The sequence below is a fragment of the Coffea eugenioides genome, chromosome 4 (genome assembly GCF_003713205.1).
Source record: "Coffea eugenioides isolate CCC68of chromosome 4, Ceug_1.0, whole genome shotgun sequence".
Lineage (NCBI taxonomy): Eukaryota > Viridiplantae > Streptophyta > Magnoliopsida > Gentianales > Rubiaceae > Coffea > Coffea eugenioides.
The window spans coordinates 43,689,736-43,753,032 of record NC_040038.1 but is presented as its reverse complement, the minus strand read 5'-3'; the positions used below and the strand labels follow the sequence as shown (position 1 = coordinate 43,753,032).

The following is a 63,297-nucleotide window of genomic DNA, read 5'->3' as shown; positions in this document are numbered from 1 at the left end:
ACGGTTACTAAAGACAAGCAATCAGACACAAACTTGGGAAGTGCTAAACTTTTCTAACAAAACTATCAACAACTCTGGCTTCTAGAAAACTTTTTTGCACAACTCAAGCAGTGAAATAACAAAATAGATACACTTGTGCATATAAATTTTGGAAAAAAAAAAAAAAAAGCCTGAATTTCACTCAGGCATGTCATCAAACAGTTGATAGTCATTTGTGTACTTAACCAACTCAGGCTTGATAATGATTTTGGCAATAGCTTTGTTAGCAGTTTTCATTTGGGAGAAAACAATTCTAAATTGATTAAATATGTTTGGTTATGATAGGTCGTTCCAAAACACTATTGTCATAGGTCGTTCATAGCCCTCTATTTGGATTAATTATTTTTTAGGATTAAATATGTTTGGTTATGATAGGTCGTTCCAAAACACTATTGTCATAGGTTGTTCATGGCCCTCCATTTGGATTAACTATTTTTGAGGTGTTTTTAAAATATTTTACAATAACGCTGTATATAAAAAACTTTTATTATAAATATTTTTTTGAAATATTTGATAATTTCACATACCTTTCCTAAGGCTTTTAACAATTGCAAGAAGCTCTCCCCAAGTTCTAAAAATTATATATACCTCCCTTATTTTCATTGTTTAAGTAACATTTTAGACCCAAAAGGCAAGACTTTTTCTGAAAAATCATATAATGCCGTTGGGTTATAACTCACAACAAAAATAAAAAGGAAAAAAATGGTTTGCTGCCTCTATTTCATTCATCCTTACTTGCTATTACTGTCGCCTACCTATCAACTTCCAAATCACCACTAAGTAAACACTTACTATTGTTCTAATGCCCTCTTTTACCTAAAAATTTTCAGTGTTAACCATTATATCAATTAGAACGTCACATCAGATACCCAAAAATTTACTTACAATCTCATAACAATATCAGATTTTGTTCAATACACAATAATATTCATCAATATCCCAAAATTTATTCCATGACTGCCATCTACTAACATCAACATCTAATATACTCCATCCGCACAGAGTTCAAAATCAATGAAATTCTCTCTATTGGAATAACATCACTAACAATTGCAAATAAAAAATAGAAACACAATGCAGTTAGAAATATATTAGGAACATTTTTTTTTCATAACAACCATAACAGTATAATCTTTATTTAGTCACTATTCTACTTCCGATGCTTAATTTTTTATTTTTTATCAATGCCACTATCTTCATCTTCATCTAGTTTGATAACGAAATCATCACTCAACTTGTTGACAATTTCAATTTGCTAATGCCTATCGAAAAATCAAAAACAAAAAATGGGAGTTAAGAAACTATTTAATAATAATAAAAAAAGAGAGAATTCAGAATAAATACCAAGATAGGAAGAAAAGAATAAAGAATTAATGAGAAAAACTAAGTTTGAGTTTTTTGTTGACAATATATAAGAAAATTTTAATTTTTGATAGAGTTTTTTAATGAGCTAACAATTAATAAAGTGTATTATTGTCTTTTTATCATATCAAAGGAGATTTTCATAATTATGTAAATCTCAGAGAAATCGAGCAAAATTATCAAAAATCTCGGGGGAGATTTTTGAAATTATCCCATAATGCAAATAATGCATGTTTTATTATTCATTCAAAAGTTAACGCAATGTTTTATTAGTTTTTCATTTTACTATTTGAAAAAGTGACTTTTCTCACCTTCCAATACATTCATCATACTTTTAAATTTTGAATTTGAGGATAACATTGTAAAATTTTCCAAATTCAACTCATCCAAACATAATGATCACAAGTTCTTGAAAAGTTTGTTTCTCTTAAAACAACTCAAATTATGGGAAAGAAGAAATATTTTTTTTTAATTCTTTTGAGGAAGATTTCAACTCTTACAAAAAGAAATGGAAAAAATAGGAGGACTTGACAATTGAGATAGGTATAACAATAGAGGCAAGTCCCCACGAAGGTTTGATAGGATAGGGAAAATAAGGAGTGGGGGAGTTTTCCCCCGCTTATAAATGGATCCCCTATCCTGCTTATAATTTTAATAGTATGTAATACAAAATATAATATAATTATAGACATGTGATATGAATTTGATAATATGATAATTTTTTATGGTAAAATAATATAATCCTCCTTGTTAATTTTTTGTGGTTAAATGATAATCTCGTTATGTTAGCTTAATTTTTTTATTATTGCACTTAATTTATATTTAAAAAGTTATGATAATTGATTTATATTTTACGTAATATCAAATATAGAGAAACGAATTCACAAAATCAAAATGACTTATAAAGTTTATCTCACATTAAATTCTTTGCTAAAAATTCAAAAAAAAAAGATTGATAAACTCATTATTGACGTTATATATATATAAAGTCAAATATAAAAATAAAAATAGTTATGGGTGGGGTAGGGCGATGGTAAGAGTAGTGAGAAATGGGACAGAAGATGGGAGGAGCTTTTGAGTAACAAGCGGAAAAGTGTTCCCTTGCCCCCACCTCTACCCTATTGCCATCCTTAAGTCCAACTAGAGATCTTACACTTACTATCTAATATCCCTGGTAACTAAGTTAGGTCTTGGAGATAAGATCATATTGATTGAAGGAAAGTAGATTTACCTTGCCTTTAAGTTTTAATTTATTGCTTATGTGCACAAAAAGAGTATATTATATTTTCAAGATACTATAGTGCTGTTTTCTAGGCTACTAATAAAATTAACAAGAGAAATCATATTCCTTTCAACCAATTAAGGGTCCATTTTACAAAATTAAACTTTGAAATCTGATTTCTAAAACCTTAAACTTAGGTGTGAAAGTATTAAGTTACTAAATTAATTAAGTTGTATCTTTTTCATAACTAATTAAATTATAAACATGGAAGTTGCATGAGGTGTGTTTAATCATTGATCAACACTTGTTTTGATAATGCTTTGATGTAATTCTTGATAACTCATTAATACATTTTTTTAAATAGGAGAAAGTTTAGTAAAAAAATTATCTTCATGCTTACTTAATATATTTTGAAAATATACTTTATGCTTACTTGATAAGAAAATTATTTTTGAAGAAAAGTAATTCTTTAAATGTGATTCATTCCTTTGTACTTACTTGATTATGTAGTTATTTTAAGTGAAAGATATTAGATGAGAATGATGATGAAAATTGACGTGACTTTAGTTTTAGTTTTTCTGCGGCTCATTTAGCAAGAAATAATGAATGCACATTTTTCGAGGCAAATTCGATTCGAGAGTACATTAATCTTAGAGAATTAAGGATGATTAATAGTAGACTAAGAAAAGTTAATTGAGAGATTGGATGTGAGTGAGTTAAGTTAAGCTCAATTACGAGCACTAATTGCTCACTAATCGGTTGTTGACTTTTAGGGCCAAGAACACCTTTATGTCATTCATCTTGTCACACCATCACTTCACCAACTACCAACACAAATTCCTTCCTCTTCCTTTTCCCCTTGGCCGAACCTCCCTTCCCCATTTCCCATAAAAAATTTCAACTCCTTGTCTTCCATTCTTGCTCCACAAAGACACTCCAAATTTGCTTCTTGTTTTGGTTCTTCATACAAGCTTGGAAAGTGACTTGAACAAGGAAGAAACTTTGGTGATTTAAGAACTCAAACCCTAGTGTTTAGTCTTCATCTTGGCAGCAAGGTAATCATCCAAAAACCCTCAACTTTTCCTTTCAAATCTTTGTAGTAAGTTAGTCCAGTTAGTTTAGTTGTTGGGTTGGGTTTAAGGTTGTTAATGGGTTCACAAGAACCTTGACATTAGGTAATGGACTTGAGGTGGCTTTGTAGGTAGAGGTTTTGAAGATTGTGTATGTTTAATTGCTTGTTTGATGCTTATTCTGAGAAGATATGGCTTAGTTTTAGTTGGAAAATTGGAAAAGAAAGTTAGAAGATGAGAGTTATATGCTCATCGAAATTTGCTATCTTGTTTCCTTGCTTTGATTTCGAATTTTGTTGCTCAAATGGTTGCTAAAATGTTTGTTATATGTTGTATGGTGTGTGTAGAGATTGTCTTTCAAAAATCATTTCAATTGATTGGATAAAACTTGAGTTTTGAAGAAAGAAAGAAAACTGGAAAAGTTACCCAGGTCAGCCGACCAGGGGTTCTTTGTCTATGTATAAATCTTTGTACAAAGGTCAAAATCAAGTGCTGTTTACGAAATTTGAAACTAGACACCAAGAGCATTCCAACGTATAAAATTTTCCTGCTATTTCGTTTTGAATGAGCCGTAGCGAACCGGAAAAGTGAACTGATATACTTCACCTGTTTACCGGAGAAAATTATACATCTGCATCTTGTAGCTCAATTTCATCCCTTTTGTGAAAAGAGTTTGAACATGATTTCTTCTAATAATTTATAGAATTTTGAATCTAGTTTTCAACGCCATAAACTATTCCCAATTTGGACTTGTATAGAGTTAGTTATAGCTGGATTTCGAAACTGTGTCGAAACTATATGACTGGAAATCCGCGGAACAGGTTGCAAAAACCAGTTTTCTTAAAATTGTTATATCTTGGTGTTGGAAAATCCAAATTGTGTTTCACTTGTTGCGTTTGAAACTTGACTTGAATTTATTTCTATCTTATAAATTTCAGAGGCTAATTCAATTCCTGTGAATTTTGCCACATTTTCAAACTCGACTTAAAATCAAGACTGTTTCTGCCCTGTTTTAATAAAGCAGTGAGTTTGAGCCGAGATTTGAATGATTTTTTATTAGAATCTAGGAAAAGTGTTTTCTGGAAAATTTTATTACTTTGAATTTAGTTTCAATGGTATAAAGTTTTCAATTTTTGGACTTACCGAACTCAAGATATGAATTTTCAAGTGTTGTCGCGTAAAACTAAAAATTTCTGATTTCCAACAAAATGAACATTTATGAACTTCCAACTTCCTTTTGAAATTGATAGTTCATTTCAAACTTGATTTCATGGATGATACAAGTTCTTTTGTAACTTTAAACCTTCATTTGTGAATCTCGATTTTCAATGGAATAAACCTCTTTTGATGTGTTGTCCTAGTTCTAAGCAAACGGACTTTCTTCTTTGTATGCTCAATGACCTAGGGTATCTGTGAGTGATAGTTGGTTAATATTTCTCCAGGTTCTCAAGAGGGTTTCGAAAGGAATTCCGACGTGAAACTTTAAAGGAATTTCTTGCTCACTTGCTTTTGAAATTGGTGAGTGTCAAGTGCCTGACTTGTTGCATAATACTTGAACTACTTCTTGTTGAATATATGAATTGGACTTGTCGAGACGAGTGTGTACTTTATCGCACTCGTTCTCTCTTGCTTGATTTAATAATTGACTTGCTCATACTCGATAATCATATTCGTGCTTGTGTGTGACTTGATATTGATTTGAGAGAAATCTCATCGCCTTATACTTGTACTTGTGAGGACGTCCAAATTTCATTGGCTAACCTTGTAACTGGAGCCGGCATAGGCTTGACCGAGAAACTTAGTGAACCATGAAAAATTATAAAGCTTGATTTTTTGAGGTCTTGCTTGGCATACTCGAATAGTATTGCCCTTTCATACGTGTTTGATTCTGGATCCGAGAGGGGTGAAATGGTGGATGGAGGAAGTAAGTGGTGTTCTACAAACTTGGATATTTACTCAATTGATGAATGTCACCACTTGGAAGTGTTGGATCAAACCGTGGCAAAGCAATGAGAATTTAGCTCCTGAGGGCTCCTGTATCCTTATTGATTGTATTTTATTTTTCTTTGTGAGTTATATAAATATTATGGTTGCCCTTCTTGTATAAGTTTTAATGCTAATTGTACTTATTTGTTTGCCTGCTTTTCTTGGTCTCACTGAGCGTTAACTCACCCCCTTAAGTTTGTTTTCCTTAACAGAAACTTGAAGTGAAAAAATTTTTGGAGAAGCTGGCTTGATTGTCTTTTGGTCCAATTATGAATGTAAATGATTTAGTCAACTTTTGGTGGTTGTATTTTTTTTTTTTTGAAAAACTTGATGTACCTTTTGGAACCATTGTGATGTAAAAATTGAATGATTATGGAATGAAACGACTTTTCTTTATATTTGTTTTCTTATTGATTGTTTAGTTCTAAGTTATAATTTTGATTTGTATCGAGTCCTGGCGAGAGTTAGGCAGGCGGTCCGCCTAAATCCTAGGGTTCGCCCTGAGGAGAAGTGGAGTCGTCACACCTTCCCTCTATCAATAAGCCATCTATCCCTCCAAATATCTATGGTACGTCCATCTCCAACTCTTTTTCTTGTCCCTCTTTCCAGCAATCACTTGCTTTTGTTTTCATTTTCCATATTGATTCCCCTTTAGAGTATTTTCCTCTCAATATTCTACTAACCATCAAATTTGGCCTAGTTAATATCCTCCACAGCTGTTTAGCTAACAGTTGTGGAGGATAAAATAGCCATTTTTTTAACTTGGGCTCTCCAACAATTTGAAAGTCATTAGATGGGGCAAAATAGCCATACTACCATCTTTACACCTTCGGATAATTACCGCAGCTCAAACTCTTTGATGAAAGACTGCAAAATCACCATGGTTTTAACGATTTGCAAATGATTATCCACTGCAGCTCCCAAATACCCCCCAGAGGGCCCTCCTTCAAAGCAAGTTCTATTTCTGCAACCCATATTGGAATCATCCACTTGGATGTATCCTAAAATGTTTCCCAGAACAACCAGATCAGTGCGGGATATAGTGTATTTCATCAATGTTCATGTAGTGATAGCTATTTTTGCACTTAAAGACTTTTACTTCCAATCCACAAACCAAACAACATAAGCAACTAAACGCAGCAAATTGTCATCAAGCTAGCATTTTGAACACAAACTCTGAATTTGATCAACCTAATAAGCAGCTAAATGCTACAAAATGTCAACTATCACATCTTTTACTGATCACGAGATTCAGAATTTTAAGTAGCATGACCCATGTGCTCGTTAAGCAACATCAGATCATATGAGATCCGCATCATGACCCCAACATTGCCAAATCCACAAACAATAGTACCAAATATGATGCTTCTTCAGAAATGAGTGTTTTCTGGAAATTCACCCCTCTTCTAACCACTAAACAAGGGTCCGCTGACAAAGTGATTGTTGATCAAGTTGAAAAAAGCTACTTTATAACTCCAGAGAATATATGATTATTTGAGACTAAGAAGAATAATTGTAAAGACAACATAAGATGCTATAAATCAAACCTTAAAAGCAGATGCAAACAAACCTAAATAACATGTCTAAAACCTAAGAAATATCACAGAGCCAAACCTAGTGGTGTTTCACAAGACTTAGAAATGCATAAATTACCAAACGGAGTAAGATCAATGCATATATCACTTATTCAATCAAAGATTAGTTGTTTTCACTGCAGCTCTGGATTTTTTGGGAACTTCCATCAAGACTTTCACATAACTCATTGGCATTCAAATACTTTCCATATTCATCTACACAAGGTTTTCATATTATTTTTCTGGAAAAACAGTCTCTCATGGAAAAGCGATCCAACAATGTCTGAACCTTCATTTACATTCCCAGCACCTGACTACAAGATCAAAAAGCTCAAAAATACAGTCAGCTAGAGAACTTGTTTAACTGTCAACGTCATCAAACACTAACATAGTTAAGCAAACAGTTTTAAACACTTCTCCCATCACACTCAAAAGTTACAACATAATTGTACCATAAATATTACATAAAAAGGAAATACACACGGGATTTGTATTGTTAAGTTATAAGTAGAAATAGCAGGTCCACCTTCCATGACTGATCCAGGCCAAGTTCAACTAAGTTTTAACCACTTTGGGACGGCAGAATTTAACCCGCACATCCACAATTCTAGCATAAATGTGAGCTTGAAAAATTTTGCCCTCGAGAGCATCAGCACCACGAGCACGAAAGTTATATTATATACCCAACCAGTACAAGGATGTCTAGTTACCCACTCAATTGCCACAAATTCATAGCATGGTAGCTTCTACAAGAGTAAATTTTGAACTTTAGAAACTCATCAGTAATCACTGTATAACAGAGAGAGAGAGTCACAAAAACTGCAAGAAAATTTACCTCCGCCAGGGCCTGTTTAGCCAACCTAATGAGTTAGATGTTGAAGATGATCATCTTAAAGGAATGAATTAGATGTTGAAGATGATCATTACTCATCACAAACATTGCTTGGAATGGAATAGGAACTATGAATAAAACTCAAGACTGCCTTTAATTAGTCGATCTCGATAGAGATTCTGACCAACTATAAAGGCTCCATCGGCATCTTCTGTTGTAAGTTTATTCAATTTTATTTACCAAACTGAAGAGATTTTTTAAGCTACCGGACCTACATTACTAATTTACTTAACATGAGATATCGAAACCCTGGCCACGATACGACATATTAGTATTTAATAGCTCCAGTAAACTATCAGTGACCAAACAATCAATGCAATGAGATTTTTTGCTGGAATGATAAAGATCAACTAACTGTAACCCTTTGCTAAATAATGTAACTATCAACCTTAATGTTCTCATTCTTATTGAATAATTATGATTACTATTATTTTCCAATTCAATAGATTTATGAGCGAGTTCAAAGTAAGAACAGACGCAATAACGAACTATTAGATTTATAGATGTGATGCCAATGGCTAGCCAAGCAACTAGAAAAATTAGCTTTCAGCTCCTAGGATCCAGATTGTTTTGGAATTAAAGGAAAAGAAGGAAAAAAGAGGAAAAATATATGAATGCTGTATTGCTTCTATCACATAATATTGAAACAAAACCTACTACACACAAAAAAAGAAAAGAAAAAAAAGGATTAATATAAAACCTAAACTAAAGAGCTTCGAGATTTAGACAAGATAGGGTAAGCAAGAGATTTAAATATTTATGGTATATTTCTTCGTATGACTTAATTAATTCTCAAAAGAAAAACACACAAAAAAATTCTTTTGAAAGACGTCTAATTGGCGTCTACTTCAAAAGTTGACACATCCACACTCTAAGAATTTTGTGAATGATCCTAAGTCATAGTGTCACGGACTACTTGTTTTCCTACAAGCCAACACCCCGTGCGGCACTAGCATACGTTCAAGACTTATGCTATGAATGCTTGGCTAGTTCAGCCTTAACACACAGTGCGCCGTTATAATACAAAAGTGCCAAAGTAGTAGACAAAGATATGGATGGCAAGAAAAAGCTTATATTACACAAAGCCTCATTTACAAGGTTGCCAAAGGTTCTTACAAATGGAAAGGATTTGGCCTATTTATAGACAAGTTAAGAAGCTTACGCACAACTCTAGAGAATTCTACAACTTGGACACCTAAGTATTCTCTAACCTTAACTTGGACACAAGTGGTATGTACACTTGGACCCTAGAACTTTTTATACAAGTCCCTACTTATCTACAAAGTTCTAAACTTATCTACAAGATTCTTGAAAACCCTAAAAGGTTCCACAAGCTTCTAGCATGTGCTCCACAATTCTAGTAACTTGTGGCACAACCTCCATACTTTAGCCAAGCCACCAAGGTTTGGGACTTAGTTGGGGGATTAAGGTGTGGGTCTACTAACGATCCCAACTTAGGTGCCAGGACTACTATGTATGGCGCTACAGAACTTGACCGGCTGGATTCTACTTTTACGCTATGAATGATAGAAAGCCCAACTAGACTTGTATGGTAGTGGGAGGGTGAACTATGAAATCAAACAAGTACACTTCCCTAGATTTTTTGAACAAAAGAAATACAATGCTTTCTTGTAATGCACTAGGCGAAATTTGAAACTCCAATTCAGTGCTCGAGAGAGCCTCTTTCCATACTCTAAGATGTTCTTCCTGACCATTGGACTAAAGTTCAAAGAGTCAACGGAACCTTTTTTTACTGAACATGGCCTAATTAAATTGGTACTCCCTCCCTGTCACCTAATATACAATGGCAAAGCATTTACATTTGATGTCACTTTTCGATACTACGGATACAATAAATGCGTCATTTATTAATCAACCTCATATGTGCAAATTACCAATTAGAAAGAATTTTCATGCAAAGCTTTATTCCCGCACCTCAACATTTTAGATATTTGTATTATTTAAGGGACCACAGTTAAGGTTAAACTCTAACCAGAAAGTTCCCTTGAAAAGATTGGTCGGTTGTTCATCTATAAACCTTCTCAAATTGGGTAGCATAGAAGTGAAATGAGATTGACATTTTAATTGAAGTAAGAAAGAAAATAAGAAATAAAAGAAAACAGAGGGACACACATAAAAGAAACTTTAATTTTTTTAGGAGAAATGACATTAATCATGCTTCACATTTATCGTTCTTAGAATTTAATAGTTCACATATACATGAAGCATTTTGATTACTCATATATTCAAAAAAAATGCTCCTTTCTAAGTCCCGAAACAAACTTGCAGCCATATATTGGTTAGAAAAGAAATCATGTGTTAGGAATTTTGAGGGGCAAAATTTATAGCTTTGCACAATTTTTACCCGTACTAATCCAAAAATTAAAATATAAGTATTGAAATTTAAAAACAATGTCTTCACTCTCCATCCTCTCGGACCATTATAGCAGGATCAAGTAAGGGTGTACCAAGTCGAAAAATTTCGATTTACCGACCGATTTCGAATTGAATTAGGAATTTCGAATTCGATAATTCAGTAAATTGGAATGGAATTCAGTAATTCCAATTTCGAATTGATCAAAATCAGGTCGAATTCAAAAATATAATTTTTGAAATCGAAATTACCGATTTCGAATTGGAATTCGAAATAGGAAATCGAAATCGGAAATATAATTTCGATTTCGTTTTATAATATTTATATTATATATGTAATATATAATTTATATTATATAACATAATAAATTAATAACAATAATACTGATACATCTAACAATTAACAAAAATTACAAAACAACCTCCAAAAAGACAAAAAAACAAAAGTTCAAATTGCAAAACCTAATCTGTTAAGCTCTCCCACCTCTTCCTCAATTCGTCTCTCAACTCTCACCTTCCTTCCTCCGCTGCTCCGCCTCCACCGCCAGTCTGCCAGTCTTGAGTCTTCAGTCGAGAGTCGAGACTCAGGAAGGAGCTCAACTATTCTGCCTTCAGCTTTCCTACTTCCTCAGCTTTCATCTTCAGTCTCTCTCACTCTCGGTTTCACCTTCATCTTCAAGCCATCTTCAAGCCCGACAGTCTTCATCTTCAAGCCATCATCAGCTAGCCATCAAGATCCTTCATCCTTCTGAGTAGGAGAGTTGGGGGAGTTTGCTCATATAGGGCCCTCTTTTGCTGCCCTAAATAACATGCACTTTACTGTTTATACTATGTCTGGTCTGGGGTCTGCTGCTGCTGCATTGCTTTATTGGCCATGGCTACAACTGTTGTTGCTTCCTTTTGTTCTTCTTTGGAAGTAGTAGAAAATGAAAGCCCCAATAAAGTTCAAAAGGGTGTTGACTGTTGATAAGAATCATAAGATCACTCCAATTAATGGAATTCACGATGTGACGGCTTTGCTTTGCCCAAAGCAGATTTTAATAGTAAGAAAGAGATTTTGCAATACTGCATATGGTAAAACGGAGAGAGACGACGTGACTATTGCTTGTGAAAGGAGAATAATGGTTGGTCGGTTTGTGGAGGGACCTATCGTGCAAGTTCATTCACTTCACCAAAATAGATGATAGATGATACTCCCTCCGTCCCACTTTGATAGTCCTGTTTCTTTTTTCACACAGTTTAAGAAAAAGTAGTTAACTTTGTTGGAAAAGTAAATTTAGATTGTTATTTTCCTAAAATACTCTCACATTAAATATGGTACAACTTTATAGGAACTTGAATTGATAGTAAAAAAAAAATCAACTCTCATTAAATGGGGTAGGTTTATAGTAATAACTACTTACATTGAATAAGGGTATTTTAGGAAAATTAAAATACAACTACATTCTTCAATTGGAAAGTGGACTACAATTTGGGACAGATGAAAAAGGAATACAGGACTATCAAAGTGGGACGGAGGGAGTAGATGATAGATCTACTACTCCCCCAGCAAGCAGCCTAGACTGATAAAATTGCCCACTTTGTTGTTTTATATTATTTACTGGAATTGTTTTGTATTTGAAATTTGGACTAGAATAGTTGTATAAGTATTGTGATGTTTTGTATTCTCGTATGAAGTGTTCCATGGCAGACTTGTGAGAAGTCATTAAATTCGAACAGGTTTTTGAACAAGAAAAAAAAAAGGAACAGGTTTTTGAATTCCGGAATCGAATTCGAAATCGAAATTGGCCATTTCGAATTCGAAATCAGTCGGGAAAATCCATGTCAAAATTTCAAAAAAATTCAATTTCAAACTTTCAATTTACCGATTTCAAATTCATTACACACCCCTAGGATCAAGTTACAGGACTTTCCAGCCCCTTCTTCTATCTTGAGATTATGTCGCTATAGAAAATTTTCACAGAAAAGGAAGTATGTCTCTAATACTATATTATGTAATAAATCTATTATTAAGGAAATAAGATAAAAAGAAAATGGGTTTACAGGGTTGATGAAGTGAAAAAGACAAATAAAATAGCAAGATTTTGCAACCCAGCTTCTTCATTGAACTAAAAAATTTATTGGGTCAACAATTATTGGTTCAACTGTTGGGTTAACCACAATTGACTCACCATCAACCCGTAACATTATAAATACATAATAAAAAATAGATATTTGTTATGTTATCATATAGTCCAATAAAATATCTTCTACATATACATATGTTGGAAAGAACTGTTCTTTTCTTCTGTGCTGTATAACTTATCTTGCTGTAGATAAGCTCTGGATTGGACTTGAAAATTTTTGTTTTCGACTGGCTATTCCATGCAGACAGGTAAAGCTACTTAAGTTGAATTTTGTAAATAGTTGTACGCCAGAGTCAAATTCTTATTCTAGGTAGAGTAAATTTTTAGTTTTATTTGTTAATTAGTTTCTTAAGTTTCTAGTGTCTTAGCAGGTCTACTTGTATGAGTTTAGATTGGGTGAAAGGTTCTTTGTTTATTGGGTATATTTTTACTGAAGAGTGTCGGGAAAGAAGAGAGAGGGAGGAAGGGAGGACTTTATAAATTTTTGCCAGAAACTTGAATTATGCCATCAAATTTGATGTTACTAAAGTATTTTAGTGATGAGACAAACTAAAGTATTATCAAATTAGATGTTACTAAAGTATTTTGGAGTTTGAGGTTGGAGATAAGGTATTTCTTAAGATTACACCTTTGAAAGCAAGCCTAATGGCGGGAAAAGAAAAGAAGTTGCAACCGAGATTTGTAGGACCTTATAAGGTTATCCAACGCGTAGGGAACGTGGCTTACAAATTGGAATTACCTTTGAACTTATCCTGAATTCATGATGAAGGCCTGCTGGAAATTTAGTAAAGTATTCAAGGCCTAATTTATTGGATAACCTATCACATTGTCATTTGAATTATGCATTCATTAGGCTTGCTTTCAAAGGTGTAATCAGGCATAAGATGTTGACTAAGCTGATTTCTTTGGCTTTAAGTTCTTTTCAATGCATCTCTTATGGTTTATGTTGTTGTAGATGGACAATTTTTCTTCTTTAATGCTTTCTCTCTCTGGTACAGGAGTTTCTCCATGAAAACCTGCTGGTGTATATGCTTGTCAAGAAAAAGATAATAGACAGGGAATTTAGTTTGTCCATTGTGTCCAATAAGACAACCATCCCATTCTTTTTGCAAATTTCCAACAGGCCTTGATCTGAAAAGCCTTATCATGGTTGCACTCTATGGAAAATTGCTCATGTGTTACGTTAGACCTTCATTGCCTACATTCAAGCTTGTTAGACATGCAACCTATCACATTGTCATTTGTATTTCATGGATCAGGCTCTGGACAAAAAAGAACTGAATATCAACAATTGACAGGCCATTTCTGCTGCCTTTCCATTTGTAGCTTTTAATCCTTGGAGGATCATTGTACTTCCTCCGTCCCATTTTGATAATCCTATTTTCTTTTTTCGTCTGTCCCAAATTGTAATCCACTTTCCAATTGAAAAATGTAGTTGTATTTTAATTTTTCTAAAATACCCTCATTCAATATAAGTTGTTGTTACTATAAACCTACCCATTTAATGAGAGTTGATTCTTTTTTTACTATCAATTCAAGTTCCCATAAAGTTGTACTCTAATTAATGTGAGGGTATTTTAGGAAAATAGCTACCTAAATTGATTGTTCCAACAAAGTTAACTATTTTTTCTTAAACTGTGTGAAAAAAAAAAATCAAGACTATCAAAGTGGAACAGAAGGAGTAATATTTTACCCCATTATCTAAAGCATATGTACTGCTATATTTTCCTCTTTATCATTTTTACTTTCATTACATGATTCAAGACTATTTAACATTCATAAGCAATTTTTGAACAGATTATTTCGAATTTAACTTCATCTATCGTTATAATTCAAGACATAATTCACTGAATCCCTTGCTTGCTAATTATGTGCTTCTTCTTACTCTTAACATCAAACTAATTCTCAATAACCAATACAAATTTGGGCATAATTACACGCGATGATCTCCTCCTAGTTTTGAATAAAAAGGCAAATCCAAACAGTGGTCACGTCGTTACAAAATACTCCACCATACACAAAGCAGCATGCTATTAATACACTCTCAAACAGATTGCTTTCCACAGCTGTTTCAAGTCTCATGTCGGAGGCAATAACAACACGTTAGATGAAAATAAATGTTACATCCCATAACTGTTTTTAAGTTTCATACTAGAGGCAACTAGTTCTTTTCAGGTTCGGTGAAAAAGCTGTTGATGGCTGGCATGATTTCTGGTTTCCTATTGCGGACGTATTTTCTCAGAGCGTGCTCGGCATATTTTTCTCCCTCGGCGAAGTTCTCCAGCACTCCAGCTGCCCTATCTTGCTTGGCTACCCTGAACAAGAATATTTTTCTTTACCGATGTCATATTCATATACAAGTACGATGTAGTCTCTTTTTTTTTTTTTTTTTTGGGTCTTCACGCTCGTAGTCTAGACTCCAGACGAGACATATTTTACTATCACATGCAAACGCCCATCAGGTAAGCGCTCACATGGGCGTAAAACTGCAAACTTTTCCTCCTTTTTAAGGTTGTAGTGCACGCTAGTTTCTTTTCAATTAAGAGCATGAACCGTGTTGCCCAAAATATAATTCAGTTCCACTTCCACCATTATTATTATTAAAAAGCTTTAGAAGTAAACTTCACTTAACAATAAAATACTAAGAGAACTCCAAATTTAGACTCTAACAATACCCGTCCAATCACGTTACTTTTACATTATCTATCCTTAAATCAAACTTAGTAGTAATTAATTTCTCTAATTTCCAACAAAAATATATCCTCGTTATCAAATTTTGAACTAAAAGCGTACAAATGTAATTTCTTGATAACAACTTCAATATTTTCTAATTTTTGAATTAAAAAAAACTCAAAAACTATAAAAGCTATTCATATAAGGAAAATTTTCTCCACGTTCTACAAAGCACGGTTCGCCGCAATTACTCAAGCCATAATACCAATGGCTCCGTTTCAAATTGACCTATTTTTCAAATACAATGTTACAATAACACACAAACAAAAACAGTTCAAAAAACATCTCATCTATACAATATATCAAAAACAACTCGCAAATATATACAACAGAATTTTAAAAAATTAAATTTTATAATATTTTCCACCTATCACCATCACCCCCTCACTTCCTCCTTCCCTTCCCCCTGTCTCCTCCCTTCCTCTTCCTTCCCACCTCCCAACCCTCCCTTCCCTTTCCTCCCGCAATCTGATCGTGGCTAGATCGAGAGAGGGAGGGGAGAGTCGGGGGATGGGGGGGGGGGATGGGGGGGGGATGGGGAGGGGAGGAGGAAAAGGGATGGGGACGCGGGAGGAGAAGGTGGAGGAAGAGTGAGGGAAAGGAGAAAAGAGGAGAGAGAGGGTGGAAGCGGCGGTCCGTGGGGGTGGTGGCAGTGACGATTGTGGGTGGTAGTATTAATTTATAAAAAGTAGTCTAAAAATATTTTAATCTTCAAAGGTATCCCAAAATATATTTCAAAAATTCCTCCAAAAACATCACAAAAAACATCTACAGTAAAAGATTTTCATATTTCATATATACCGATACAGTAAAATATTTCAAAAACACCCCCCAAAAACAGTTATTCCGAACGGAGCCGAAATCCTAGCAGGCTAAATTTGTACGCTTAATTTTAATGTACAAATTAGATATTGGAATCTAATGTGTTGGGTTGACATACCTTGCGATCATTCATTCGACGAAGAAAAGTCTCTTCCTATAGTGCAGTGGTGATTTCGTGATATCAAGGGAGCTCGAGAGATGATAAATAGGTAAAGAGTAACAACATTAGATTCCAATATCTTCCCCCTCTTTTTTTGACACACAAACGAGAGTGGTACTCCAGAATGAGTTTCAGGCACTCCATCATTCCTTTTTGCTAAATTGACACAAAAAACCTATAAGATATTTTAATAGACAAAATTACCCGTCTATGCATTCACTTGAAACTTTCTCTACTTGCTCTCTTTTTTTTTTGCGGTACATTGGAGGGCCAAAGCCCCGTTACATAAATCAAGACTAATCTGGTTACTGAGTGAGACTCCTTGTACATCTTGGCCTAAAAGGTTCCAAAGAGTATTTGGAGGTCCCTAAACGTGTATCAGCTTGTTTTCCCAGTCCTTGTCTAGCATAACCCGTATCTCCCTGAAAAATTTCTCTACTTTGTTTATTCAATTCGCTACGTTCTTCCACTCTTATATCATATAGTCTAAAATTTCTGTACCACTAATGATAAGGTAAATTCATAATAACTATCGATGATTTTATGAATGTTGTTAACTATGAATTGTCTAGTAGACTTGAGTAGAGAACTAACCTGCTTTGTGGTTTGGAGTTGTCTATCACTATTGACCTCGTTCATCATAGTTTTAAGTTTATTTAGGCCATTTAAGTAAAGTAACTTAAAATGTAACAAAGTACAGAGATACTCTGAACCAAAGAGAAACAGAATGGATTTAGCTCTAAATAGTGTCAAAAAAAATGGTAAGCAAGACACCACTTTACGTTTTGTTCATCAGAAGCTAAGTCATGAACCTGCTTTAGACATCAACACAGTCTGTATTCTCTGCAAGGAGAGCATTTACCCTTTGTTGAAATGAAAATTTCTAATTTACACCTCAATTTTACAAAACATATCTCTCTCTCTGTGTCTGTGTGTGTGTGTGAGCTCAGTCATGCACCTGCTTTAGACATCAACACTACTGTTATGCTTAGACAAACGAAAAAATTAAAGATAAATTTTTTTTTTTTTTTTTTTAAAAAGGACAGTAGAACTATATGTACAGTACCTCACTTCAGGGTTGATGCAAATATTCCGGACCAACTGAAACCCGCAGATCCCTATGGCAACTCCAACTGCCGCAAATAATGGATATACCTATGTTATGCACACCAAAAGCAAACTACAGTCCATAAATAGGAGAATAATCAAGATATTAACATAATAATAGACATTTATTACTCTGCTACTTTGGAAACATAGTGGAGCTGAGGAACAAAAAATAAATAAAAATTAAGTTCGAGAGACCTCAGGCCTTAGCCAGCGATTCACGGAGGAAGAAGCCATTATTGAGCTGAAGACCACGATAAAGATTTCAACCAATCTGAGAACAAGAGGAGAGAGATGAAGCTGAGGTTTGACCTGCCTTTTCCCCAAGTGCTCTGCTTTTATCCCAGGATAATTTCATAAACCTCCCCTAAGATATCTAACAATTTCACTGAGCTCTTTGAGGTTTCAAAAAATTATATTTACCTCCCCTAATTTGAGATTTTTGATTACCAAACCTTAGACTAGGTCAAAAATTTAATCGAATATCCCGAAATTAGCCTCACCTTATAAAGTTCATTTACTTTCTATAGCAATAATAACATACTTAGCACAAATATAAGAAAATATTGTCGAAGTTTCAATATCAAATTTATTGTTTGATAAGCAATTGTCTAATGGTGCTTTATCAGGGATACATTTCTTTTCTAAATTAGAGAAGAAGCTTTGTGGATTTTTGGATTAATGAAATTATCATAGTTTGATAGTAGTTTTAGGCTTTTTTTTTTTTTGAGTTAGTGTTTCTTTTGAAACAAAAAAAAAGGATTGACAAATAAAAATTGAATTACATTAAAAGTTCTAAAAAAAAGCCATTAGTTTAACATTTAGGGTCAGTGTTTATAGTTCCATAATTTTACTAACAAAAAATATCAAAAAAGGAATAAAAAGAAAAAGAAAAATTATAAATTTCATATATGCATATTCAACAACAGAGTTTTATTAAAATGCTAAGACTAATATTGTCATTTAAAATGAACAAAAGAAGTAAGTGTAATTTTTAAAATCTCAAGAGAGCTTAGTAAAATTATCAAAACCTCAAAGAAGCTTTTCGAAATTATCCCTTTATCCTATCTTCTTGAAATTGATTCGTTTAGTGTTATTTATGTATAGATAATAGGGATGTCAACGGGTCAAATTTGAATCCGAATCGGGCCCAAATCCGTTAATTTTTTCCAGGTATGGATTGAGAAATAATTATGGTATCCAAATTTGGATCCATACCCATCTACTCTAATAAAAAAGCAGGTCGGATACAGAATATAGGATTCCGACTCGGACCCGAATAATACATTAATAATTATAAAATATAAATATTTCTAAATATATTCTTTTACTATATTAACAAAAGTATTCTTTTACCAATTTAACCAAATTATTCGTATTTCAGATAAAGCATCTAAGAAATTAGGATTTGGAAGAGGCAAACTTGTTTGACCAAAAATGTATTCATTACAAGTTGCATATAAGTACTTTTTGTTAAATATCCTAGGATCATGTTGGACCTTTTTTTGTTAACATGGATAAAAGAAAATGAATGATATATGTTGGGTCTTTTCTTTTCAAATAGACCCAAACTCGACCCAGGACCTGTCGGACTTGGTTCCAGAATCTTAAACACAAGATCCGTCAGGTATATGGGTCGGGACCGGGTCTAGTACATTAAAACGGGTTCAAGTTCGAAATTTTCAATTCCGACTCGAATCCAACTCGTTGATAGCCCTAATAGATTATCCTTAGGTTGGGGAAGATGAAAAGTTGATTGGATATTAAGGTTTTAAAACCTAGATAAAATCAAAATAGTTACTGAGTCATGGGTCACTAATTCAATCATTGAACTACCGTTATCAACACATGATGCTATCAATAAATAAATAAGTAAATTATATATTATGATCATACTTATAGTCATTTTGCTAATAAGGTCATAATACAGCAAACTAAAATAAAAGCAAAATAAAATAAAAGCAAAGAAAAAAAAGCCATAATTATATCAATATGACAAGATTAACACTAAGAAAACAAGAATCTTACTTTAGAAAATTAATAAATTGCAAAGTAAATAAAAAATCATAGATAAAGAAGTCAAACTTGTGCATAGTTTAAGCACAAAATTGAATTTTGTTAGAGGGATTTGAGAGATTAATTGTGTGATGATAAGCACAAAAGCCTATTTCTTGCCACTAGACCAATTTCTAACTTAAAGACTTATGAAATATTATCCATGATGAGCTATTTTTTCCTTTTCCTTTTTTAACTTATTTTATTTTCTTCTTCTTCCTTATATTTTCTCTCTCTCTCTCTCTCTCTCTTTATATTTTATTCTTCCTTTAAATTACTTTCTTTTTATTTTTCTTTCTCCTTTTCGTTGACCTCACCTTTCTTTTGTATTTTCTTCTCCAGATTTGAACAATCCAACAACATGTAATCACAAATCTGGGAAAAAAAATTAAAGGAACAAATATGCCACTTGTGAAACTTTTGAAAGTAATCTTTTTTCTCAGTCTTTCAAACTACAAATAAATCCCTTTTAGGCTTAATTTACACTCCGACCAATTTCGGAAATATAATCCCTGCAATTCAGCTGAGACAACAAGGGATCCTTGGCTTTGGCAAACGTGGTTGGAAACAAGCATTTCTCCTCCTCAAGATACACGACACCATCCAGAGAACAAATTACTACAGAATGAGCAAATTACACCCAGACATGGTCAATAAACTATCTGAGGGCAACCAATTTACTTCTCTTTGCCGGATGGAGATGTCATCATCTTCTTATCCAGATTATTTTTTACGTACACAATGACGCCAAGAACCTTGCTGCATTGCAAGTACCTAAGAAAACATATTTTGCACAAACATATGAAAGTCATACGTGCAATGCAATAAGATTTACATTTAAATGTCTCTCACCTGGTCACTTAAGAGGTTAGTAATTTGGGTACTTTCATGTGTCTCTTTCTTGACAATCCCAGCTTCTTCTTGTTCAGCTGTTTCAGGATCAGCTGGACGTGAAGAAACTCCAAATATGGCCTCATCATGAGCAGCTCTTGTTTCTTTGTCCCTCCTTGCCTTCAAGATATTCACCATCAGTAATACTTCCAATTTTAAATAAAAGGGCTGAATTTTCATTAATACAATAAACCCTATTGACCTAACAGAACCATTTTATGGGCACAAAACATGCAAATAAAGCAAGGTGAACATACCTCTACTGTTGCAAACCGAAAGCTTTGACCAATGTGCTTCACTAGGGCTGCATCATCCTCCACAGCTGCATGGAGAAAACTTTGAGTAAAATATGTACATAAAACCGATCTGTGTATGATTCACATACATAGAGATAAACCACCTCACTGCATAGATCAAATACAAGCTAGAACTAATTAGATGAGCAGAATGTAGATCATGTACCACAGTTGGAATAACACACAAACTATTGTACAGCTATAAGCCAAAATACATATTGTACAGATGAGCATCATTCAGGTATACTGTACAGCTATAAGCCAAAAATTAACGCAGAGTGAGCTTCCAGGTGCAAAATATAATAATTAAGGTTCTTTAACATATCGTTGATCTATCTAAAAGAAAAACTATACGAATGCCATGAAAATTTTCACGTGTCCATAATCTTAACTTTAGGAACTAAAGAAAACCAGCAATCCTCATTCCCATTGCCACACAAAAGAAAACTAAATTAACTAGGTAGGAAAGATCAAGAGGATCGCATCATATACTCTAAATTGTTGTTCGAGTCACTAAACAAGTTGTAGCAAAATCTGATTTGACCTTTCACTCATTTAAGATTTGGCCTTTTCTATAACCATCAACTTTTCAAGGTTTTGCAACTCTGCTTTTGCTGTGCCATTGCAGTCCTCTATTCCAGCCACTAGGCTACACTACTTGGGGATTATAGCTAGGACAAGCAAAGCAAAGGGTGACCACTATAGAATGAATGATGGTTGAAAATATGATTATAAGGCAGTCAAAAATGAGAGGAAAATAAAAGACAGGGAACCAAATGCAATCTCACAAGGGCCACTCTCAAGTCAACAATGTTTTAGAAGAGGCCTCCATATAGATGCTGTTTCCCTTCACAAAATAGAACATAAAAAGAAACAATGCACAACTTAAAATCTCAAAATTCATCAATTTTCATATCGTAGTAAGTTTGACAAAGCACAATCACTATAAAACAATGCTGCAAGAAGTTTAACCTTCAATCTCCTCATCATCCAAAGGAGCATCTCTGTCAAAGTCAAACCGCTCCCATCCTGAGCCAGTACCCTTTACTTCATCCTTTTCAGCTGCAAGAAGAATACCACATTAACATCTTGATTGGAAGAGACATAAGTGCAGGAATGTTCATAAAAACTAGCTTTCCAGTTCATAAATATATAACTTTGAATAGTATGCACTATCAAGATGAAATGTCAATCAATAACCAAACAATTTTTACTCTAACAGCCAGGTCTATGCCACCTGCAATCCACCATTATCACTTGGTGAAGAACAGTCAATGCCAAGAACTTAACATCATCTCATATGCCATCGGCCTCATATAGTAATTGTACACATGAACGCACCTCAAGATGGGCATCTCAATTTCTGGTCTCCCTTTTAGAGGCTTTGACACCAAGCTTATGCAAAGTGGAAGGTTCACTGTCATCAATTGGCGTCCTCCTTAACTATGAAACATGATTTGCTTTATACAAGACTCTTTACTACATTATCCATGGGAAGAAAGAAATTTGAGAGAAATAGTGAGAAAACATCTCCAAAGAGAGAGAAACAAGCCACTTCTGGCCATAGCGTCAGTCAATGTTCCAGCAGCCGCCAATCCACTTAAAATCGTGGTACCGACTGGGCAACGGACTCATGCATAGTCTCACCAAAGAACTGAAGGAAAAGCTTGAGCAAAAACAAAGGAAAGAGGTGGGAAATTATTAATTCAAAAATCCTATAAAGTAGTGGTGTCAATCACAACCCAATTATATTGACTCGCCCAAACCTGCCCGCCAATAACCCACCCAAACCTGTCCATTAATTTTTGATGGGTCTAAATGGGTGCCCAATTATACCCATTTAATTGGTGGGTAGTAAGTTGATTCAACTCACCCATTTAAAAATAATTATACATTTAAACTCAACTTGTAGCGAGTGTTAAGCAAACAAATTTGAATTTCTTACCAATTTAATAACAATAAAATATCGTTATTTCTTGTCCAATAACATGCAAAAAAATTAGAAAAAAAAAACCAGAATTTAAGTGACTTATAAATGGGTAATTGGGTATACCCATACCCATTTATTAAATAGGAATAAAGGGGTTGACCCAATTATACCCATTACCCAACTATGATCTGGCAAAAATCTTCTTTCAAACGCAGGAAGAAATTTGTTTACCTCTGCACCTGGACAATCATAAGATCGCCAAGAACAAAGAAGCCATAAAATAGCATTCGCAATCCAAATAACTCATTAATTGACTTTTTATGCCCAAAACATACAGTCTATTTTCTACCGTTCAAATATCCTGCGACACAATTTTATATGTCCATTACCTTCATTATTTTTGCAGTGCAAGAAGTTTCAACGTTTCCTCTCACTTAATCAAAGTATCTCTGGCAATTGTAACATCACAAGCCTTAATGCACGTGACTTTGTCAAAAAAATAAATCATGTCAGACTATTTTTCAACAACCATCTACATGAAAAACATATATTACGCATCAGAGGTATAAGGAAAACTTGCCCAAGCCAGAACAAAAGCCTCTTTTGGCAGAAACATACAACATATATACCATAATTTTGTAAAAAGTAAAGTCACATCATTTTACAGCGTGTGCTGCCTTTACCTGCTTCAGAAAGTTGAAATTTCATCCTGGCTTTGATTTTTTCTGCTGGCGTCTGTTAAAGGAAATAAAAAAACTCTCATCAAACTAGGGTAACATTAATCAGATTAACATGAAAAGGCAACATCACAATGGCCAATACAACAAAGTTAAGGAAGTGCTTATTTAGTGCTTATGGCTGGTAATTATCAAAGAATGGATCAAACTATCATTTATTACAACAAAGACTCTTTTGAAGCAAAGCTATCGTTTATTACAACAAAAAAAACAAAATATAGACACTAAAATACTGTGTAAAATATATTCTTATGGGATAGATAGTATCTTCACTTTAGACAGCATCTACTTTTCTCCAGCAGCAACTGAAAAGATGGCTCTTTTTAGTTGATTTTCAGGGAGAAGATTTAAGCTCTTCGATGTTTAAAGTTGAATAATCGACCGTAGCTACAACCCCAGGAATCAACTGAAAGACATGTAGATATCCAAAACAAGTTCCTGGTGAATTGCAGATGCACTATACCATGTACATTGGCAAAGCCCCAAATTCAATGGGCAAATCACATACACATGCCATCTAAATGGTTACTTCAACCTCTATCAGGGACCATTAAAACAAGTCATTTTATATTCACTGGGAATTCCTCAAGCAATAGGCACCAAAACGATCTTCCTTCCCCCACCCCATCTCCCAAGGAGAAAAACAGAATGGCATATCTTGAGGTAAAACAGCAAAATTTCAGCCCAAAGAACAAGAAAATCACGAAACAGATTAACAAACCAAGCTTTAGGACATGCTTAGTTTTTGCATTCTATAACACTGATGAATTGTCAACGAAATTAAAACAGGTACGAAGAGTAGACACTTGCAGACAAGTTTGGGAAAGTAATCTTTCGAAATCCTAACAAATACATACCATTTTGTCATAACCTTCAATGGTTTCCGCATACTCAACCCTGCCATCATTGTTTCTCTCTTTCTCCACCTTTCTAGCAGTACTATTCTGCGAAGATTTTCTCTGCGTCGGCGACTCACTCCTTGAACTCCTCCTACGCCCCCTCTCCCTCTCCCTCTCCCTACTTCTACTTCTATACCCACGCCTTCGCATTCGATAATCATCTCGGCTGCCACTCCTGCTCCGGCGCTTCGAATGCCTTTCGCGATTTCTACTCGGGCTTCGGCTCCGGCGCCTTGAGTGCCTTTCCCTTTCCCCGCTCCGGCTGCGATCACTTGAGTGGCTACTGTCTCTATCTCTGTCTCTTGAAACCTCCCTGGTCGAAGCTGTTAGGTTTTGGGGTTGGTGGGGCGTTTTTTTGAGCTTGTTCTGGATGGATTCAAGTTGAGCCTGCTTGTCGAGCTCACCGGTTTTCGAAGGGCTCGAGGCTTTAACGAATGTGCTAAGAAAAGATGATGATGATGAAAAGGAGGGAAGACCTGAGCCTCGGGGAGGAACGGCCTCCCTGTGTGATGTGGAAGAGAAACCAAGGCCTTGTTTGAACCTAGCGGCTCCTTCTCCCTTGCGGGTTAACTCATCATATAAAGCTGCAGCTTTTTCTTCCTCCATTTTCCGGCGATGCTCCGCGGCGGTGTTGTGTCCCTCGGTGGACGGATTCAAATCGCTTAGTACTCGTGCGGACTTACAGAGTGCTCAAAGCTGATTCAGGGAAGATTGGGCTGACATCTTGAATTTGGAGTTCAAGGGGAGCTTTGGGCTCCAACTGAAGGGATCATTGGCCTGTAAAGTTATTTTTTAAAAAAATAAAACAGAAACCAATATTATTAATAAACTAGATGGCAATCGTCCATTTTTACCTTCCCAATAAAATTGAGCCACCAATATAATCATTTTCCTTCTAACCTAGCAAATATTTTTCGGTACATCTTTTAGCATTTGTAATTGCACGAAATAACTAATTGTGCACAGGATAATGTTAAATTATTTTCATTCTTCAACAATTTGTTAATACATTTAATTTAAATATATTAATACTTCACTCCTAAAACTATTGCGTTTCCTCTATAGCAATGTACAAAATTGCCGTTATACAACTAATTTAATTGGATCACTGTCACCAAATCACAATTTATAAATAATCATACTACAGGATGTTATTACTCTTACAATAACATAATCATGGTTATTCACAAAACAGAAATTATTTATTAATTTATCCACAAAACTAAAAGTTTAATTAAGTAACATAATCATTTATCCACAAAACTTATGCAATAATCATGTTTAAAATTTATTTGTCCACAAAGCTAACATAATAATCATATTTAAAAATTCAAGTAAGTAACATAATTTTGATTATCCACAAAACTAAAAATTATCTATTACTTTAATATGCAACGATATTTATTCGTGTAAGTGAGTTAATTACTTGCCTCTAAAGATGTAAAGATGCTACCACTAAGCCAGCAAAATCCTTTGAAATCTACTCAGCAGACTTTGGTGCCGACACTGGCTGCAAAATACATAATAATATTATTATTATAATTAATTTTATTAGATAATGAAAGTAATGATATTTTAATAATTCAATTATCTCATCGGAAACAACGGAAAGTGAGAGAGAATTGAGGTTATTTTTTAAAAAATGACCAATTCAAACGAAGTCCAATGTGATACAACAAAAGGCTTTACGGACCACAAAAAAAACTTCGAGGACCTCAAAGTCAAAATTAAAAAGTTTAGGGACAAAAAAATAACCAAAAGCAGGCCCATGAATAGAAGACAAAGATGATGTTTTCAGCAAAATTGATCAGTGTTCGTGAATAGATAGATTATACCGAGCAAGATAGCAGTTCTCTTCTCTTGAGTGCGACCAAATTGAAGATGTCATCCTACCAAAAAATATATATAGAGAAAAAGGAAAGTGAATAAAGATTGTCATGCATGGTTCAATACTCCCTCAAGATAAGCTAACTTGACAAAGCCAGATTACAAACTCACACCAACCGTCTGACACTTTCCCGGCACAAGAAGTTATTAGTATTTTGTTAATTCACTGGACAAAGACATTGAAGACCTTAAACTAGCCAATTTAAAAAAATCAACTACCCTCTTTGAAACTGTCAACACGAAATAGGTATGCACTTGAGGATAAACATTCATCAGCAGGAAAGACACAAGTTTTTGTTACGATCCCTTTCCAATTCTCAAGATGATGTGCGTCTTCCCATGTCCTCCTCCTTGGCTAGAGTGACTTTTTTTTTTAACTTGATCAGCCATGTCACAAAATCGAGTAGTTGCTACTGCTGTTGCAGCCACGGCTGCGAGCACCTTACTCGTTGCAGGAATTTTATTCTACTTCGTCTACAGATTCACCGTGGCTCGGCAGCGTGAGAGGGACAAGCAGCACAATTCGAGTTTCCACAGAGAGATGACGCCGTCGGTGGCGGTGACACGTGAAGAGTTTATGCAAAATGGTGGAATTCTTAGAGGACTAATAGTTGATGAGAATGGAAGGGATGTTCTTTATTTGAGAAAAGCTCAAGGTGGAAGGTTTACAAGTTGTTTTTCCAAGGTTTGGTTCAATCCCATAAATGAAGAAGAGGAAAAGGAAATGGATGGCAGGGAACTCAAGCCCAGCAGCAATAGTACTGGTAGTCCTGTCCCGGAAATTCCCTTGCTCCCACGGGCATCATCACATCATCACAATTATCATCATGATGCATTTGACATCCCCGGTGATCATCAGGCAGTTACGCTGATGGATCATCCACCAAAGCAAACTTCAGGCCTGTTACATTTTACACCACCACCTCCACCACTAGTCATTCCCCCGAAGCAAAGCCCTCCACCACCACCACCACCACCTCCGCTCGTCAGAAAGACCGCATCCTTGACCCTGTCCACGCCTCAACCTCCCCCTCCTCCGCCACTTCCAGCAAAAGGAGTTCCAAAACCACCAAACAGATTTTCGAAACCACCAGCAGTTCCATCCAAAATGAAACCAGCTGGATCACTGCCTCTTCCACCCAAGCACGGTAAAGGTGATGCTTCTTATCATCAGACCAAACTGAAGCCACTGTACTGGGATAAACTGCCGACAAATACTGATCACTCCATGGTTTGGCATGAGATCACCGATGGATCTTTCCGGTAAGTTCATTCATGTACTACTAAATATATACAGTGAGATTTAACTACTAGTATCATCAAGTTGAAAATTTCTGTATTTCCATCATAGATCTCCTCTTTGGCTCTCTCATCTCAGATGGATATATGTCAAGTCACCTTTGCTAACTCTTTTGCATTTCAAAGGTTTGACGATAAACTTATGGAAGCTCTCTTTGGATATGCCGCCCAAAACCAGAAACCCACAGAGGAAAGGAGTATTTCCTCTTCAAATTCATCCACGGCTTCTAGTCCAGCTCCACCTGCTCAAGTTTTCATCCTTGATCCTAGGAAGTCGCAGAACACAGCGATTGTACTTAAATCTTTAGCCATCTCTCGGAAAGAAATCCTGGATGCTCTCCAGGAGGGTCATGGACTGAGTGCTGACGATCTTGAAAAGCTAAGCAAGATTTCGCCAACTCCTGAAGAAGCAGCCAAAATCCTGCAATTCAACGGGAACCCCACAAAGCTTGCAGATGCCGAGTCTTTTCTCTACCACATCCTCAAATCTATTCCCTCGGCTTTTATCCGTCTCAATGCAATGCTTTTCAGGTCAAGTTACGATCCTGATATCCTTCATCTCAAGGAGTCTCTGCAAACACTTGAATTGAGCTGTAAAGAGTTAAGAACTCGAGGAATTTTCCTCAAACTTCTGGAAGCCATTCTAAAGACTGGCAACCGAATGAACGCTGGAACTACCAGGGGAAACGCTCAGGGTTTCAACCTCAGCGCCCTCCAAAAACTTTCCTACGTGAAGAGTACTGATGGAAAGACTACTCTGCTTCATTTTGTGGTCGAACAGGTGATTCGTTCTGAGGGCAAACGCTGTGCCAATAATACCCGAAATCATGAAATCAGCGGCAACAGCAACGATACTAGCAATAACTGTAAAGGTGATGAATGTTGGGATAGCAAGACTACCAAAGAAGATGTAGATAAAGAGTACCTAATGCTTGGATTACCAATAGTTGAAGGCTTAAGTATGGAGTTCTCAAATGTAAAGAAAGCAGCCACCACAGACTATGAGAATTTCATGGGTATGTGTCCTGCTCTCACGATGAGGATCCATGACATCCGGCAGCTAGTTTCACGCTGTGGAAGCAGTAACGAAAGAAGTGGATTTGTGAGGGAAATGAAAGGGTTCCTAGAGGAATGCGAGGACGAGCTTAAGGTGGTAAGAGAGGAACAAGCAAGGGTGATGCAGCTTGTTAAAAGAACCACAGAATATTACCAAGCTGGAGCTTCAATAGACAAAGGGACAGATCCACTTCAATTGTTTGGCATTGTGAAGGACTTCTTGGCCATGGTTGATCAAGTTTGTATCGACATTTCGAAGAAACTTCAGAAGAAACCATGGCCTACTGCGATTACAAGTGCAGGATCCCCGCCTTTATCACCATTAGCACTATCCCCAAAGACTCCAGTCAGGCTCCAAAACTTGCAGTCACATTTTGTGTCACAGGAAACTGGGACGTTATCGAGTGAATCAGAAGACGATTTCTGACAATATTCAGTAATGACTAATGAGGTTTATGTACAAAATTCGATAGTGCACAGAATGTGGAATAGGAGAAATCAAAGTAGACATACTGAAAATTGAGGGGTTTTTTCAGGGTAGCCCGTTCAAGGATCATTAAGATGGAGCATTTCAATTTTGGAGAAAATTCAATTAAATGACTATCTTCTTTCTTCAGATAATTCACAAGGATAGCCTTAGGAGTTACGACAAAAAAATTGCAGGACATGTTTAATAAAAGGGATAATTTTAGAAACCTCCTTTGATATTTCTAACTATTGCAAGTAGCTCCCCTTTAGTTTAAAAAATCACACCTATAAACCTCTATTATTAGCATTTCAGTAATAACATATACCCAATATGCTAAATTTGTCCTCAAAATTCCTAAAATACCCCTTTGTTACGGGTGGAAGGGGGAGGGAACTCACTCATGAATTTCTTTCATGCTGTAACTATTGCAAACAACGTAACTATCATCCTAACGAATTCAACAAACCAGTTCAACTTAATTCCCATTTTCTCACAATTTTGTTTGGCCCAAATTTAGCATTTCAATTGACCAATGTCACCATCCAAACTCTAATCCAAATGGCTGCAACCTGCTAACATAATCTAACCTATCAAGAATACCAACACGGAGCAACCAAAAGCACTATTAGAGACCACATCCATATCTTTGGTTGGAAAGAGAAGGTAGGAAAAGGAGTTGGAGAGAGATGGTAGGAAAAAGAGTAAGAAAGAGAGGAGAAGAGTTTGTTATGAAAGATTGGTTGTAGTTGTAAGGTCTTTTTGGTTTGTAGAAATTATACATAAATGAAGGATATTACAGTCATTTTATTGCATGAAGAGAAATTAGTATAATTATTCAAATTTGAAGGGAGGTGAGTGAAATTGTAGAAATCTCAAGGGAGGTTCCTTAAATTTTCCCTTAATAAAAAGCATATGACCCCTTAAAAAGCCTATGACCCCTTCTCCGGTTAAACTTGATTCTCCAAATAACGTTACAATAAATGTCCCGTAGTACTGCAAAATCTAGATACCACACAAGAGGGATGGCAAAAGACAATTTAACACATAAGATAAAAGCACTCATGTTTCACATATTTCTCTTTATAGAAGGACAAGAATAACACGAGGATAAAGTGAAAAAAGAAATCCTTGCACAACTCGCATGAGTGATAATTCACATCTTTTCAGGATTAACATACCTATTCAATATTCCCTTATCCATAACTTAGTGGGTAGACCTATTATACTTTTCTTAATAGACTAGTTGAACTGGGGCCTGACACTTGTGTGTCAGGTTGCCCAGGCTATCTTTTAGCTCGTTATGACTGGTGTTAATCAGCTGTTCGCATTAGTTTGTCTTTAGGGTGAATCAATTAATAACATAAAACATTGCTGCAGATTTTTTTTTTTTTTTTTTGATAAAACATTGCTGCAGATTGGATACAACAAATTTTAGCTTGTGTTTGTATTCAAGATGAATCAATTAATAACACAAAAGATCGCTGTAGATTGCATACAATAGAAGCATTTTTTTTATTTATTTATATACTGCTGTATATTTATACGTGTATATACAAGGGGAGTATTGGTGAACGAGTATGAGACATCCCAGATTATTGTATTTCTGCACTTCACAGATAATAGATTGCACCACAGCAAGATGATACACGCTAATCCAGTTACCCACTTGATAACTATTGTACTTCTGCCATGACTAAAGCCAAACAAAAGATCTTCCTTTGAAGTTGCTTTTTGCCATTCTCAACCAACCACTGGAATGCATCCAGCCAGGCCACATTGCACGCAAGTGGCAAGCACAAACCGCATGATATTCACATACACTATCTTTCCATAAGACTCTAATTTGTAATTAAAAGAAAAACAAAAGGAAAACAATATCCAAAAAGTGAACAGAACACCAACTGTTCAAACTACAAAAGGAACAACTAATCCTTTTCAACATGCTTTCTCTTTTAACTCTCAGAGACATTCCACCCAACTTTCCAGCAATGATTCAACCATAATCAAGCAAATACAATTGAATATTCAATTTCAAGTACTTTACATACAGCCAAAACTTCCTAAATTAGCACAAAGAAGATCCACAGAAAGTTCTGATAGTCATATTAAGAAAACAATCAACTATAACATGAACAATGATAAATGACCATGAAGAAACTACAGACCACAAAATTAATTGACTTGATTTCCAAAATTAGAAATTCAAAACCCTCCTGAATATGCTACCCAAGTAATTCAAAGAATCGTGTTAAGCTAATTGTTTCAATTCATTGCACCAGCATTCATCCTGAACATTCTACTTGATTAAATCAAACAAGAACACGATGGATCCTTTGTACCTAAATTTCTAAACCAAGCACAGAAAACTAAAGGAGCTCTAGTCACATAGAACCTCTACTCCAAGCAAAAACTCAAGATTGACAAGTGAACAAAATTGGCAAGCAAATTGCAACAGAAATCACTAAATTTATAAAACAAGAAATGAATTCAACAACATTCAGTTAGCATCTCCAATACCTCCATTAAAGTGAGGAAAAGCCGCGGGCAGCATCCTGAACCGGCTATTTAGCATCTCCACGTCTCTGAACAAAAGCATTGAAATGAAGCTTCAATTGCTCACAAGAAGGTACAGCCACCGAGGCAGAGCAACCTACGAAATTCTAATATCATGATCTTTCAACAGATCTAAGCATACATCGAAGTAACTTCATAAGCTCTTTCTGGAAGCTTCTAGAGGTTGGAGAAGCCATCCACGCCCTAACAACTTGATTTCCGTTAAAAAAAAAAAATTTGCCGGCAACAAAGCTTGAGATAACTGATCAAAAATTTGGAGAGAATGGAGGAGCAGAAAACCAACGAAGAAGGAAAAGAAGAGAATGGAGAACCGATAACAGTCGATCGTTTGTGGATCTGCAGAGAAACCAAGGGGGATTAAAATTGAAACTCGAGACACCAACAAGAAAATTTTAATTTTTTCCATCATATGTTTATTATTCTCAACATAAAGGGGGAAAAACCGTCTACTCATCAAAAATTCTCACCAAACCATCTGCAAAATAGTGCCGTCATTTTTTCCCAGGGTTAAAAAGACAATGAAAACCCTCGTCCACAAAATGTGAGGCCCGCCCACAACTCAAGGGCAAAATAGGGATGCGTGACCATCTTCGTCTTTTCACAACAGCCAACCATAATTCACCCCTCTTGCTGCAAATTCCAATTCTCCACTATTTCCTTGTTAGTTGTTGTCCCGTTTCAAGTAGTAGTATAGGAAATTAGGAATAGCAGCCTTGGCAGATCGATTGGTTCACGGAAAATAATTAGACAATTAGAACAACTTCTTCGAAACTTCCTATTGCTCTCTCTATTCTAAATTTCTAATGCTGGGTAGGCAGTTTCTATGCCAAGTCAAGCAAGAAGGTAAACTCTAATAAAGAGGCATATATTTGGTGGTGGCGCTGGTAGTTGGTTAGGAGACACAGCAGAAGCAGAAGATGGCGCTGGGTGACTCTATCGGACTTAAGGAAGAGCTGATCAAAAAAGCTTGTAATTTAGCCATGAAGGCTCATCTCAAGTCGCCAGAGAAGGCGTATATTTGGGAAAAGACGACGCGCAGCTCAACAGAAGCAGTCTGCGCCTTTCCTGGAACGTGGGCCGTGACTGATTGGTACAGTAGAATGCCTTTTGGGGAAACCAAGATCAATATTGCCTTGTTTCCGTCTCTCAAGAGTATTGGCATGGATGAGCTAGCTCTAGTAAATGAAGCTTTTTCTTCCAGATTTGAACAACTTTTATGCAATTCGCAGCTGGAGAGGGAGGTAATTCATCAGATTATGTTTGCTTTTTTTGGCTGCTGCTGTCTTTTTGTTAGATCATTAGCTTTCTCTACTGTTAACTGTTTTTGCTTTTAGCGCGGATATATCAGTAGACTCGATTTCCTATGTTGACCTGTGAAAAAAAAAAAAAAAAACTGTTCAGGTGGAAAAAGCATTGTCGGACAGAAAGCAGATAGTGTTCGCCGGACACTCCTCAGGTGGTCCAATTGCCTCACTAGCGACCATCTGGTTTTTGGAGAAATACGTAAGGACTAACAATTACCAGAAACCGCCTTACTGTGTGACTTTCGGATCCCCCCTTGCTGGAGACAGAATTTTTTCGCATGCTCTCAGACGAGAAAATTGGGCTCGCTATTTTATACATTTTGTCACGAGGTATGACATTGTGCCTCGCGTCATGTTCTCTCCTCTTTCATCCATTGAAGCGGGACTGCAGCAAATCCTCCTCTACACAAGTTCAAAATCTCCATACTTTCAGAATGAATCCATTGGAAATTCCAGTGGTGTAACATCCTGTTTTATGGTTGTCATGAGAAATGCATCGGCTGTAGCTAGCCATGCTGCTTGTCATCTCATGGGATGCACAAATTTGTTGTTGGAAACTGTGTCCAGCTTTATCGAACTCAGTCCATACAGACCTTTTGGCACCTATATCTTCTGCACTGGAAATGGAAAATCAGTTATCCTTCAGAATCCAGATGCAATCCTGCAGCTGCTGTTTTATTCGGCTCAGCTAAGCTCTGAAACAGAAATTGCGCGCGTTGTTTATAGAAGCTTAAACGACAATTTGAGCTATGAAAATGATTTACAGGATTGCTTAGAAATGCAAAATGTTGTTCATTTGAACAATCTTTTGGAACTTCCTTTGTCTTCACATGCCAACACAAATGATGAAGCAGCACAATTGAACACTGTTTTGAACGATCTCGGCCTGGTAAGGAATACTTTCTCCTGGAGTGTTTAAATTTTTCAGCATTCAACTCATCTTACAATTTCGTATAACCTGGATTGCTTAGTTTGAGCTAAATTTCACGTGCTTCTTCAAATTCTAGAGTTCAAGAGCAAGGCTGTGTCTTCGTGCTGCTGGGGAGTTGGAGAGGCAGAAAATACAAAACCAAGTCAATATTGATTCCAACAGGGATAGCATACGAAAAGGACTAAACGAGATACAAGCGTACCAGACCAAATGTGAAGTGCGCAAGGTAGGTTATTATGATGCCTTTAAGCTTCAGAAAGACATAAACGACTTCAATGCTAATGTCAAGAGACTGGAGTTAGCAGGAATATGGGATGAAATCATCGAAATGTTAAAAAGATGTGAACTTCCAGATGGATTTGAGGCTAGGAAAGAGTGGATAGAACTTGGAACCATGTTTAGGCGGTTGGTTGAACCTCTGGACATTGCCAACTACTATAGACACTTAAAGCATGAAGACACAGGACCTTACATGGTAAGGGCTAGGCCAAAACGTTATAGATTTACACAAAGATGGCTCGAACATGCTGAGAAAATGCAAGCAGGATCGAGCTCAGAGTCATGTTTCTGGGCTGAAGTGGAGGAACTCAGAGCAAAGCCATTCGAAGAAATGAAGGAGAAGGTTGTCAGCTTGGAGAGACGAACATTGAACTGGATACACGACGATCATCTAAGCAGAGATGTTCTCTTTGAGGAATCAACCTTTTGCAAATGGTGGAGAAATCTTCCTCCCAAACATCAATCTGAATCTTGCATTGCAAGGTTGATGAACAACATTTAGAGAAGCCTTGTTCCTGCTTTGGCTTTCATCTTCTGCACTGTCACAAGTTAAGAAGTTTTTCTTCATCCTCCGCGTAGCACCCAAAAGTACATTATCCCAAAAAAGTGACATGTCTTGGTACTTAAATATATTGGCAAATGTTAACTTTTAATACTTTTTGCTCTTATCTTTAAAAATGGCTGTTGAAAATGGTTTTTACATCGAAACCATGGATATTGTTAAGCAAGAACAATTTCTCTGAACATTCAGAGCTAGAGCAGCCAATAGAGCTTATAAACACCACAAAGATTTAAAATAAAGCTCCCACTTCAGCCAAAAAACGAACATTAAAAGTAAATAAATTGGCTCATCTTATTTCTATTATTTTGGGAAACTTTTTATGTCGCAGGATCATCTCTTAACTTCAATCTCCTACAAATTATTTACCAGTCAAAGTTTAGATATGCCTTGTTTAGATGTAGCCATGCAGGGAATTTTAGGATGAAGGGTGTAAACATGGCTCGGCATCGCTGTCGCCTGTCAGGGACGCAATTGTTCAACAATGAATCCCCAAAATTGTAAAATATAATGATCAAATTGGCTTAGGAAAATATCAACTTTGCTCCTGGTCACATGAACCGCTGCGGGATCTTGATCCCTCGGCTGGATTGCTAATGGAATCTAGTTCTGTTTTTCACATCTCCTACTCCTTCCGCACACAGCAACTCCTTAACAAATATGGATAGCATCTAATCACGAAGCATTTACACGTTTCTTGGCCAGGTGTCGCCGTCACCAGAACAGCAGACAGAAAAATGCAGTGGATGCTTCATAAAGAATAAGAAATAAACTCACAATGCAAAATTTTCACAAAAATGATTTGTCAATAAACAAACCAAGAAACCTAGATGCACGAAGGGGAAAACGTATGAAGCTCTTCAAACAAATGGACTAAATCTTTGCATCATGTTTTCGTAAGACTCATTCCATTAACAAAAACTGCAACGACGAATGAAGGGCACCACAGTCAGCAAATTTATCCATCCAAGCCATTCTTAGGTGCTCCTGAGAACCAAACATCATGCATATGATATAATGCAAGTACAATTCCACTGGACCAAATTCCTGGCCTGCTGCCATCATAGAAAGAGATGCTTATATCTCCTCATCTCCCACATATTTGAAAATGTTCAACATTTTCCCCGAGAGATCAACAATGTAGGCTATAACCTGCAGCTTTGGACGCCTGAGTTCATCATAGAGCGTCAGGTAAGACTTGAATGAAACAGAATAAGAAGGGTAGATGGCTATTTTCTTGGTTTTAAAACTCAGAAAATAAAAATCCAAGTATATACTGGTCCATCAAACCGATACCAAAGCTTTCTAAGCACGTCTACAGACACATGAATCAAAATGCACACATTAAACTTGACAATCTGCTCAAGGACATAGCCAGAGACAAACAAAGAATAGGAGGCAACTACTAATGTCGATGCTCCCACCCACTTACCCAGGAAAAACAGTAACTGATATAGCAACAATATGTGCTACAATGATGAGCCTCTAAAAAGAGACGAAGCAGATGTAACCAAGAAGATTGCCATTTAATATTCCAATACTTTGCTAACATAAATGAATGAACAAAGTTTATACAATAATCAACATACAGTAAAGGCAGAAATAGTGACAAAAAGAGTAAAGTTATCATCAGAAAGGTGCAAGAAAATGAAAGATAAGAAAATTTCTCTACCACTAATTTGCCGTCCTCCCCCCACTACCCACAAGCCTTGCTAAATTAGGGGAAGTCAACATCAAATAATTACACAACCACTAACAACCAGCAAAATACATGCATTCAAACTGGAACATCACCTTACTTGCAATATTGAACAGTGTGATATCCACAAAATGTCAACTAAACTGTCCAGCAATAGGATTTCAGCAGCAACAGCCAAAAGCAGATTCCATTTGAAATACCATTGCTCTGCAACGTAAGCAACTCTTCCCTGAGAGGCTAATCACATCAGCCTGTGTGTTGATGCGGATATACCGATTTCACATACCTAGTAATACCAGGTTATGGAGCAAGGGAATCCCCGATCAACCATAAGTTACACAATGTGGTCTTGAACACACCATTGGGAAGTAGGAGAGCAAATCTTTTCCATATCACTCATGCCATAGACACATTGATTGGAAAAATCTTTCTTCCACACTTATCAATCTCCATCATCTTAGCTATTTTGTGTCAAAACACCATTTCAAGGGGTAGAAGTACTCGAAGATATTTTTCCGGATATATTAATAGCCGTGTTTGCGAAAATTTAATTTTAACAGCATATAAACGGAAACAAGAAAGTATAATGACAATATGCAGCACAATCTGAGAATATTGAAGCCCTCTGAACCACTAAAATCTTTGCAATACCAACTGCTCCAAGCGGTTTTCAACACCTATATCATTTACTCGTTTCGATAAAATTTCAGCAAAATAAACAGAGGAAAGACTTGACTTTTCCCTTTTTTCTTTTTCTTTTTTTTGTTTTTTGTGGGGGGGGGGGGAGGTTGGGCAGAAGGGTAGATCAAGATCAAGCTTTTTGTTTTCCCCACTCTCTCCTACCAAACAACCAAAAGCTAAAACCTGTAATGGATTAATATACAGTAGTAATACTCTGAAGGTACAGCTGCCTCCAAGCATTTCTCTAATTGTGCCTAAAGTATTCCACACTAAAAGCAAATATCTCATGCACCAAAACCAAGGATAAACTCTTGAAGTCCAAATATTTGCTTTGGGTCGCTAACAGAAAATAAGGAACAGGACACAAACACATATATAACTGAACAGGTCGCTACAACTAGTAGCTTACGTGGATATATTTTGAATTTATTTCATTGGTAACAGTAAATTAATCCAGTACACGAAAATTCACTCCATAAGCTGTTTTCAATCCAATATTATATGTTCAGTTTCTATACCACATTATCTATTCACATAATGAGCCTTCTACATTAGCACAAGCATCATAGAAATATGGATCAAAATCATTAAACCATATTAATACTCCTGTGCTTGAAAATCACTCCTATACCAACAACTAACGCTACTAAAATCAGAGTCTAAAATTATAAAGCCGAGTGATACTGCATGAGGGAGGGAGACGCAGCATACATTAAAGGGAAATAGACACTTTTCCTAAGACCTCGTTATCATGCTACAAGAACGACCCAATCGGTATGTCAGGCTGCCTCCATCCAGAGTTGCCTCCCCCTCAACAGGATCATAGTTATACTGCTTACGACAGCCAGGACAGCGCCCATCCTCCTCAAGAATCCTCTTGTGGCAGAAAAGACAAAGCCTGAACCCACAAGAACAAGGAAGAAAACTTGAATCAGTGAAGTCCAGATCCTCATAGCAGATAGGGCAAGATTTTGGTATGGATGCAGCATTCTTGCAACCCCAGACAGATCCACCACAGCCATAATGCCTATCTGAATTCATTGGGAAACTGTACTGCTTGGACAAGTTGGGCAAACTCTGAGGTCTAAAAGCATCGTCAGGCCTCCATGCACAGCAATTCACTGGAGCTCTCTGCACTGATACCCCATTCTCTGGCTTTTCTTTCGAAATATCAATACCAGAAACTGTCTGGTGATTTACATCTGACTGAGAGTCAAAATGGGCAATATTCTTATCCACAGGAGCTGTACCAATATGCAATTGCTGCTTCTCATCTGTAGCAGCCAAAGCATCAGCCACAGCCTCCCAATCATCCAAGCATCCATCCTCTCCATCTTCATCCTCTTCACTCATGCTTCCTGAACAACATCCACCACTGCTGCTACTACTGCTGCTGCTACTGCTCCCAGTGAAATTCGTACCGGAGTCATTGCCTCCCAGGACACTTCCAGTGTGGCTCATTGGGCTATTTGAGGGTGACTCAGAATCGCTGTAATGATGTACGGATCCACCATCATTCCCTTCCTCCACCCTTGGCCTTATTTCCAGCTTCTCTATGGCTCTGCCCATCCTATTGCCTGCAGTGGCCATTGGCTGAACAATAGTTCCACCATTTGATTCCTCCTTCCCACTCTTGTTCTTGACTATATAAATCCCAATTACCAACAGAAAGATGTAAAATTAAAAAAAAAAAACAAAAGATCAATTCATTTTGAATTCAAACCTAATAGCAGGCACGCTACTAGGGTTTTAGTACAAAAGATAAGAGCCTTCCGGATGTGAAAGCTACATGTAAAAGACATATATTTACAAACCTTGAGAGAGCCACTGCTCACGACGAGCATCGAGCTTGCACTGCTTCAACTTGGCAGACCGATTAACCTACAAATTCCCACCAAAAAAAATTTTTTTTTTGGTTTAAGAAAAAGATTCATTAAGCTAAAATGATTATTCAATTCCGTTATACAGATATAATCTTGAAAAAAAATAAAAACGTTCACAGGATGCAACAAAAAACCCATTAAAAGCATCCAATTTTCTCCAAAAAAAAAAATAATCTTGAAACAATATAAATAATCAAAAGATAGATACTCCTTAATTGAATCGGAATTCACCACTATGGACAAATTTGGCAGAATCGCATCCAAAATCAATATAAATGCAATCTTCAAAATTAACGGAAAAAAGGAGAAACCGATAACAAAATTTGCTCGAATCCAGTCAATAATCAACACAGGCAAATCAAAAATTCACCTGATTTGTTTAAATGATTGCATGCACGCACATTCATAATCACACATAATACATGTACATACGCATATATATATATATAATAATTACCCTCTTTTTCTTGGCGAAATCTTTGGCGTTAGAGGCAGCCGTAGGGATGTTGGAAGCGTTGGCAGCAATTGAATCAGAATGCATGGCTGAGTCGACTCGGTTATTCAAGGGCTAACAAAAACCCTAATTTGATCCCCAATAAAGAAAAAATATCGACGGAGAGAGAGAGAGAGAGAGAGCAGGAGAAAAAACAGACAATCGGATAACGGAAACAGCTCTCTCAGCTTCTATACAACTTTTTTTATCTTTACTCTTTTCCTTTTTTTTTATTGCCCTTTAATTCCAACGTGTGATTTGCCCAACGCGTCACCAATATATATAAGATTCCAGTGACAATTTTGCCCTTCATTTTTGCCTTATTTTCTGTATACAGGAACGTGGATGACGCGAAAATTAATACGGAATTGCGGCGAGGGTAATTTGGACGTGTGTGTTACGGTTTCAGACGGCCCCTAAGCGACGTCGCATACAGAAAAATGGGAAAGTTAAAAATTAGCTGAGTAATTAATTGGGAGCAAGGTTTTCAAAATTGGAACCCTATCTAAAATTGTTTCTGTGTTTGCAGAATCGATCATAAAATCAATAATAGATCCTACACAAAACATAAAGAGTACTCATACTAATAATTTAAGGTTTGCAATTCGCAAATAGAGCAATAAATAATTTAACTCATGTGCAGTCAATAGAATATTATCAATTAAAGTTAAAATTGTGCTATCTAAAAAATTTGTTGTAGTCTAAAATCAAAACAAAAATTTTGGGACTATATGTAACGTATTGTATTGCACGTGATCAAACTAAAAATCTTGTTTTTCTAATTTTTAAATCCAAACATAATTGATGGACAAGGTAGTTGGAAAATTTGACTTTACATGTATATAAACCATTTAAGTATTTTATTAATAAGATACTTAAACATCATTTAAGTATTTTATTAATAAGATAATTAAGAAGATAATATTTATCGATGACAACATCATTTGTTGTATGTAACAAAATTTAACTAAATTTAACATCATGTGTATGTAACTAAATATTGCATATGTAACAAAATATTTCAAGTATATCTTTGACTAAAAGATTAGTATACAATAAACAAATAATTGAAGAAAATTATGAGAATAGAAATTTATGACACAACATGTATTTTGGGTTAAAATTTACTTACCTGGGTGTAACAAAAATAATCAATTCAGTTCCAAAGAGTCTTCATCATGCTAATCTACCACAATAAAAGCCCCAAACAATAGCCCTAAATGATAATCTATGAAACATTATCTTCTTAATCTAATGAAATACATGGGTCAATTTTAAAGGTTTGCCAATTTTTGTGGGTAAGGAATTAGCATGAAAGATTTACATGAACTTAAAACCCTTCAAATATTGTTTCCAACACGACAAATGGCATTCAATTCCAATTTTTTTACACAAATTTATGGACAAAATACTAAAACTTTTATCACAATATTTTTAAATAATATGATCATATCAAGATCGTAGGAGCTTATAATCATACGATCGAAATCATGATTTTACCAATTTTACTTGTTTTAGGTAAAATTCCAATACTAGTAATAACTCGAATTGATAGCCATGGTCTAGATCGTAGGGTTGTAAATCATTGGGTCTCTCTTTTCATAGTGCAGGCTAGAGTACGAATAGGAATAAGAGTAGATTAGGCTAACTATTACCGTCTAACAAAAAAATCAAGACGTTATCAACACAAGACCTAGACAAACCGATTTGATGATTTAATGAAAATTCACATCTCTCTTGAATAAATATCTTATCTTACATATATATAAAAATACAAGACTTTGCACCACATTGTTTCCAATACAAGACTGGGGGACTTTAAAAAATTTGTGTTGAAATTGTGGCGAATGTCAACTAAGCCCCTGAGTTTTGATTGCTTTGGCAATTAGTGCTATACTATTCATGGGCATTTTTGTCTGCCCAAGTGTTAAATGTCCACTAAGCCCTTCAGGGATAAAAGGAGGCCAAAATAGTTTCTAGGGTTAATCACATTTAATCCCCTTAAGGTATACTTTATTTCTCAGTTTACCCCCTAACCTTTAATTTTGCTCACTTAACCCCCTATAGGACAAAATTGCCCTTGCATTATTTTGACTTTTCATTTACCGTGTTTTCCTTTCTTTTATTTCCTTTTCTCTTTCTTCTTTATTTAATTCTTCCTCTTTCCCACAAAAATATTCACCTTAATGATTGAAATTAAAAAAGAGCAATTGCATAGATCTATCTTCTCCTTAAATGATTAAAAAAATATTCAAATCACTTTTCGAAAATACAATTTTTTTAGCCTTTCAATTCTTTTAATTTTGGGTTTTTCTCTTTCCTTTCTAGTTTCTCATTTTATTCTCAAGAAAATATCATAAGATGAAATTGTGACCTGATTAATAATCATCAATTGAAATTTGTGACACGTGGCATCATACAAAATTGAAATTTGTTTGGAAAGTGGAAAATCCTCGCTAGTGGTTTGGTGCCTTTTGTTCCCTTGCATCCTGGTAAAAACATTTCTTGCCATTCTTTTTTTCTTTATTTTTTTGCACCACGGACATATATACTGATCAGTAATTTTTTTTTTTTTAATTTTCAGCTTTGGTCCGAAAATAGAAAAGGTTTTGCAGTAAAATTTCTGTTCATTCCAGGTTAGTTTACCTCTGATTTGTATCATTAATTTGCTGAAATTTTTGTTAATATTATATGGGCCGATATTTTAAATATTTTAATATTAGTTTTATGTGCCTATATGTTTGGCTATTTACTCTTATGATAAGTTTTTGCTTATGCTTCTTAAGAAGATATAGCCGCGCTTTACTGGTTTTATGTGGTATTTTAAGGCATAGAAATATTAATAAAGTATATTTTAAAAAACATTCTTATTGGCCAAAAAATTAGTGATTTCCCCCCCAATTTATGCTTGGCCTTTCGATTTACCTTCTATGTACACTGTCTCATCTCCCAACCATGCAATTCTGTTTTTTTCCCAGAAAAAGGAGAGAATCAAAGAGGGGAAAGCACTATACATCTCCCCTCCCTACCCCTATTTGCCTTCCTAGCCAAAAACACGAAGAAAAACTCACACTTTCGCATCAATTTTCAGTCATTTGATGAATTTATTGTTGAGTTTTTCTAGCCTTTTTTTTTTCCCAAAATTGGCCTCCTAGCAGAAATGTTTGTTTTTTTTATTATTGATTGTTTTGTAAGTTTGAAAGAATCAAGAAGAAGCACAACAAAGTAAACATCCAGTGTCTAAGGTGTGTGATCATTTCTTACAATAGTAGCATGCTTTGTGTTTGATGATTTGCTTCTAAAGGTAGCTTTACCGCTACACTGGTTTAGTTTTCTGAAAATTTACGTGTCCCATTGTTATGGAGTATTAGATGATTTGAGAGATGTTCTTTAGCTTACTGTTTGGTCCTAAACAAAAATGATTTTACTTTTCCCTTTGTGTTTGTATGCTGAATGATCCTTTAATGTCTTGCAATGGCTCGAACTATCTTTAAATTTCATTGGAAATAATACTTTGATAGACCTAGAAACATTAATTTTGTCGATTGTTTTTTACTTTTACTGCATTGTCATGTTAGTGACTATCATAGTTAAAGAGTATTTCCCCAGCTTCTACTGTCTTGGTTCTAATTTTTCACATGTTATGGGGCTCAACAAGTAGAATCTGCACTCAAATCACGATTTGTTTGATATAATTTGGTTTCTGCTTAAATTTTGGTTTTAGGAACTGGTCATGCACTGATTAATTCCTGGCACAAATAAGCACTTCTGAGTTCCATACCTTGGTTCATTGAAAGGGGATTGTTCAATGGACGGATCCTAACTTGGGGGTACAGAGACTTTTAACATACCTCAATCTTCAATTATTTTGCAGCTTCCTTGTTATATTAGTTTCTCTAGTTTTGCACATGGACATGGACATTGCTTTAATTACCCTACTGCTATAATAGTTTGCTCATGAACATGGGCAGTGTTTGGAAAGCATAATTGGTGGGTTATTTGAAATTTTAAGAAATTAGCGTTTGTACTGTGTAAATAAAAGTGGTGGGGTTATTTACTGTAGACTTCCGACATTGGATTCCTTAGTGCAGCCTTTTGCACTAAAGTCATGCAACAATTCATTCCCTCACGTGGCAACTGCATTTTGACGGAAACCTGCAATAAAAATGACCGTTGGTTGAGGAGTAAAGCCACAGTAAAGGCATTTACTCCTGAACACAGCACAAAGGCTAGAAGTGCTCCTCTGTTCGGGCCTCTCTTCACCATTTTCATCTACCAACAGACGGGAAAGACAGCTGCAATAAAACCCAGCTTGCAGAGACGTCCGGCAAACAAGATCCTTGACTGCGTTTTGAATCTGAAGGTGTCGCATTTCACCCTGCCGCGGTCGACGCTACCAACACCCAAGCGGAATTTCTTGCTCCGAGGCCATTCCACGTTCTCCCTATCTACTGCGGCAGGTACAATTCCCTCGAATTTTTGGATTTAGCTGCAATTTACATTCCATAAACCTGCCTTGATCTGTCTTTCTAGTTGTCCACGGCTTCATCAGCTGATTATCTCCCTTGGACACCTGATTTTGTGTTGGGTGTGTGCGAAGAGTAGATTTCGTTTATGGTAGATTAAAATCTACTTAGGATTAATTGAACCCGAATCTGAATGAATGGTGGAATAAAGCTGCTCTGGCCTTTCAAATTGGGAGGTTATGAGCATTAAAACTGGATTAACTGGATATATTGCAAGCAAGGAGATTTATTGTCTTTGGGCTTTTTTCTTATCATGGAAACAAAAAATTTAATGGGGAAAATAAAAAGATGGACAGAAGTTGTTTAATAAGTTTTACCAAAAAATACAAGGGATTTTCACTGCTTAGTTGCATTGGCCTTTGGCAATCAGTTTTGGTGCTTTTTTCATGGTTTCTTTTGCTTTCTTTCCAATTAAAAAGGTTTGCCTCATAACGCACAAGGATTGGACAAGTGTGATAGGAAACATAAAAGCAAAATATACCGGTCTGCTGTAAAATTTATAAAGTATTTAAAGTTAAATGTTTAAGCGTCTGGATGCCCAAGGCAGTAATATGCAAAACATTACTGATAATGAGGCAACGAGTCCCTGGATTAATACTCTGAAGTTAGCAGCAAGTTACTTGTCCTTGGCATTGACCATTCATGTTTATTATTGAATAATAAACTCATACTTTAACGTAGTATAAGTTGTTTAATGGGATGCTACTTCATAAATGTATAACTCAGACAGTATATGAAGGCCATGAAAAAATGGTTTTGAAGAAGAATTAAAATTGGACATATACTTGAAAACAAAAGTTTACATGAGTAGCCCAGAGAAAAGAATCTTTACATTTTGAGTCTGACCCAGAACAAAAGAAAAAAAAAAGGACTAGGATTTGTGCCTTTTCAACAAAGAAATTGTATCAGATTATACGGAATACATAATCCTGCACAGTTATAGATGCTTGAATTCATAACTTTTGGTTCTGTTGTAAGTCTCATTTGATGAGGTTAGATACATGTCAATTAGCTCATAATGTTATTGTTAGGAGTTAAAAACATGTATTATTGTGGGCTGCTAATTTCCAGAATTAACAGAAGCATGGGATTTTTTGTTGATCAATGGAATTTGAAAGCTAACACGCTGGGAATTTGTTTGGATGCAAACTCCCATTTGCTGTTTGGATGCATATTTTTTGCAATGAGTTAATAATTTTACTGTCCAGCTGCTGCCATTTCGATTGTTCTGAGGCAGTTCTCTCTTCGGTTATGACCGCTGAGAAGAGGAAGAAGCCTTCTTGCGATTGTATGTTCTTTCTACGCTGTATTAGAAAGTAATTTTCGCAGCATATTCATTGGTTAATAATACTTTTTGTTCGAATTTTAAAGCCTCACCTGTTAGCTGTACGTCCGATTGCTCTACCCGTTCGTCAACTGCATCCAACAACTTCATCAAGTGCCTTGAGGTCTATTTTGAGGCAAGTGCCTTCGTTGAGTTCCTTCTGCACCTGTTTTTGCTTTCACTATTGATTGTCCAGATCTGTTTCCAAACCACTTTAATTCAATTTCTGTTATCTCAGTCCACTGCTAACTGTTTTTCCCCATCAAACTTAGCAAATGGCTTCTAGGATACACTGGACTGATGCAATGGATGAAGCTTTCCTCACAGCCTACGTCAGTTTTCGGGAAAATAACGTTTGGGACAACAGGAAGTCGCTAGAGACCAACTACGACATGTTGGCAGCCCATTTGGCGAGCAATGACATAATGACTGTGACTGGCCAGCAATTGCAGACCAGATTCTATCACATCAAGAAGAAATGGGACCTGTTCTGCAATCTGCGTGGGATTTCATCAAAAACAGAGACCGGGGTTGGGTGGAGTGAGGACAGCTACTGTTTCACTGCTGATGATGAACATTGGGCCAACTTGGAGCAGGTATGGACTTGTCGCTTCCTTGACTTCTGTTAATTGAATTTCTTTGTACTTCAGATTTGAAAGGTGACTTCAGATTCCCTGTTGAACTAAAATCTGAGCACTCAATCTTGTTTAAACTGCACTTGTTATTCTCACTTGTGTCTAATCCTTGATGCCTTTTCATCCTTGATTTTCCGGTGACTTAATCAATTTTTATATGCTGACTCCACTTGTTATTCCGTCTTATTTTCAATCCTCGAAGTCTTTTGATGAGTTAATCTTGTAGCTCAGTCATTACAATTACCTTATTAGATTGAATGATGAAAAGAACCTGTAATTTGGTGCACAACTACATATTCAATTCTGAATAGAACTAGATTTGGGTTATAAAGAGTTATAAGGGGAGGTTCCTGAATAATATAAGTATTTTCCTTGTTAAAATAACTTGAATATTTAGAGTTTTCAGTAAGCGCATGAAATTTTCACTTAAAAAAAATTACAGCTTCAATGAATTCGGATCCAACTCGGGTTACATCCCTTTTCATGAAACTCAAAAGTTAAACAATTTATTTGTTCCATCTATAACATCCCTTTTCATAACTGCATGGGCCTATCCTCGCAAGAATTTATCCTTAGTCTCAAGAATTTAACAGGCCTGCTTTAATTAAAATTTGGTGCCTTTTAGTTGCTTTGATGCCTTTTAGTTGAGACTAAATTTGGTGTCTTGTATTTGTTGTAAAGTACAAAGGAGGAAAAAATAAAGAGTTGTTTATAGGAGAAAATTTAGTACTTGAATATTTTGCTAAACATGTTTAGTCAAATTTGTAAATGTTATATATATATATCCAATTCTGGATAACCTTTTCTGAAATCAAAGTCCCTCTGTTCAATTAATATGGTCCGTGCAGATCTTTTCCTGCAAAGGTTGTTACTTGTTGGGACCATTACCAACTGTAACTTTGAATTTTGAATGTTGAATCTTGATCAGGATTGTCCTGGTTTATTTATTGGCAGAGTAGATAATTTTAATATCTCACCTCAGCTATGATCTTCCTCAATCCTTCCAAGTTCCAGCATTCGGGCATGGCATTTGTACTTTTGTTGATTTGACAACTCACATAATTGTTTGGACATTCAATCTGTAAAATAATTTCAAGAGTTAAAAATCTTATACAAAGACACGTTTGAAAAAACAAAGAAAACAAGAAAGCAAATTTCAGAGATGCATGGAATATTTCATTATGAGCTTCTCAAAGCTTATCGCCAAAGTCACACCAGAAGCAGCAGAACTTCTATGAACTTTAGAGAGCAATATGAAGAAATTTCTGAGCCATTCGAAACTTGAAAATGACCAATTCTATTCTATTCAGTGCCTGCACTGCTGATGTCAATTATAATGATACTAATGAATGGCCTTCTGATAAAGTGATGAGTTAGTACTGTCCTACCTCTATCTGCACATCCCAATTTGATATCCACACATCTTTGCTATTTTACTCTCGTTTAAATTGTTTTTTTTTTTGCATAGACAGCTGCAGTGCCAACCTTTTTTTATCTAATCTTTCATGTTCTTTCTTTTCTCCTTTCTTGATGTGCTTTTTTCGATGAATTTGACTTGTCGATTAGTGCATTTCCTTCAATTGGTGAAATGGGATGCTGATTATTTGGTTGATTTTGGTTTTTATGGCTCCACTTATTGAAATTCTGATCATTGTCGATGAAAAAAGTTGTTTCTTTTTTTTATTCATCCTCATTTTAAGTCTTTCTTGCTGAATTTGCTTTTTTACGAGTGTGTTTTGGAGGCTTGGTTGTGTTTTCTGTTTCTTCACAAAGTAATCAGGTGTGGCTTTGGATTCTTTTATCCTCTCTGTATGGGTTATATTGGAAGTAAGATGTAATAGTAGCAAATCAAGGCAGCATTAGTGAGTAAATTTATAAATCTGGGTTCTTTGTTTCCATGATATGATTTACTTGAAGTTGGATTATCCTTCGCTTAGTTGACCATTCTTTTCTGGGCATTGAGATTAAATGGATTAGCTTTGATTGGATTATTTGACTGCAAAATGTGAAAATTGCTCGGCTTAGCTGCTGGTGATTTGTCATTCACAACTCTTTGTTTAATATACAGAAATATTAGCTATCGACAAAGTTAATTGAATTACCATTTTCCTTGTTAAAATAACTCGAATCTTATAAAATATTTTCCTTGTACACTATCAATTCCTGTGTGCTGACTTCATATTTGCATTTCACCAGACCAATGCCTCGTACGTTGACTTCAAAAAAGAGAATTCATGCTACTGGTACGATCGGTTGACACCTTTACTGCTTGGAAGACATGCCACAGGCAGCCGTGCCCAGTCTGCAAGCGAGGTAGTTCCATCGGAACCGCCTCGCCGAGAACGGTCCAACACTGCTGCTAAAAATCGGAAGGGAAAAGGTAAAGCCTCTAGTTCGAGGGTGCCTACTCCGGTGAACGTAACAGCAGTTGAGGATGACGACGACGTCTACTATGTTCCCCCAGTTCCTGGTGCAGTTGGAGGAAAACGGTCAGCCTCAAGCCTAGGAACCAGTGGTGAACCTGAAGGGAGTAGAGGTTCAAAATCGACACGATCATCTACTGGTCTTGAGGATGCTATAAGCAAGATCGGGAATTACACCGACTTCGTTCTTGACGACAGACGGAGTAGGTCGGAGTTCGACTCCGTCTACGGCATAATGCAGTGCCAGGATGTGATCACCTCAATGGAAATTCCGGACGCGTGGAGACTTGAAGCTAACTGTCACTATGCCAAATATGAGAACGAGGGTGAAAAGATTATTTTTCTTAGAGCTTCTGCAGCCGATCGCTACGGCTACATCCTCAAGTTGATGAAGGAAAAAGGCTTGGCCTAAGAACACTTTATGTGGCATGCCAATTATGTGGAATGTTTGTACTATTAAAGTACATTGTGGATGATTGTACTTGTATAACGTGGTTGTTTGTGGATTACTTGTCCATTTTTTATTAGAGATATTTGGTTCCCAATAATTATGTGTAATTTGTTTCTTCGTGATTGTGCATAACACTTGCTTGTCCTTGATGCTAATTTCATTAACTTCTCATGAAGCATATTAAGCGTCTTAGATTGTTTTCCTTGATCAAGTTGCTTCCAGCCATCTTCACATTGATGTTGCCGACAACGCGTATGTCATTTATGTCTAGCAGGTGATATTTTTTTAGTTCTTACAGTTGAAGTGCCTTAGCGTGGAACTCACCTGCCCAATTTTTTGCAGGTCATAAAGGGCATGTTTGGAGCACTTACGCCATGAATCTGATTGCAAGGCATGTGGAGAGAGGTATTCGTCTGTAGTCTGGGGCTCTGAGATGTTTTTTAAATCTGTCAAGGATTAGTTAATGCCTGGCTGTTCATTGTTCCTTTTCTCCTTGTGATTTGTCTTGGGAATTGAAGGAAATGGCTCTCAAGCATAAGTTATGATCTTTTGATAGAAGTTAACTTGGTTGGCATTGAGCAGCGTCAAACTTCTGTTTTTGAAAAGATTATTATTATTGCTTTTAATGTTTGGAGGACTTATTTATGGTGAAACCAGTAGCTCAAGTTTCCTTTTTTGGTGCTGACTGATTTAGACATAACAGGAAGCGTTTGGAAAGTATATGTGCATAACATTTGTGATAAGTAATTGTCATTACACTTCTCATATTCCTCCTTATTGCTTTGTACGTGTGAAATTCTTTTGAATGAAGAAAAATGAGTACCTATTACTTCCAAAAGTTGAGATAATTTCTTATATCATGCTCAATGCTTCCAATTTACGAGTGAGTTTAATATGTATTTTTGTATCCAATTTGTAGTCAACCACAACCAACATCTGATCTGCACAATCTTGTAGAGATTTATTGTTCAATGGTCTCCTTTTCTTTTCAGCATATGGTTTGAAGTTTGATGGTCCCATTTGAACCAGTTGGTGAAGGACACGCCCTCAGCTTAACCATACATTTCCTCCTTGTCCTAATTCGTTTGCTGAAAATGGTAGAGGAGAAATACGTGTTTTATTGTACCGTCGCAAGGTCACTTTTACTTACTGCGAATCGAGTTGCTTTTTAAGTCTGCCGGGTCAAAATCCATCCATCGCCAATTGATTAAACCGGAACCAAAACTAAACCAGCGGTATTGTGCAATTTAGTGCAAAATTTTGAGACCAATCCAATAATTTATCACAAGTATATTAGTTAGTCCTAAAAGAGTTGTTTAGTTTAGTTAGTACTAAACACTCTAAAAGTTTTTTGTCAGTAAGCACTAAAAGAGTAGTAGTGCATATAAAAAGATACACATGCGAGGAAATTCATGGCAATAAAAAGGTATTTTAACCAACTTATGAAAGTTGGCAATCCCCCGGTTGAGAAAAATAGAGAGCCTTCATGTATATAAGGAGAAGAACTGGAGTAAGAAGAAACTTCTCTAATTTTCCTATAAAAAAATTCAAAGGGAAAGCCCTGGAAAGAAACCAAAAAATTTAAGAAACAGAAGACAGAGGACTACTGCAATTGAAGGACAAGCACATGGATTTGTGCGTTTGTGACTACTTTTACATGGCCAATAAAAAATGTCTGTAAAGTTAACTTTTCCGTATGTTTCCTCTTTCAATTTTCAGGGATGTGTCGTGTCGTCAGACGAGGACCATAAATTGCGGAAATACATGTGCTTTAAAGCATTCCAATTGCATGTAATATCTCATGAAACGACAAAGTGGAAATTGTGGTGGAAGTTCTCTAAAAACTCCTATGCAGATCAGCCATCCCCCGCAATAAATACATTTAAGAAGTGCAATTCTCTACAATAAGAATTGGCCTGCAATTCTCTACGCCAAAAAAAAGAACGAAGAGGATAGAAGACAGAGCGTCAAGACGAAGTGGCGGCCTTGTCGAGAATTGTTAACGTGGTAGCTGTGTGCGTGTGGCAACCGGAAGCTACGTGCGTGCTAGTGGAAGCGAGGTAAATAGTAGACAGATGTTTTCAGTTATAAAATTGCAATCTAAATTCAATTTCTGTGGTATTTGTATCTTTTGTATGGTAGCCGTTTATACTCTTACTTAATGCATTGTACGAGTTATTTGGAAAGTAATCGTTCATCATATTTTACCGCTTCAAAGTGATAATAAATATTTTGAGGTGTTACGAATTGAAGTAACCTGGTGAGATATGTTTTTTGAGATAGTACGGACTGGAATTAGTTTCGCCTGGATTGTTGTTTTATATACTCTCACGTAATGCATTTTTATATTTATATTAATATACATAATATTAAATATACATTTATACATATTAATTACATTTATATTAACATACACAACAAATGTGTATACACTCGTAAAAGTAGTAAAAAAATATATAAAAAATAAAAAACTTATATGTTATGAAGAATAAAATTTTACAAAAATTGAAAGATAATAAATGTGTATACTTATATATGCGTATGTATTTGTAGAGAGAGAGATAATATTATTATTATTATTATTCTGTTTAAATTGATCTGAGCTTGGATGATGTATGGTATTGGAATTACAAAAGGTTCTTAAGATGATGAGTATTTCATGAAACTTGACGTTTTCTGCCAAGAACTTCTCTAATGATTGCCACCTATCATTTTAGTACTACTAATTCAATATAATTTTAAGGGTTAATTGCAATTTTTCCCTATACTAAACTATCAATCTTAGCATTTGAGTAGACTTTGATTAATATTTGTAACACATTGCTTAAATTGATTGAATATCAGTAAATTTTGATAGTTGCTTTCGAATTAAAAATCTTCGGTATCCCTAAATTGTAGAACAAAAATTATAGTGAACAAATGTATGCTGAAATCTTATTTACCAAATAGTAAACAAAAATATAATTCAACTGACTTGAAAAATGTGTCACCAAAGGAAGGGATAAGGTACTAAATTGTTAAAATTGATTTGTTTTTGATACAAAGTAGAAATAGTAAAGCGTGGTTTGCTTTAGCAGAATTGGCCGCGAAAAGGGTTGCTGTACTACCAAAAGCGTGATGCAGCGTGTATATATGAATGATTCTAAAGCCCCATGTCTGTAGAGATAAATGAAAGAATTATAAGACGAAAGAGTGGCACTTTAGTTTAGGCCGGCATAGATTTGAGAATTTGGGCTGGATCCCTTCTTTTTCCTTCCTAATCCAAGATAGAGAGAATCGAAAAACAATAATCATTTTTTGGCACCAGCAAATATGTGGTGCTTGAGCCTGAAGGCAGCAGGAGTTATGGTGCTTCTGGATCCTCAGGTTGTCAAGGAGCTTCAATCTACAAAAAAACTGCAACTGTTTACTGGGCTTTGAGCTACACTTGGCCCAACATAATTATTTATGCATGCATATCCATATGCTCCTTTTCTTCCATTTTTTGTTGCACCCCAAAATTACTTATATAATATATTCATTTATAATTTATACATTTATAGTAATATTGACCCTTATATAATTTATTTATACTCAAAAAAATATATTTATATTATGTATTATAGTAATAGATAATATAATACAATTATAATATATTTATAAGAGTTTTATATAAGTAAATAAATATATTTATTTATAATAATTATTATTATAAATGCATAAATGTATATTTATATAAAAATATATAAATTTTAAATCACAAATATATTAATTTATTCATTTATAATTATATATATTTATAATAGGGTAAAAAACAAAAAAGCCCCATGTGGTTAACCTAATACATAGAAAAGCCCCCCATGGTTTCAAAATATACAACACGACCCCTCATGCTTTGAACTAAATTGTAAAGGTAACGGAATCCGTTAAACTTAACGGAAATGGACAAAATGACCAAAATGCACTGATATAAATAAGCAAAAGACAGCTCAAAAAAATCATTTGTTTTAGTCTCTAAGTAGAGAGAATTGAGGATTAAGGGGTAGAATAGGTATATTTGATAAAAACTTGTCATAAAAAAAAATTTTTAGGTTCCAATAAGTCATTTCCGTTAAGTTTAACGGATTCCGTCACCTTTATAATTTAGTTCAAAGTATGAGGTGTCGTATTGTATATTTTGAAACCATAGGGGGCTTTTCTGTGTATTAGACTTATCACAGGGGGCTTTTTTGTTTTTTACCCTTTATAATAATATACAAAAATAGTAGATTACAATATATTTATATTAAAAGTCATATTGTCAAATACGTGCTATAAAAGTCATATTGCTAAGTATTCTATTTAAAAGTCATATTGCTAATTTATACTTCATAAAGCATGTGCTAGTTTTCGTAATTGGTTTGAGAGAATGATGAAGACTCTAATGGGACATGTCTGACCAATTACATAAATACATTTAAAGCCATAAAATTGTCTAGATTCCTGACATTTCCATTAACACGTGTATTAACACATTTATGGAATTGGTTATACACATACGAACACGCTTATGTAAAAATATATACAGATCTATACTCTTATCATGGCCTGGAACAACCGCCATGGTGCTAGAGGATGCAATGCGGACCGCATGAGGCAAGATGAGGAAGATGAGGCCTTAATTCTTATGAGTGCCTCGTTAATGTTAATGCATCCGTCACTTGCACACGTGGATAATAATCAACCACTTCTGCAACATGATGGTTCATTCACAGATAGGCAGTGGGTGGAACGCGTACTCTACGGCCATCATAGACGCTCAATAGACAACATGCGTATCACGGTTGATAATTTCTTGCTACTGTCCAATATCCTTGTCGAGAGACAGTACGTTCCACACAATTACCAACAACGCGTGCCCATACAGGAGGCGCTTGCTATGACTTTAATGTTGGTCAGCCACAAGCATACGCACCGTGTGTTGGGGACTATTTTTGATCGATCCATCGAGACGATTAATCGAAATATAAAAAAGGTGCTCCGAGGCCTGTGTCTATTTGCAACTGAAATAATACGACCGAGTGACCAGACTGCAGTTCATCCACGAATTGCAAACTCAACTAATTTTTATCCATGGTTCAAGGTAATGTGGAAAGAACATCTGATTTTTGGTGACTCTAACGTAAGACGATTCTAGAAAGTTGATTACATATTTTTTACACATATTAGGATGCCGTGGGAGCGATGAATGGCACCCACATCTCAGCTTGTCCTCCGACAGGCGAGCAAATGGCATATACAAATCGGCACGGGTGGCAATCACAGAATGTTATGGCAGTTTGTGACCATGACATGCGCTTCATCTATGTGTATGCTGGATGGGAGGGAAGTGCACACGATGCGCGAGTGTTGGACTCAGCATTAGCATATCCGTCCGATTTTCCACTGCCGCAACCTGGTAAGTGATGGGTCCAATATTTCAAGTCAAGCATGTGCTACGCTTTATTACCACAACTCTTATTTTTTATCGCGTTTATTAATTAGAATAACTTTGTCAATTAGGCCAGTACTACTTAGTTGATGCGGCATACAGGAATGCTCCTGGTTTCATGCCCCCGTATAAGAACGTGGGGTCCGAATCTCCGGCAAAGACCTTGTTCAATACTCGACATTCGCAACTTCGCAATGTCATTGAGCGCACATTCGGTGTGCTTAAGAAAAGATTCAAATGGTTAAAGGGTCCGGTAGATAATTTCTATATGAGCACTCAAATCAGTATAGTCATTGCTTGTTGTGCGTTGCACAACTTTTTAAGGATGCACCAACCAGAAGATGCCCATTTTCAACGGTTTGAATCAGAAGACGTGCACTTAAATGAAGAGCCAGAAATAGGCGGGCTAGTACCTCAACCGTTCGCATTAAATGTATCTCCTGCAGAGCTGGCAGAATGGAAAGCTAAACGAGACTACATAGCGACTCAAATGTACGCAGCACGGGGGCGACGCCGCCGTTAGGTGTTCATCGCATTACAAAGGATTGTAAATGTCCCTAAAATTTATTTTCCCATGTGTAGAGTGTACTTAAAATGCCCTCGATTTCCAACTTCTAAATTAATCTGTACCGTTTGTGTATTAAGTATGCAATTGGTTTAGCGTAAACATAGTACTGTGTCAAAATTTTCGAAGTCAAAGTCAAAATTTGAAAAGTCAAAGTCACCTGCTTAAATTCAATAATGAGCACCTGTCCAAATGCTAATTTACACGATTTACTTACTATCCAAACGCCTATTTCATATTTATGCGATCTTAAAAAGTAACCTAAAAAATATCCCAAATAACTTACAATCCAAACAAACCCATGGTTTCTCAACATGGTGACAATTACGATCTTCCTTGTTCTATTAATTTTAAAAATGAGAGTTATAGGGAATTTTTCAATATTTTTTACACAAAAAAATTGCGCATTGGCACAGCCAGATCATTTCTAGTACTACTACTCATAAATATAATTGGACTGGGACACAGAAGGCTGTGTTGTGTGTGCGTCTAACTCAGTTACTTTATGCCCAAGTACATGAATAAACTCGCTTGGTAAAGTTAGTAAATCTGTTGCAATTCTTAGGCCTTGTTACCTCGAATTGTAATGCCTTTTTTTGATTCAATTCACATTAATTAGCCCGGTGTACCAAACTACAATTGTAAAGTGTATAACCATCTTAAAAGGTTGAAATTTTGGAAAATGTTAAAATGGAGAGCTTGAATTGTACTCAAATCAACCCACTTAATATTCGACAGCAACGGATATTTTGTCTTCTTCTCTATTATACTATTTGTCTCATTTTTATTATATTTTTATATTTTCTTCATACATACCGTATTTTAATTCTCTTTTGTTTCCTTAAAATGCAACAAGTATTGACTAAGTAATACATAAAAAGTTTTTTGAGACTGTTGTATTTATTTTTTACTCAATTAATAGTTATTAGATTTTAAGAAAACAAAAGAGAATTAAAATATGATATTTATGAAAAAAATAGTAATATAATAAAAAAGTGAAACAGAAAGTGACACAAAGAATGAGATAGAAGATCCATTGTGGTATTCAATCCTAACGATATTTACACTAGGGCTCACAATGGGACGTAAGAAAATCTGTTTACTAAATTCAATCAAATAATTGAAATCTAGATAGCTAACTATATGATAAATTATTATTTTTCAATCTCTAGTTGATAGGTTTATGAATATGATGGTAAACTATATTATTTTTGTCACAAAATTCAAACTTTTTAGATATTATAAAATGTTTTTTTTTCCATATTTGATATAGTCATCTATGAAATACAATCTCCATAAATTTGACTTAGTTGCCTTAAATTAATTTGTAGGACACAACATGTTTATGGTAATTTATTTGCATGTTTATGTGAGATTTTGACTTTTTTGTGTTATCAAAATACTCCAATCATAATATGTGATTAATGCTAGCTTATAGACATTTATTCTAAAATTTTTCATTCGTTACCAATGTAATTAGCAACATAAAATATAAGTTGAATAAAGCCAAACAATTCTAATTTTTTTTTTCATATGAAATTAAAAAAAATTCTTTCACAATTTTTCAAACGTAGAAAAAAAAATATATCTTAAACGTTTGTTTGCTCTAGAAAGAGGAAAAATTGTTTCAAACATAAACAAAATAGTTTATTATTTAAAAACTAACAATCAATAATTAATTTAGCGACCAAATATCCTAGGGTTTGGTGATTTAGCTAAAAAATCTCTTTTTTAAATTATTTTTTAATTTGTGTCAGCCAACCTAAAAAAAAAAAAAAAAATTATGGCCGACGTGGACTTTTGGCAGCACGCGTACCCTTTCCTTTACCCTTCTTCACAGCGGAATCTAGCACTAATTGTAAATCGCTCTGGCAGCTTACATGAGCTTCTTCTCATTGTGAATTTTCTTGGCCACCAGACTCCTTGGTTTCAATACCGTCACTAGAGAACCCAGGTCTTTTATTTCAAAATTAAAAATTATACTAAAAAAAAAAAAACTCTGTCTTCTTGTTTTGTATATACATACGCTTCAATGGGTTAGGTGCTATTTTCCAGATTTTTAATTTGTGTTTTAGAAATTGACTTCTCTGCTGTTTGTTGTTTTGGGTTTGCTCTGATTATGCAATTCCAATTTTCCGCAGTCTTGTGTTTGATTAACAATTAATTTCTTTTTTCAGTTTATATTTTTTTCCTAACAATTGTCCTTGTGATATTATTATCCAACAGCTATTGATGCAGTATGATGATGGTTCTCCCTCTTATATGAAACAAGAATTCGACGGCTCTGTGCTACGAAATCAAAATACTAACAAGAATTGTCATTAAAGTTGCTTATGAAGAATTCAGATAAACAAAGTAATTATACTAGAAGAGAATATGTAGCAAAATATTTTCATGATTTGCTTTGCTCCACCTAAGTTAAGTGTTTTCCTTTACTACATCTACTAATTCATTTGGTGCTAGCAATTCTTGTAGGACAATATGGAACTTTGCAGTTAGGATAAGGTTCGAGTCAATATTGAGCCTTGTGGCACTTGCATCTGTAAGGAAAATAGAAAAGAAAGAAAAAAGTTTACCAGAAAGAGAATCGGATGCTTTAATGTTTAAAAGGTGGATAAATCGTTTGTCCAGATAATTGAGTGTTCGTCCTTGGCAATCAAATGTGGGAAACGAACTGAGTAGAATGAACTTTGCTCATGGTGAATGTGTAGGGGTAAAGCTTCCTTCCGGTATTTTATGAAGTCGTGACAGAATATCACTAGACTTATGTTTTGTGTAGGCTGCCTTGAACCTACAATTTTAGTGGTTGGATGGTCTCCCCTCTACTAGTCTACTAATGTCCTTTTGTGGTCAAAACTTTGTTTTGGGCTTATGTCTGCGACAACCATCTGCTGATTCTGACACAGTAATGATCATTGCAAAGGTCAGTCTTTAGGCTCAAGCATTACACATATGATTCAAATATGAATGATGTATCTTGAATCTATCTGTGGGGCTGGAGGATAAGCAATTAAGGTTTAGTCTTAGTCCTATTGATTTTTACGAAGATTTCCCTGTCTTGATATGGTCATTTGTGGATGATGGAAGCTTGAAGTTGCTTCTCATTCCCCGCTGTCAATAGAGGCTATAGAACTTTTCTGTCACTGGAATACTTGACAACTTTTCGTACATTTGGTTTTGCATTTCATTTCTCTATTGAAAGCTTATTAAATCTTTTAAACTAAGATTCTCTTTTGAACATTCAGGTTTCTCCTTGGAGCTAGTGAGGTTTGTGCAAATCCATACACCTCTCAATTGAATATTTTAAGGGAATGGACCCTAGATATGCTGGAGAAATGCTAAGGTAATTCCTGCTAAAAGCTTGATGGTTTTTTATCACAAAGCATACTAAATCACTCACAAACTAATAAAAAGTTGTCTCTCCTTGTTATTAGAGTTTGTGTTGCACAGGTTTATTGGCTCAATGATATGCTGTCTAATTCAATTTTTCTGTAGGCATTTGGATAAGCAGAATGAGCTCCTTACTGATGCCCACAGGTCAATGCTGGATGAACTGCATAAACTCCAGGTCTACCTTTTTCATCTTGATCTCCGTTTTGTGGTTTCTTATGTTAATGCACGAGAGTTTTCAAACTTTTTGATGACTACTGTAGGAATCTTTTCTCTGTCCTTTTTCCTTCTTAGACAGGGTCTGAATTAATTAAATTAAGAAGGGTTAGCGCAATAGCTGTATTTATCAAATAAAGAAGGGAAGGCTTCTAAAATGAAGGATATCTATGTTGTATATGTGGATTTTTATGCATTTTAGTGTAACATTTGGATTGCTATTACCTCGGCCATGCCCCCTTGACTTGGATGAGCATGGGCCGGGGTGGGGGCAGGGGAGGAGGGAAAAGAGCAAAGGACGATTGTGACCATGGACCATAGTTAAATTGGTCCATGAAAGATCTCATACACGCTTCCTCCGAAATGTATGGACCATTACACCTCAAACATGAATTGGATCTATCATCTTCAAAATTATTTCTACTTATGTTATTTCACTTAAATTTTAATTTGCTAGTGGTATGTTGATTTAGCTCCCTGGTTTGAAAATAATTTGAGATGCTAAATGATGATGTTCATTGTAGGTAGAGGAAGAAATGCTGATGCGCAAGTTCTATGAGTTCATGTCAGCTCAAGGCCTCACTAGAAGGGTATATTCATTATCTTGCCTTTGCATCTCAATACTGTAGTTCTGCACTTTTTATACAGTTGTATTTTGTTAGCCTATTTGAATGGTTTTTGTCGTCGTCGTCTGATTCAAGTGTTTAGTGATTTTTGAATTGCATACGTAGTCACAGTGCTTAAATTTCTCATTAAAGAATCAAAAATTTTATGTTGATTTTTTGCATTTTCTTGGTCTTAACCCTCGTACCCTTAAATGAAATGTTGGCATATCTGAATCAAGCTAGTAGGTAACAAAAATGCCTTTACCGGGTGGATGATCCAAATTTTCATCTTATTTAGTAATCTTGGAAGGATTAGAACTAGTGTTTGTTTTCTTCCCATTATTAGTGCTAAATGAAGTGTCACCCAAACAAAGATTGTTGTGGTGGGGCAAATAAAGCCTGTAATATATGGACTCTGCTTCTCCATTGGAGAGACACTCAAGGTGAATTTGCTTGCTACCTACCTGTTTTTGTGATCTGATGGGTCTTCTCTATGTAGGGATGTCTGAGTGTGTGAAACATATTACGATTAAATTTTTTTTAAAATAGTCATTATCAAAATATAGGGATTGCCCCTGGGAAAAAAGCATTTATATACCTATTTTTTGTGAGGCTTCAAGTGGAGGATCTTTTACTGTTGTTAATCTGTAGTTGATGCACGAGGTTTAAATGCTATATATATCTTCCAACTATTTTAGTCTTGGAATTTATGCACTTTGTGCTTCTCGCTGGAGAAAATTTACGCAATTTTGTCCCCCTGGTTTTACATTTTCAATCTTTCTCATTTTTTTAATGCCAATCAATTATATAGAAAAATGTTCTCGTATTTGGGAATAATATGTTCCTACACCTTCACATTTGAGTTGGCTCCTTGACTTTCTTATGGCCAAGCATGCAAACAGTGAATGATGCAATTCATTCAAGTAGGGCAGTAAAAAATGCGAGAACATGGTGACATGCACAATCGGAGTTAGTCATTTTGCATTTGATAAGAGATCGGTCCTCCCCCCTGAACTAATAAAAGGGATGCAAAGATGATGGACTCATGCAAGTGCACGTCTTACTTAAAATGTTAAACTGTTGTAGTTTGTGTACAGAATAAAGTACGCAACTTGATTGGAAGGAAAAGGTTTGTTAACATAAGATATGAATTGATTAAGTTTGTTTGGTAACTTTTATTCATTAAACACCATTTATCGCTTAATTGTTGTTGATAAACTTCGAATACCCTATATGATTGTTAGTTTGGCTACCGCATTTAGTTTTCTTTTGCTTTCTTTTGCAGAATGAAGATGGTAATGACATGCAAAGGGATTGCAATAACGGTCATGGCAAAACACTTGTTCAAGTGATTGCTGACAAATAGAAAGTTTCATAATTAGCGAGTTGGTATGGGGCAAGCGTGCGTGTGACAGTACATGGGAATTGGGAAAGCTCTCTTAAGGTATTATACATTGATAGGAAAATTCAGATAATTTTGCCCTTTATTTTGGTCATCTAACGAATATGGCTTAGGGGTCAACCTATTATATAGGTTGGATGTAATGATTGGCATGAGCTCATTCATGAGGAAAAGTGTGAGCAGTGTTAACAAAGTTCTGTGTATCTTTAATCTTAGGGGTACATAATTTGGTGAAGCAAAATGTGTGTGCGGCATATTTTGATTCCTCAAATGCTACAAAGATACATTTCACCCTTGGATTAGTGGAGAAGATATTTGATTCCTGTCATGAAATGGCTCCCTCTGTAGTTATGTAAACCATTCAGAATTAGGTATTACATGTCATGTCATACATATGAAGCTAGGTCAAAAATATTGAAAGATGAGTAAGAGCTCAATTTTGTCTAAAAGGAGAAGCTTAGGTGGGGGCGGGGGCAATAAAATTTTGGCAAAATCTTGATCTGGCCTAAGGACTTTTGCTTAAAATTTTCAAAACTTTTTCAGGGCTGAAAGAAAGACTTCGGAATTTGGGGTTGACTGCCCCCCAGTCCATTATTGGCTCCGCTACGGCGTGATGGAGGAACTTCCCCCAACTTCACCACCTTTTCTTTTGTTTTCGGAAGATTATGTTTCTTTTGTGATTGTGCACTTGTTTAAGCTTAAATCAAAGTAACAGCTGAAGACATGTCTGGTTTACAAACATGTCTGGCTTTTCATTGTTATTGTATTGGTAAATGTAAGGGTGGGCACGAATCGGATACTCGCGTTGTGCACCATTTGGTTGATTCGCACATTTGGTTGATTAGTTCTATACATCGCACATTAATCATTTTCTGACCTTAGATCCTTACATGTCAGCGGGTATTCGGTTATCGAATACTTGCTAAGAGATGGTCGAATCAACAGGTACTCGTTTCATCCTACTCATCATTTATTTTTTAAAATGATTTATACTAATTTAAATTTAAATTTTACATATTTGTCTAAGACTCAATAAACATTTTTTCTCAAATAAAAAGTCTCTTGCCAAGAAATAAACATGCAAAGATAATATAAGAAAAAGGAAAAAATCAAAAGAATTCAAAATCAATGAAAATTTGAAATAAGTAGTACCTTTTTTTAAATACATATTTCACATCAATTAAAACTCTTTTTTGTAAAAAAAAAAAACATTAGATCATGACCTTTACAAATAAATCTTGAAAATAAATTATAATCTCTCATATTTATAGTGTAATTTGTTCAATAAAAGTACTTACTTAGTTCTAAAACTATTATTAGCTTTTACATGCTTTCATAAGAGCATCAGATGCCAAAACTAAGTTTCTATGCCACTAAGAACCTGGATCAATAATCAGACACTGTTATTGCGAGCTGTCTGGGAGAAGTTTTCATGGTGATGTGGAACAAGTAACTAAGGCTTATTGGCCTTTGAGGATCTTTCTAGAGCAGGTTGCGTGTGAAAAATCATACCGATGTGCTCGTGGGGGAAATTTTTGGCCCGAATATTATGAAATTTTCAATTTGTTCCTCCAAAGTAGTTTAAAATTTAATTTAGTCCTTCAAATTGAAATTGTCTATTTTTGTCCTCTAAAATAAGAAAGCTATCACAATTTGGTCTTGAATACTTATTTTAGTTGAAGTCAATAATTTTTAACTAACTATAAAATGATATGTTGAGGAAGTTTTGATCTAGTAATTAAGGTTGAAATCTTAGGAATTAAATGCCCTAGGTTCAAATTTTCATGCCCCCTCTTCATTTCTTAAATCCCACATTACCCCTACTAAAACTATAGAATGATCTAATTGCAAAATTACTCATTTCTTAAGTCCCACTTTCCCCTATTAAAAAAATAAAAAAAAAACTATGGAATGATCTAATTGCAAAATTAGGAAAATCAATAGGAATATTTCTGTCCTTCTACTAAAAGTTCGTTGCCTTTCAAGATTGCGTGTGAAAAATCATAGCGTGTGCTAAGCAGAAAATTAGGAAATTGACAATTTGGTCCTCCAAAGTTGTTTAAAATATCAATTTGGTACTCCATATTGAAAATATCTAATTTTTTCCTCTAAACTAAGAAAGCTATTCCAATTCGGTCTTGAATATTTATTTTAGTTGACGTTAATGTTTTTCAGCTAACTATAGAATGATCTAATTGCAAAATTAAGAAAATCAGTAGGAATTTTTTGCCCTTCTACTAAAAGATTCCTTGCCTTTTAAGATTGTGTGCGAAAATTTCGTAGCGTGCGCGGAAGGGAAAGTCATGGCCTCAAAATTAGGAAATTCTTAATTTGGTCCTTCAAAATAGTTTAAAATTCTAATTTGGCACTTCAATTTGAAAATATCTAATTTTGTCCTCTGAATTGGGAAAGCTTTTCCAATTTGGTCTTAAATAAATTTTTTAATATAAGTCAATAATTGTCAAGTAACTATAGAATGACCTAACCATAAAATGAAGAAAATCAACAGGGATATAAGTTTCTCTGTCCTAGTGATATAATGATAAAGGTGCACAATTTTAATGATTTCACCTAAATGCACGTTTTTCTAATTGATGAAACTACTTAAGTTGGTCTGCTTTCAAGTCACGGAAAACTAGAAAAAGCACTTACATAAGTTACAATTGAAAGGACTAGATCTGGAAAGACCTATAATTTTCTCCTTTTTTCTGTTAAATCCATTCATATTTAGTAACGTATAAATGACTTTTCTTGATATTCTGCTTTTTCGGTTATATCCCTTCTTTCATATTTAGCAACTAAATTTATTGATTACAACGAAAGAGTGTTTGATTTTCCAAGTTGAAACAAGTTTCTTCCTTCAAAAAAAAAAAAAAACAAGTTTCTTACGTTGCACGGCCAAATTGAGATTTCTTTTAAGGTG

The 63,297-nt window shown here is 35.4% G+C and overlaps 6 protein-coding genes across 7 annotated transcripts; 3 read left to right on the top strand and 3 right to left on the bottom strand.

Moving 5' to 3' along the window:
• Window positions 1–14,566: 14,566 nt before the first annotated feature.
• LOC113767839 lies at window positions 14,567–17,793 on the bottom strand. Of its 2 annotated transcripts, none has more exons than XM_027312041.1 (3): window positions 17,665–17,793; window positions 17,426–17,514; window positions 14,567–14,977 (listed from the first exon to the last, which is right to left on the bottom strand). In XM_027312041.1, the coding sequence occupies exons 1-3, from the start codon at window positions 17,701–17,703 to the stop codon at window positions 14,806–14,808; spliced, it is 300 nt and encodes a 99-aa protein (XP_027167842.1). In that variant the 5' UTR covers window positions 17,704–17,793; the 3' UTR covers window positions 14,567–14,805. The 2 variants fall into 2 exon arrangements, with proteins under 2 accessions (XP_027167842.1, XP_027167843.1); XM_027312042.1 differs by having other exon boundaries at window positions 14,567–14,959; window positions 17,665–17,787.
• A 2,116-nt stretch (window positions 17,794–19,909) lies between these two features.
• On the bottom strand, window positions 19,910–25,026 carry LOC113768309 (serine/Arginine-related protein 53). Its single transcript, XM_027312604.1, has 6 exons — window positions 24,233–25,026; window positions 23,322–23,373; window positions 21,681–21,770; window positions 20,670–20,734; window positions 20,374–20,532; window positions 19,910–20,295 (listed from the first exon to the last, which is right to left on the bottom strand). Exons 1-6 carry the CDS (start codon window positions 24,878–24,880, stop codon window positions 20,245–20,247), a joined length of 1,065 nt encoding a protein of 354 aa, XP_027168405.1. The 5' UTR covers window positions 24,881–25,026; the 3' UTR covers window positions 19,910–20,244.
• A 1,148-nt stretch (window positions 25,027–26,174) lies between these two features.
• On the top strand, window positions 26,175–28,943 carry LOC113769453 (formin-like protein 8). The gene is made up of 2 exons (XM_027313898.1): window positions 26,175–27,424; window positions 27,587–28,943. The coding sequence occupies exons 1-2, from the start codon at window positions 26,550–26,552 to the stop codon at window positions 28,941–28,943; spliced, it is 2,232 nt and encodes a 743-aa protein (XP_027169699.1). The 5' UTR covers window positions 26,175–26,549.
• A 3,334-nt stretch (window positions 28,944–32,277) lies between these two features.
• Window positions 32,278–34,797, top strand: LOC113767316 (protein EDS1-like). The gene is made up of 3 exons (XM_027311363.1): window positions 32,278–32,800; window positions 32,961–33,752; window positions 33,871–34,797. The coding sequence occupies exons 1-3, from the start codon at window positions 32,477–32,479 to the stop codon at window positions 34,573–34,575; spliced, it is 1,821 nt and encodes a 606-aa protein (XP_027167164.1). The 5' UTR covers window positions 32,278–32,476; the 3' UTR covers window positions 34,576–34,797.
• Window positions 34,798–37,417: 2,620 nt separating this feature from the next.
• LOC113767889 lies at window positions 37,418–39,619 on the bottom strand. Its single transcript, XM_027312092.1, has 3 exons — window positions 39,353–39,619; window positions 38,827–38,893; window positions 37,418–38,655 (listed from the first exon to the last, which is right to left on the bottom strand). The coding sequence occupies exons 1-3, from the start codon at window positions 39,434–39,436 to the stop codon at window positions 37,748–37,750; spliced, it is 1,059 nt and encodes a 352-aa protein (XP_027167893.1). The 5' UTR covers window positions 39,437–39,619; the 3' UTR covers window positions 37,418–37,747.
• Window positions 39,620–53,308: 13,689 nt separating this feature from the next.
• On the top strand, window positions 53,309–54,719 carry LOC113769452 (putative nuclease HARBI1). The gene is made up of 3 exons (XM_027313897.1): window positions 53,309–53,848; window positions 53,935–54,163; window positions 54,268–54,719. The coding sequence occupies exons 1-3, from the start codon at window positions 53,309–53,311 to the stop codon at window positions 54,717–54,719; spliced, it is 1,221 nt and encodes a 406-aa protein (XP_027169698.1).
• The last annotated feature ends 8,578 nt before the right edge of the window (window positions 54,720–63,297 follow it).

Coding starts and splice junctions, on each gene's coding strand:
- LOC113767839 (XM_027312041.1), bottom strand. CDS start 17,703: ATGGCTTCTTCCTCCGTGAATCGCTGGCTAAGGCCTGAG. Junction 17,515..17,664: donor ATCGCTGGCTAAGGCCTGAG/GTCTCTCGAACT, acceptor TGCATAACATAG/GTATATCCATTATTTGCGGC. Junction 14,978..17,425: donor TGCATCAACCCTGAAGTGAG/GTACTGTACATA, acceptor ACATCGGTAAAG/AAAAATATTCTTGTTCAGGG.
- LOC113768309 (XM_027312604.1), bottom strand. CDS start 24,880: ATGGAGGAAGAAAAAGCTGCAGCTTTATATGATGAGTTAACCCGCAAG. Junction 20,735..21,680: donor GGATGATGAGGAGATTGAAG/GTTAAACTTCTT, acceptor TTCTCCATGCAG/CTGTGGAGGATGATGCAGCC. Junction 20,533..20,669: donor TTCGGTTTGCAACAGTAGAG/GTATGTTCACCT, acceptor AATATCTTGAAG/GCAAGGAGGGACAAAGAAAC.
- LOC113769453 (XM_027313898.1), top strand. CDS start 26,550: ATGTCACAAAATCGAGTAGTTGCTACTGCTGTTGCAGCCACGGCTGCG. Junction 27,425..27,586: donor ATCACCGATGGATCTTTCCG/GTAAGTTCATTC, acceptor TGCATTTCAAAG/GTTTGACGATAAACTTATGG.
- LOC113767316 (XM_027311363.1), top strand. CDS start 32,477: ATGGCGCTGGGTGACTCTATCGGACTTAAGGAAGAGCTGATCAAAAAA. Junction 32,801..32,960: donor ATTCGCAGCTGGAGAGGGAG/GTAATTCATCAG, acceptor AAAACTGTTCAG/GTGGAAAAAGCATTGTCGGA. Junction 33,753..33,870: donor TTTTGAACGATCTCGGCCTG/GTAAGGAATACT, acceptor TTCAAATTCTAG/AGTTCAAGAGCAAGGCTGTG.
- LOC113767889 (XM_027312092.1), bottom strand. CDS start 39,436: ATGCATTCTGATTCAATTGCTGCCAACGCTTCCAACATCCCTACGGCT. Junction 38,894..39,352: donor ATTTCGCCAAGAAAAAGAGG/GTAATTATTATA, acceptor GGGAATTTGTAG/GTTAATCGGTCTGCCAAGTT. Junction 38,656..38,826: donor TGAGCAGTGGCTCTCTCAAG/GTTTGTAAATAT, acceptor GGATTTATATAG/TCAAGAACAAGAGTGGGAAG.
- LOC113769452 (XM_027313897.1), top strand. CDS start 53,309: ATGGCCTGGAACAACCGCCATGGTGCTAGAGGATGCAATGCGGACCGC. Junction 53,849..53,934: donor ATTTTTATCCATGGTTCAAG/GTAATGTGGAAA, acceptor TACACATATTAG/GATGCCGTGGGAGCGATGAA. Junction 54,164..54,267: donor TTTTCCACTGCCGCAACCTG/GTAAGTGATGGG, acceptor TTTGTCAATTAG/GCCAGTACTACTTAGTTGAT.